The following is a 72,089-nucleotide window of genomic DNA, read 5'->3' as shown; positions in this document are numbered from 1 at the left end:
ATAGGATTAAAGATCGTCTATAAAACGTGTGTGTGTGTGTGTGTGTGTGTGTGTGTGTGTGTGTGTGTGTGTGATTTGGATTTTTAACGTAGCTTTAACAATTTTTCAGTCATATCACTACGATGTCTGCAGTGTGGCAGTTTGTAGTGATGTCTAGCACTGGGGCATCATGCCGCAGACATTTAGCATGATGTCCCACCCAGTTACATTATCCTGACACCAGGCCGACGAGTCCTAACACTTAGCTCTTAATGCTGAGCGCCAAGCGAGGCAGCTGTTAGTACCATTTTTGTAAGTCTTTGGTATGACTCGGTCGGTGATGGAACCCAAGACCTTCCGCATCCAAGGCAGACGCTCTAACCACTAGGCCACCAAAGTGGTCGAACTAATTGCAGATCGTCTATAAAACGTATACATTATGTAATATGATTAAACATCGTCTATAAAACTTATATCATGATGTAATAGGATTATAGATCGCCTATAAAACTTATATCATGATGTAATAGGATTAAAGATTGTCTATAAAACTTATATCATGATGTAATAGGATTAAAGATGGCCTATAAAACTTATATCATGATGTAGTAGGATTAAAGACCGTCTTTAAAACGTATACCATCATGTAATGGAATTAAAGATCGTCTAGCACTGGGGTATCATGCCGCAGACATGTCGTCTGTTTTCTAATTTCATGGTGTTTGTTTTTGTAATCATATCGTTATATGTTTTTTTTTTATCTTATAGGTGTTGTCTAATGTTGTAAAGCGCTTAGAGCTTCTAAAGATTAGGCGCTATACAAAGTCCTCATTATTATTATTATTATTATTATTATAAAACGTATACCATGATGTAATAGGATTAAAGATCGTCTATCAAACTTATATCACGATGTAATAGGATTAAAGATCGTCTATCAAACTTATATCACGATGTAATTGGATTAAAGATCGTCTAAAAAACTTATATCATGATGAAATAAGATTAAAGATCGTCTATAAAACGTACACCATGATGTAATGGGATTAAAGTTTTCTTTGATTGTGTATCAGATCATAGGTCAACTAAAGGATAGAAAATGTTTTATAAACTCTGCCAACCTAGGCGATGTAGAAGCCAACTGTTTTCGTATAAAAAATACATAAATTTACATGCTTGATTATTTGTTATAGCAAAAGGCTGTTCTATGGGATGTATTCATGTACTATGGAATGTATTCATGTACTATGCGGTGTATTCATGTACTATGGAAAATATTCATGTACTCTTCATCATTATCTACTGATGTATTCTTTAATCATTGCTATCTTTCTCTGGCTAAATAAATAAATAATAAATATTTGATTTAATACTTTATTATGCAAAAGTCAGATTGATGTCTTTCCGAAGTGAGTTCCTTATGTTATTGATTTATGCTTTAGAACATGTTACACCAGCAGTCCGTGGAGATTTTCGTGTTGAATAACAAAAAACGGGAACCGCTTTCTAAAACTCTTGCCACCGTTGATGATATTGGCAATTGCTGGATCCATATAGATCCTAAATGGTTTTCTTCATACTGCGTAATTTTTGTCGATATCAGTGGAGTCATAAAACGTTCACCAAGCATTTAGTTTGTCCTCAGCTTTTTGTAGAGAAGAGGAAACATGAAATTGTGTCTTTACACGTCCTTTATTCTATCCGTCCGTCTCACATTTTTTCCAAACAAGTACTCCTTGATTGGTACTGGATTTCAGGCAAATTTGTTCAGTTGCTAAGTACTGATTAGTACTTGACCAAGTTAAGTTTTCAGCGTTCTCATTATCACTTACCAGAGTTATATCCCCTGACTGTCTGACATGGTCACTTTCGTTTCTGCACAATTCCTTTCATAATAATGTTTAGATTTAACCCATGTTTGTCATGCCGTTTGTATTTATTAGACTTTGTGAGAGTTCGATTGTCAGCTTTCTGTGGGAACTGTGTATAGGAGTCACATCCTTTATGTTCCTTTCCATCCACTTTCGTCTCCGCACAATAATTCTCTTCATTATTATGACGATTCGAATTTGTACATGTTACATAGTACAGTTGGTTCAGTTGTCTGTCATCAGTTGTACACGCATTGCTAACAATATTGACATTATTTAGACATATTTACACTGTATTCTGTTAAATATGACTGGTATTCGTAAATATGAAAATATTGTATCCGCATACATTAACATAGGACGATAAATCAGCCCTTCACTCGTGATGATATTGATTTTCGGGTGAGGGGCTGATATCATCTATTCATTAAAAGCTGCAATTATCTGCATACATATTTGGCTGCACACATCGGTGTACATGTTATACACTTACCTGTATTTCTCGTGGCTGTGTAGATACCGTCGGCTGAATGGTTCTTTTCGTGACATGTAGATTATATCCTGAGCAAATCATATGTTTGGTGACTTGTCAATCCTGTGGCCAGTTTGAATTTCGCGCTTGATATGGCTATTACCAATTACCGGCATGTGTCTAAAGTGTACGCGGGTTTGTTCCGGAATGATTTGCATGCAGCAAAATTGCATATCTTAATGAACAGGTGACATCAGGCCCACAACATCGTCCATCAGTATCAACTCAGATTTGTGGGGTTGATTTATCGGACTAACATTAGCCATAAGCAGTTTCCACCATAACTAAGTTAAGAAATAAGTATGGTCCAAATTTTTATTTAGAGTAACACTTTTCTGGTGACTGCCAACACTGCAGTTTCGTACAGAAAAAAATCTCGTGCATTTAGCTCCTTACATTTGACACTGACGTGTTAACAATTCCTTCAATGGTGCACTATTCCTTAAATAGTACCATTTAGTAAGAAAATTAAAACGTCAGACTGAGCTGCTGTTTAACAGTTACTGGGATCTCACGCCATGTGAACAGGTGAGTCATATGGTGCTTTTAATTGGTGTACCAGTATCTTATTTGTAGTAAGCATTCCTGTTGCAATTACACACATATATTTGAAACCACTGTGTTACTGAAAAGATAAATGCTTGAAGTGAACTTGTTTTCATCTTGCAGAAGTGTACTAGTTGATGGCAAGACAATTAAGGCATCCATCTGGGACACAGCAGGGCAGGAAAGGTTCAGATCCATTACAGCTGCGTAAGTATCATGGATGAAATTGAGGCTAATAGCCAATAGCCCTTTAAAGATCCCAAAGATTAAACATTTGTACCACGTAGATATCAAATTTGGCTACTTATATACCCATCTTGTAAGTCTTGCTATCACTACCCCATGTGCAATTAGTATAGCAACGTGGCATTTACCATGGAAACAATTTCATTTCTTGTATTACTAAGTTAGTCAGAAATGGTGTTTATATGAGCGCCACTTTGATCATTGTGAACCGCAGTTGACTGTTCAGATGAGTGATGGACTTTACCCAAACTTGGCATGCAGCTTTAGGTTGATTAAACCTGGAATGAATTCAACTTCCAGCGTCCCAAGCATGGAACGAGTTCAACTTCCAGCGTCCCAAACTTGGAAAGAGTTCAACTTCTAGCGTTCTTTTTCATAAGATATGCCCTTCATTTCAAGTCCTTCTGACTTTGGCTTTCGTGTCATTACTTTGTCAAGGACTGATTGGTTCCAACCATATCTGGGATGTAACTTTATGTGACCCTCTATTAGTTTAACAGCCAAGAGTTTGATAATACTATTCAGAAACGTTATGGCACCTGATGGACCTTTCTTCTTTCGAGTCAGCAGCAACATTTTATCATGGAATTTTGGATATGAAAAATTTATGATGCATCTTTTTATTTGTGAGACATTGAACAAGTCGGTTTGTCCGTATTTTCCATGTCATTTTTTACCAGCTTTTTCTCAAATGATTGCCTATTATCCTAACTATGGTTTACCAACACTAGTTCGTCTTTTAAGGTTCTGTCAAGCATTTCGTAGTAAACGGTATCCTTTGCGATGTATTATCATTTTCAGCAGTAGATTTCATCATAAAACTATAGGCTATTGCTTGGCTTTTTATATATATACATCCTATGGAATGTAAACACTATGTATTTGGTATCATATCTCGCATAATTTGTCAAACCCTACTATATGCCGCTTTTCAGTAGGGGTAAGGTATAAGGTTTTAAGCCTAGCCCAAATTTATATTTACAATAATGGGGAGGATTGCCAAAGTTCTTGAATATTTGGCCCCTAAATCAAAGAGAATTCATGCACATCACACAAGCAGCTAATAGTGATAATGCATACTAACTTTTTCTACTAGAGTTCAGGATGCATATGCTGTTTAGCTTTTGAGGTGACAAGAGCACATACAGTAAGATTACAGTGGTCTATCTCCGTGCCTGTATTCACATTCGGTGGTCCAGCTAAGAAAGGCTATGGAAGGATTGGTGATCAGAATAATACAAGGGCCAGAATCTTCATTAACATTTGATACATATATTATTGGAGGTGCAAGTGACTGAGACTAAGTAAAAAGTTTATATATGAGCAAGAAAGAAACACAATAAGTACTTTATTTCCATTTTGCTTTTGGTTATTGGCACATATTTCCAACATCATATAACATCACGATAAGCAAAGCAAAGACAAAGTTCGCCATGGCTTACTATCTTGCATGCATCTTGTATGCATCCTACCCGTGACTTTTGTGTTACATGGACGCAAGGTTGTGTCCTTCTTCCATGAGTATTTTACACCCAGGACACATAACTTTGCATTTAGCAACCTCTGATGTAACTGAGAATGTATATTGGAGATATTGACTGCTGTTCATGGAATATTGTCACTTCCATGGGCTTCGTGTACTATCACCATTTCATCAATACTGTAAACATTGGATGCAAGAAATTGTTACTTTTATTGCCCCTTAAGCTGTTGAAAAATTTCCCACAGAAGTAAAAATTGGAATGGAATGGAAAGTAATTATCTTCATCATCTTTCGAATGTTTAGTAATCAGTTATGCTTGACCACGTGTTCGAGTCCAGCATTCTTTGACTTAATTTTGTGCTTCAATTATCTTAACAAACCTGTTGGCTCAAACGTGTAAAAACTGATTTATTTTGATTGAGTGAGATATGTTGCTGTTTTTGTATATCTCGGTTAATATCAATACTCATCAATTTTAAACAATGGACGTTTTTGTACGCTTATTCAAATTCGTACTGCCTAGTGCAGCATCTGTCCCTCTTGGGGATTAATGGATGCAAACTCATTGTTATGGTTGTTATAGACAAACACAGAGATTGTAATCAAAATCTTCCTATCTGTCTGTCAGTTCATTTATCTGTCTGTCAGTTCATATATCTGTGTGTCAGTTCTTATACCTGTGTGTCAGTTCATATATCTGTCTGTCAGTTCATATATCTGTCTGTCAGTTCATACATCTGTCTGTCAGTTCATATATCTGTCTGTCATTTCATATATCCATCTGTCCTTCCATGTCAGACTTCTTGTAATCATCAAAGCCCTTTTCCCTTCAACATCTTTGTCTGACGCTTCATAAGTGAATTGCCTATGACATGTAGATATTCCCTTTATAAGTTTTGTCTTTTCGGTACAAATATTTTTGACAAACATTTTGCCCAGTCTCTTTTAATTTTGTAAATTCCGTACAGCACATGTTTGTAGCCAACATGACTGTTATCTTTTTAACATATGATAATGTAACCCCGTTTATACATTACCCCATAGACCTAGATGAGGAGTTTATAGGTTTCGTCTTCTCAACTCCATGGTGCTTGTAACCAACGGACTCACGCATCATTGAACGTATTCTAATACAGTATCGTATGATCTTTGTCTTATAGACATTGCCTTTATGGATTTTCTCTCAGATTTATTTATTATAGAGTTCTGGTCCTTAACAATTAACTTCAAACGGGATGTTGTGTATAACCAGCTCAGCTATAAAAAGAAAAAACATTGAAAATATTTTGATGAAATTTCGTAAGGACATTGTTTCATAGACGTGTCTCCTCTATGAGATTTAGCTTTGGAACTCCATTTTAGATAGATATCGCCATTTACAAGCAGCTCCGATATGTTCAGACGTTGTTTGTTTAAACGACTTAGCTCAAGATCCATTCATCCTATTCTTATGTAATTTGGTACGAACTACCTCATAGACTTCCATTCACAGTGCATCATAGGCTTCCATTCACAGTGCCTCATAGACTTCCATTCATAGTGCCCCATAGACTTCCATTCACATTGCATCATAGACTTCCATTCACAGTACCTCATAGACTTCCATTCGCCTTTTATAGGTTGAATATCGTTTACTCTACATTGGACACAATTATATCCTGTGTACAGTTTATTCACGTCTTCTCATGGAAACTTGAAAACTTTGAATCAGTATAACTCAAAAATTATTAATCAGACTTTAATCCAATTTGGTTATGTATATTGTATCCTTAGACCTATATGTGTGTTTTATGTGGGGGTTTTTGTGACCCTTTTGCAGATTTAGGACAGATTTGCAATGCTTTGCAATGAACTTAATATCGTTACGTGGGATATTGCTTGTAATCATCATAGCTCATGGATATATTCTGATGCAATTTATTGTTATGCTTGTTTCATACACCTACGTTTCTCATCTAGTTGTATTGTAATTGCCGACCAGCATAATTCCTATATCTTTACATGAGATATTGTTTGTTTTGATGAGACACAGAAGGCATTGGATTTAAAGAATTTTATACCACATCATGATTAAGAAGGGTCACGACCCTTGAATTCTCCTAACTTTGGTTTTCCAATACAGATTATTCTGTTACGGACATAGCGAGCGATTGCAGTGCTGTATGTTTTGTGTATCTCTTGAGGCCGACACTAAGAGGTTGCTGGAAATATTATTTTACAAATTTGGTCTCTGAATGGGATTTATTAAATTTAGAAGTACCATTGACATTAAACAGACCGTTGTATAACAGTGTGTGAGATCTCTAATAATGTTTACATTTTAGCCTCAGTATGTTTTCTTTGACAGATATTATCGTGGAGCTGTTGGAGCCTTGCTAGTCTACGACATTTCCAAGAGCCATACATATGAGAATTTAGGGCGCTGGTTGAAAGAACTGAAGGACCATGCTGATAACAAGATCGTCATAATGTTAGTAGGCAACAAGAGTGACTTGCGACATGTAAGAGCAGTACCAACAAATGAAGCTAAAGCTTTTGCAGGTAATGTTTTCTGGTGATTACAGTTTGAAAATAGAGCAACTTCAATGCAATGGCTCGACATAGTCAATAACCTATTTAGTTTTGTATACCACCGTAACCGAAACCCACAACATTGACTCAGGGTTCATAATTCCAAATTTGTCACATATGTGACGCATCTTCATGCTATTACTTCATATAAAGTCTAATCAGAAAATATTTGAAAATCTCACAGTATCTGCAATACATACATACCAGACTTTTGTCCCATTTCCAAGGACCTCAAAGATTTTTGCCAAGAATGCAGATGATAATCCCATATAAAACATATGGAGACGATAATCCCATATAGAACACATGGAAACGATAATCCCATGTAGAACATATGGTAACGACATAGTTTCGCGAATTTCCTTCCAACGGTTTTGTGGGGTTGACGTAATAGACAGACAAACGCACATAATGAGGGCATGACTCAATTTTCTCCGTCTAAACGCAAAACAGACCCCCAAACTTCTCTACCAGTAGTATTCAGTAACACAAAGGTCATGGGTGGCCGGCTGTATAAAAAATGATTGAAAAAAGCATCCATTTCAAATAATTGGCTTATAAGTGAACAAAATCGGCAATATTCTTTAAAGAGACAGGTTCCATGATTAGGGTAACTCGGGCGAAATAGCCATCCCACTGCCTGTCATTAACTATACCTACATATGAAGAGAAAATGAAGTTAACTTCAACGTTTCATACTTCACGTCTACATACACACTTACATGAACACAAATTGAGTACTGAATGTTTTTGTACACTGTGAACAAACTCAATTCTTGTATCATTCGTTGTTCAGAAGCAAAATACAAAATTCTAACAAAAACTCATGACTTACGTTCAACGTTTTTGTCAATTTTATGATTATTTATGCCTGCAATTACGTTTGAATTTACTGACAGTTTGCAAGGGAAGTTTTGACTGAGTGAAAGTCCTTGCGTTTGTAGCCCAGTCACTGGGAAGTTTTGAATGAGTGAAAGTCCTTGTGTTTGTAGCCCAGTCACAGGGAAGCTTTGAGTGAGTTAAAGTCCTTGCGTTTGTAGCCCAGTCACAGGGAAGCTTTGAGTGAGTTAAAGTCCTTGCGTTTGTAGCCCAGTCACAGGGAAGTTTTGAATGAGTGAAAGTCCTTGCATTTGTAGCCCAGTCACAGGGAAGTTTTGAATGAGTGAAAGTCCTTGTGTTTGTAGCCCAGTCACAGGGAAGCTTTGAGTGAGTTAAAGTCCTTGCGTTTGTAGCCCAGTCACAGGGAAGCTTTGAGTGAGTTAAAGTCCTTGCGTTTATAGCCCAGTCACAGGGAAATTATTATGTTATGAAGATTTATAGACTGATTGAAAAACGAGTGAATTTCATATTTCATTCAGAAACAGTAGGAATAGAGGTCTCACATTTCGAAATTAATTTATTTTTAATTCAACGTCTTTCAATTAACCATACAATAATTTATTGTTACTGGCTCAAACAAGGATAAGTCTTAATATTTTCCAAATGTTCATTTATTAGTTTTATTCCTAGTACACTATTTGGCACAAATTTTTAAGCTACTGTTTTGAGCTTTGTAAAGTCTGATCTCTATATCATGACTTCTCCTTGGTTTCCAACCACTTCGTCCTATTAGGTCAATTCGCCATAAATTGGAAACTGACGGGAACCTGAGAATATTTTTGTAAATAAGGAATGTACTAATGAATTGGAACTATCCTGGTTGGTCGAGTGATTAGAAAATGTACCTGATTGAGTGATTAGAAAATGTACCTGCTTGAGTGATTAGAAAATGTACCTGCTTGAGTGATTAAAAAATGTACCTGAGTGAGTGATTAGAAAATGTACCTGATTGAGTGATTAGACAATTTACCGGATAATAATATCTTCATTTCGCTCTGAGTCGGGCAAATAAATTCTCAGCCTCTAAGTGGCATTCTACCAAGACGGAATCACACGGTCTTAATATGGTCTGACGTATTGCAAAAATTGTATTGAAATGGCCTTATGGCTGTGTTTCAACCACAAATTATCAGTTTACTTGCCACACATGTTTTCCCATAGGTATATAAATTCCACATCAAGTGATGGCCAAAATGTGAACGATGGAAATCACTTGATCTAACTGGATACAAGTAAGAAAGTACATATTAATTTCATATTTCATAACATAAAAGTTAATGATAAAATCTTGAAGTTTGTAAGCCTAAATATGGAAATAAGTGTTACAAATAGTAATTGAAGGACTGTTTGTTCTCTGTTTATGTCCCAAAAATTAATTTTACGCTATCACTTTTGTTTGCAGAGAAAAATAAGCTGTTATTCATAGAAACTTCTGCGTTGGATTCAACAAATGTGGAAACGGTCTTCCAACATCTATTAACAGGTAAGTCAGCCTTCTAACTTCCACATCAATACTTAGGGTAACATCTAACCATACTAAGTATTTTCCTATCCTCTTTAGATTTTGACCAAAGATTTCTATTATTTTAGAGGAATCTTACTTAAAGGTCTTAAATAAAAATGAAAACTTGAGTAAGTTGTGTCATAGAATGCTTAGATCAATAGATGTTTTCAAATTCAGGGTCATATATATTCGATGTTTTTTCTTTCGCAGCCTGGATTGTATCTTATCACGTTTAACATTTCTCCTCCCATCTTTAATATTCTCTGATGTCGTTTTCTGTTTTAGCGGAAACTAACTGAAAGTTAAAGAGGGTGTTCTGTCATGTCATTTTGCTGCTATTACTTCTTGCGTATGTCTGTTTCAGTTCCATGTCAGTAAAATTTCCCAGACAACACTTGATGTAGACGAACAAATTTCATTCGTGGTAGTGGAGTGGAGTGATGCATGCTCATTTTGCAGTCACAAATATTGTTTATGTTAACAGTTGTATGACTGAGTAGTCACTGACTAAAACGAATATTTGAAAATAGTCAGATCCAGCTGACATGTTTGCAGTTATCCTTAGAAATGAACTCTGAGTACTAATCAGGAGATTGCAACTCTTGTCTGTATTACTGAAAGTATGCATTATCAATACGTAAATTTGGTTTCATTATGTACGTTTCTAGCTAGATACATACGAGTTTGTACATAAGAGTTCTTCCATACTATTTCAAACTTAAGAGTTCATATATACGATTAAAATAGTCTTTGTATTTACGATTTGCAGAATGCAAATTATGTTCTTTTTAATTGGACCGTCTTATGGCGGGAGTAGCGTTTTATGCTATGGTGTTGTCCATCAGCACGTCTTGAACAGCTGAGGGTATGGACCATGCCATTATAAAGGCTGGAGAGATTTTCATGAACCTTTGCTGTCCATCAGCACGTCTTGAACAGCTGAGGGTATGGACCATACCATTATAAAGGCTGGGGAGATTAACTTGAACCTCATCTCAATTAGATGACACGTCTAGGTCGTGTGCCGGGTACAATAGTCATTCCCTTTGTTTCTAAGTCAAGGTTAGGCCAAGGGAAAATGCAGTTCTCTCTAACTACTACAATTTCCCAGAGTAGAAAGTTTGAACCTTTAAGGTATTTACTTTAGTCCACATATGTATAGACGGTGTGCATAGTATAACCAGGTTCTATCCACAAGGTGAAAGTAACTGGAATTGAACATCTATTTTTGGGGCTTGTATCTTTGTCCGGAGTAGAAAGTTTTAAACCGAAGAAATAATTTTAATGAAAGTTAGATCAATTATATAGCACAACTAGAAGGTGTGTCACATACCAAAGTTACGCCCACATCCTCAAGTTCAAGGCAATTGAAAACAGAATTCTGTCACTTGTATCCTTCCCGTGCGTAAAACTTTGTAACCAGAAAAGATACTATAATGAGATTTTAGACAATATATCATATATAGACGTCGTGTCACATACCATATCCATACCCGCTAGGTAAATATGAGATTGTAGACAATATATCATACATAGACGTCGTGTCATATACCATATCCATACCCGCTAGGTAAATTGACAGCAAGGTACAGTGTTACTGTGCCTTGTATCCTTCTCAGGAGTATAAATGTTGAACCATTTTGGACTTTAATAGTGAATATTAAAAAGGTATGTTTTGTGAAAAAACATAATGTCACTTAAATTGAGATGCATCCTGCCTCAAGGTCAAAAGTCACGGCAAGGAACTTTATATTGACATCTAACTATGTACGGGTATACCTTTTGAACCATTCAAAACATTTTCACTAAAATTAAGCCTTATATATATCCCTGATTGGTATTTCCTCACTTTTTTTCATAGTCATACCCCTGCTGTCAAGGTTAATGTCACTAAAAGGTTAATGTAAGTCAGTGAACTATTTCCTTATCCTTGTTGTCACTTGTCAATGTCTATAAATATTTTCATGAAACTGTACCCAGATCCACACATTGCCATTAATATTATGCAAAAGTCAGTTCCCGAGGTCAAAGGTCAAGGTGATTGCTAGGGAAAGGGTCTTGAGATACTCATAGCAAGTGTCATTTGCAATACTCTTGTATAATCTTATTTCAGAAGAGCCACAAATTATTTTTTTTCTTTCATCAAATACCATTTAGCTTTTTGCGTCACAGCGTTAAGACTGTTCCACGTCAATGTCTTTTTTTAAAAGATTTTCTAGGTGATGTGTTCTGTATACATTTTTTGCGTTGCTTTTTACGTTAAATTTTAGTTACATTTAAAATGGTAGTACTCACTAAACGAATGTGGCATTTCCAACTCTCCAAGTAAATTCAAGCAGTAGAGCACGGTGAGACGCAAGTACCACATTTACTGGGAGGCAGCGACATCGTCGTTGTTAAAGGGTTCTGTTAACTTTTTACATGTCAGATATGGGAGGCTGGGGGAATGGTGAATACATGCAAACACGGAAGGAGATTGAATGACGATTTCTGTAGAACACTAGTTTTACCGCTTGCTTAATTAAAAATTTCGGATTGCTTGACTCTGTCCTTCTGTTCATTAATGCTCTCGTTTGTAATTTTGGTGCTATTCCTACAGTATTTGGGAGGCACAGTTTTAACTCGGGGATTGGGTTTGCTGATGTGCACAGTGGTTAAGAATGTACAACCATCACTTGCGAGTAAATAATTTTAAAGTTGTGAACGCTTACATTTACAAAATAACTAGGGTAGGAATACCTGATGCAAAACATTTGTGGATGCTGCTGCAGAGTTAGGGTCTTTATTTCGGATTTTGACGTTTTATATTCTATTTGAAATAACTTTGTCTGAATAAAGCTTCACATATGAAATTATCTTTAATTTGAATAATAAACACACACACATCCACACCCACATGCAACACACATCCACACCCACATCCACACCCACATCCACACACACATCCACACCCACATCCACACACACATCCACACCCACATGCAACACAATTAAATCTGATTTACATCTATTTCAGAAATTTACAAAAGAACCTCTCAAATACAGATACAAGATAACCCCAGAGATGAAAATTCTCCAAGAAGCAACGTACATACTATTACAGTGGCTCCCACAGACTGGTCAGCAACGACAAAACGTCCTTGCTGTAATTTGTAAAAATCCATCAAAAGAAAAGAGCTTTATATCACGAGTCAAAGTCAAGTTGTCAAGATACACGAATTTTTCAAACTTTACGGCAATATTAAAAGAGCTTACATTTGTGACTGAATTTACTTTATTGCATTGATGGCGACCATGTTGCCAGAGCTGTATTTGAATACACCCAGATACAAGCGTATCCAGAACGAGTGTAAAAATGTATAAAGCAGGTTCTTTTCTTCTGTAATATTTGCTTTGCTATCAGTGCAGTAGGACCTCTATTATCCATGCCGTTTTATTAAATATGTGCCTTCTACAAACCATCACCATGCCTGTAGAGGTATTTTTAGGGCGTAAATCACAAACGTTTAGGGGTCTCAATTTTTTAAAAATGTTCTCTTATCCAGACCAATGCCAAGTTTCTGAGGTATTTTTCTATGGTAAATAACACAAGGTAGCGAGAACAAAATTTTAGAAGTATGGTGATGAAGCCATATTTCTGACAATAAGTTTATCTAAAAATGGCAAGATAAATTATTAAATAACAATTCGCTAATAATTATTTATATGTTCCCAATTTAATAACAGTGATATCTCCCCATTATACTAATAATTATATGTCTTCAGTATACTAAACTGACTCTGTTTGTTAAACATTTAATGATATATATCCTTAATTATTCTACGTTGAAGTATCTAAATCACCTCATTAGTTACGAGAATGAACATTCAGATGTTCTGTACACCATGTGCATTTCATATTTTTACAGATAATTTGTAATAAAGATAATCGACGGTTATGTATACAACATCTGTCTGAAAATGAAAATGTCATGATTTCAATTTGCATTTGGTGAATGGTTTCCACCTGTCTAAATGGGGCAGCTCTGACAGTGAATAGATTTTTAATATTTAATTCGGAACTATTACACCATTGTCTTTGTATTACAGCTGGTAAACTATGTTGATTTGATTTATGTGACTCTATAATAGACTATATGAGTCACTATGAAATATTTCATGACGCTTTCTTATGTTAATTATTTTGCAGTCTTTGCATCACTTATAATGGGGAAACAGCCAATATTATCATAGTACATAATACGTTCATGCATTTATGATTGTCCGTGAGTTTTTTTTTTCTATCCGAAAGGTATCTCTATGTATCCTCAGTATATCTTCAGATAAAATATAAATCATTTAATTCTAAGGGTCTTGGCCACCAAGTATATATTATTGTCAGATTATGTGTGCCCCCAGTCTTAGCTGTTCTTTTTTGTTAAGGTTACTGTTTTTGGTATTTAGGATGCTATTTGAGATAGATTTCCATAGTATCTAAAAAAAACATATTTACACAAAAACCCAAGGCTGCAATGTTTACGACCATTCAGGTGGATTAGTGGTTAGAGCGTCCACCTCGGATGCGTGAGGTCGCGGTTCGAACCCCGGCCGAGTCATAGCAAAAAGTTTAAAAAAATGGTACTAACATCTGCCTCGCTTGGCACTCAGCATTAAGAGGTTAGTGTTTGGACTGGTCAGCCTGGTGTTAGGATAATGTGACTGGGTTGGGCATCATGCTACATGTCTGCGGCATGAGGCCCCAGTGCTAGACATCACTATAAACTGCCACAGTGCAGACATCGTTGCGATATGACTAAAATATTGTTAAAGCTACGTTAAAAATCCAAATAACACACACACACACACACACACACACACACTGCAATGTTTACATGTGACAACAGCTTAGATAATTTATTGCTGTATATGTAAATGAAGATGCCTGTCATTGAGACATAAACCATCTGTTCCGATCAAATTCCACCTTTTGCAAAAAATGGATTATTTAGCAAGATTTTCAATTAATTTCTTAAAGTATGTGTAAATGATTTTGACAACAAATGTGACATCACTAAGAAAAATGCAGAAGTTGGTGACAATTAGCTATTGCCACATTACACAACGTTACACATAAGGTTGATTTACTGATAATGCTTTAATCTACAATGGCTACCTTTAAAAGTATTTGTTAACAGAACCTGTTCTTACAAACATCATATCTGAAATGTTTTTCAAATTTCAAGTTTGTAAACTACCGCATAGCTTCGTAGTCATTGTAGATCTCATAAAATTATCTCAGGCGCAATGTCCAAGCAGTACGTCCGGTTCCGTTATATATATATATATATATATATATATATATATATATATATATATATATAAAGACGTCTCAAAAACTGAATTCTGTCATAATGCAAAGGTATAAGACGTACATCACGTGTTTCAGTCGCAAGATGAGATTTGCTATGCTCATTGTAGTAAATGTTCGGTACACCCAACAGAAAGACAAAGGAAAAGGTGTAATTTGCAATCATTTCCATTAAGTTATTATTGAAGGGTAAATAATTCAAGGACCAAAGTTCAATCCAGAACTACTTCATTAGAAAGAAATAATAATTTCATGTGTTTTCTTTAAAATGTATTCATATTGCATTAGAACTCTACAAGTGTTTGACATTTACGTGAACTATACTTAGAAGTAACCCAACATGAAGCGTATGTAATTGGTTTCAGCTATGCATTAATTGAAATGATATCCGATGCAACTGAATTGAATGTAAATAATGAAGAAACTAATATCTGCGATGTCAGTTTGCTAACGCTACTGAACATTTTCGAAAATCCAGCTGGACTGAATTAATGTCGTGACATGATAAAATGAATCAGTATTACAAAAGAGGCGTCTCTTGTCATAAACGGATTATCTTTGGATGAATGGACATTTACTAATCAAAGGAATTAACCCGAGGGAGGTTTGGTATGGTGGGCGTTCCATTGAAAAAGGTAATCAATAATTCTGAGATTGTTTTCAGACCTAATACATGTTCATTAATATGACATTCTGCACACACTATTTGGCGGGGTCATTCTTTGTGACAAAAAAAGAATTTATCATAAACGTCCATAATTCGAGAAATGTAAATAAAGGAAATAATTTTCATCAATTATTACACGCATGCTTTTTAGCTATGCCGTTCGTAGACCAGACGAACTTACAGAATGGTATGTTGTCCGTTCTTCAGTCCGTACGTCTGTTAACACGAGTCACTTACCTCTAAACCTAAACTACCTTAATGACTACTACGACACTTTACATACGCTTCCATTTCATGGTCTAGTTGAAAATGGCTGCTTCCAGTATAAACCGTGTTATTGCTATTCCTACTGAACGGACATATCTCCATGTAATTTTCACTGTAGGACATCTTATGATCTCTAGTTTACTCCAAATGAAAATGGTGCTTTACTCCAAATGAAAATGGTACTTTACTCCAAATGAAAATGGTGCTTTACTCCAAATGAAAATGGTACTTTACTCCAAATGAAAATGGTGCTTTACTCCTAATGAAAATGGTGCTATCTGATCTCAGTATGGTCACCATAGCTGCCATCGTAAATACTTTTTTTTTTATCGCTACTCATACTTCATGGATGATCATATCGACATGGAGGTTTCACCAATATACATTTTGTGATATCTAGTTGGACCACTCATTAACGGATAGTCATATCGATATGGAAGTTCTACCAGAAGGCTTATTTTAATATCTAGTTGGTTCTAAAGCAAAATGGTGCCTATATGACCTCCAAAATGGCTGCCATAATAGCCATTTTGAAAATCTTGTTATTGCTGTTCCTCATGGATGATGATATCGACATAAGTTTTTCATCAACAAACCTTACGATATTTAGTTTTTCCTAAGGAAAATTATGTTCATCCAACATGAATATAGCCACCACGCCTTTTTGAAAATGTTGTTACCCTTCCGAATAGACAGTCGTGTTCATATGGGGCTTTAACCCAGATACTTCTAGTGATGTCTAGTTGTTTCTAAATTAAAATGGTGTCTATCTTGCATCAATATGGCTGCCACTGCAGTTAATCTTGTTATTACTCAACAAGATGGTTTCAACATTCAGTAGTTAACAAAATGAAATGGTCTTTTCTTGAATTGATACTTAGTCGCGAGAACTTAAAATATGTCTGTAAATCTATGTTTTGGTATTTAATAGGGTTCGGTTCTTGGACCCGTTCTCATCATTGTTTGCTCTCAGTGCCTCTCAATGGCGCTTGTACTTAAATCTACCTTGTGCTAAAAATAGACCATAACATCATTGTGCCCGGCTGCCGCCATACTGTTTTCGGACAAAGCACTGAGAGACGCTTAGTAACACGTAGTAAATCGCCACGTATATGCAAAATAAATTTGTACTCCACTCACTATGTAATGTTTTCATATATTCAACTATAATATGTGAGCGTTTACAGTAATAATTTTGTACATTTTATTTCTTTGTCATCCGTTTGTATTGTTTTCCAATCTTCGTTTAGTAAAGCTCTCCTATGTGCAAATTATATATGTGTGTGTGTGTGTGTGTGTGTGTGATTTAGATTTATTAAAGTAGCTTTTAAAAAAATCAGTCATATCGCTACGATGTCTGCAGTGTGGCAGTTTATAGTGATGCCTAGCACTGGGGCATCATGCCGCAGATATGTAGCATGATGTTCCACCCTGTCACATTGTCCTGACACTGGGGCCAACCAGTCCTAACACTAACCTCTTAATGCTGAGCGCCTGTTAGTACCATTTTTATAAGCCTTTTGTATGACTCGGCCGGGGATCGAACCCATGACCTCCCGCATCCGAGGCGGACGCTCTAACCATTAGGCCACCTGAGCAGTATGTATGTATGTATGTATGTATGTATGTATGTATGTATGTATGTATGTATGTATGTATGCATGTGTCCCAAATTAATGTGTTGAAGCCAATAATATTTATTTGTATCTACTTTGTTTTCTTTTCAGTTAGTGTTTGTGTGTAAAATATGTATTATTTTAAGGTTGGCTGTTGTCATTAGGGACAGCGGTTTTTGTGTTGTTGTTTCCATGAATACATGCAGAAAAGTATACCTCCCGACAAAATTTAATTGTATATATCTTTTAATTAAGGAAATGTATTACCCACGTAGTATAAATATAATAAACCAGTCCTGCTCTTTTCCACACCATAATTTGACGAACATAATGCATTCTTATATGTTCTAAACTGTCATTCAAAATTACGATTTGTTTGTAAAACAGTTAACATAAATTTACTCTCTTCTTTTCTTAACTTTGCTACAGATTGATACATCAGAGTCAGTAAAGGTTAATAAAATCACTAACGCATAATACCAACAAAACAAACAAACAAACAAATAATACCCCAAAACACACACCGATGCATTGCTTTTAAATATACGGAATATCTTTGCAACATTTCTAGATTATACAAGCATATCACATCAAATAAGCAGAGTGTAATTTTATGAGCTAAACAAAATGTAAGAAATGGTCACTTACTATATACACCCCTCTCTATTTAAAACATGAATCACATATAGGAATACTTCATCGACATTATTTAATGGTGGGGGGCTAACAGTTCCCTTGGAAAATGTAATTGTATATAGTTTTTAATTAAGGAAATGTATTATTCACATAGTAGTAGTGAATAGGGGCACATTAGCGACAATGGGAATTAGCATTACAGACCCCCCCCCCCCGGTCAGATTAGCGAAAATGGAAATTTAACATGGCGAAAAATCGTGGGTCAGATTAGCGACAAGGGAAATTAACATGGGAATAAATCGTGGGTCACTCTAGCGACAAGGGGAATTGAACATGGAACTATAGTGTGGGTCTGTCTAGCGACAAGGGAAATTAACATGGGTGGAATAGAGTTTGGGCTTGTCTAGGGACAAGGGGAATTGAACAAGGGATTTTTTTTTTTTTTAAAATTTAAAAAAAAGGGGTAGGCAATTGAAAAGTCATTCTCTTTTCGAGAAATATGCGTGGCCCTGAAAAGGGCCTTTGGCTTTCTTCTATTTCCTCCATTTACTCATCCAGCCCCTAATCTTTCCCCAAATTCCTTTTTTCTTCTTCTTTTCATTTTCCGGTATCCAGTCCGGGTGACCCATGGCTCGGAACTTCTGTTGGATTTTTATCCAGTTATTGTTCAGTCTCTCATATTCTTCTTTTTTCTTTCTATTCTCTTGTTCTTTTCTATCTTTTGCCCACCTGTCCTTAATTTTCTGCACTTCTTCCTCTATTATCTTTTTCATCTTTTCTTCCGCTTTCTTTAGTTGTTCAATGCCCCTTTTCACGAACTTCCACTCTGACCATTTCTCTAGCTCTTCTAAATAGCATCTCACTGCTTTTACCTTGTCCATAGACTCTTTTATAGTCCCCACTCTTACATACTATGGTTGAATCAATCCTCTCAATCTCTTAACTTCTTCCTCTATCATCTCCTCTATCATCTTCCTCGCTAATTGTAGTTCATTGACATAGTCAAGACTTTTTCTCAACCTCCATTCTCTTTCTATCCTTTCAATAGTATACTCTCCATCCATCATCCAAAAGTAAACATTTCTTAAGTCATTGAACAACGCCGACACTTCAATCTTGTATCTGTTATTCCGTAGAATGGTTTGAACGACGAATACTGTGAGTTCTTATACGAAAAGCGCGGACGTGAAGGAAAACATCCCCCTAAAAACATAAAATTGATCTTAGCTAGATCATGACCAAACAACGCGCGGACGTGAAGGAAAACATCCCCCTACTTTCTCATTTCTTATAATAAAACCCAAACTATACTCTTCACATACGCTAAGAAACAATAAACAAACCCATGATCTACTATTCACACAAACTTACGTGAGCAGTTACAAACACAAACACAAACACACATACACTCACACTATGAAAAAAGTTAGTGTTTATATTCACACTACTCTACCTACACACATTGGCAAATTGATTGTTATTTCTTTTCTAGGGTATTGGGTAGCCCTGAAAAGGGCTGTTGGTTTTTTTTAACTCCAGATGCACCTATTTAATGATGGCACCTTCCTGGCCTGGCGCCACACACGCATCTTCTTCCCCAGTCTCCTTCACCTTTCTTCTTGGGAGTGCAGAGGCGGGATATGTGGCTTCAGAATCCCAATTTTCTGTCTCTGGGATTCTGAAATTTCCTCTCTCCTCTTCTTTGTTTCTTCTCTCCTCCTCTTCTTTTCTTCTTCTTTCCTCCTCCTTCCTCTTTCATTCTTGCTTCTTCGACAATGGCCTCCGCGGCCAGTTCATTTAGTATGCGCCTGGCATATTCCAGGTGCATCTGGAGTTCTAGCAGTTTCACAATTCTGGTGTTCATTCTTCTGGTGGTGTTGATCAATCAACAAGGGTAGCTAGACTGCCGAGCGAGTTTCAATTTATACTGAAAGCGCGGACGTGATGGAAAACATGCCCCTAAAAACATAAAATTGATCTTACCTAGATCATGACCAAAAAAAAAAAAAACAACGCGCGGACCTAAAAGAAACACTCACTCACTTTTTATGCTACCCATTACTATTCTAAAATTTTTTTGTTATTAACCACTTCAATAGACTATCCACATACGCAAAGCAATCCAATCTAACCCCTAACCCCAAATATACACCTCAAACACCAAAAAAGACATCATTTTAATCTACTATCCATACCAACGTACGTGAGTACTTACAAACACACAATCTTATACACAAACACATACCCTCACATTTTTTTAAAAAAGAGTTAGTGTTTATATTCACACTACTCTACCTACACACATTGGCAAATTGATGGTTATTTCTTTTCTAGAGTATTGGGTAGCCCTGAAAAGGGCTGATTTTTGTTGTTTTTTTGTTTGCTATGGCAATCTTTTTTTAGTTTCTAAGAATGCGATGTCCTCTGAGGATAGACTTTCTGGCGATAGGTCTGCTTCTTCGGAAAGAGAAGAAGAACTCTTTGGTGTCGATCCGACAATCGACAAAGCCTCTGTCAGCTTCAGGTTGCTGCTGTTGTTGTTGCTGCTGCTGCTGCTGCTGTCTCTGAAGTCTGTACTTCTCTGTCCATTCTTCTTTCTCCCTGTTCACTTCTTCTCTGAAGAGCTCTTCTATTAGGTCTTCAGTGACTTTTAACATTCTCACATTCTCTATTTCTTCTGGCTTCTGTATCAGACTGTGTCTGACCCTATGCAAATTCACGTAGGCTTCGTTGAGCTTAGCTAGTTTGGAGCACATCTTCGTAGGAGGATGAGTCGACAATGGATGGTTAGACTGGAAATAACCCCGGTTCTTAAAGTCAAAGCGCGGACGTGAAGGAAAACATCCACCACACGGTTTTCGAGCCGCAACGTTCAGTGAGTGTCATGAGAGGGATAGTAAGAAATTAAAGAGCATCAATCAAACATTCGTATAGCTAAACTAAAGACAAAGGCATTTTTTTCAAAACACAACATTTTTTATTCAAAAAAATCTTAACACTAACCAACAACAACTCTAACATATTTTAGACAATAATCCAACACTATAACATCAAACATTTTTTAAACAAATGACAAACATTTTTTTCTCAATTCACACTCTACTTTAAACAGGGCTGACAACGTTGTGAATGAAATTGTGATTTCCATTGTTGGAAATCATTAGGCCATTGATGGACACTACGTTTCCTAGCTTGAGACAAAAGATAAGCATAATGGTCACAAAACCATCGATCTACTTTCACATCGTTTCTTGAAGAAGAACGAGGATCAAAATGAGTCACTAAATGTTCTAAGGAATAGCCCAGGCTGCGATGATGCAGAAAATACACACAATATTGTCCACACACCAAGGAATCTGTGCCTTGTAATTTCACATTATTGAATCGGGTGGTTTGAGCATTTCTTCTCATAAAGTCGATGATATCGTCTTCCAAAGGGGGCAATCCGTACGAATCGAAATATTCCACACATCCTTCTTGAGGAAAGTAGACGGCTACCCAGTGGGTTCCTGGGAGATGACTGTCGTCCGTGTTGATCACGTAAGCTAGATGGTCTTGAGGTTTGCGATGAGGGAGTTCATCTTTAGCACAGACGACAGGATTCCAAGAAGCCGTATACAAACTGTGGTTCAAAAGGTAATAAAGTTCCCAGGTATCCATGTTTTGTGTGTTGTTTTTTTCTTCTTCACAGGCAATAATAAGTCGTCAATTCGATCCTGACTTTTTGCTTGAAAATGTCTGACAAATAACCGTTTCTTCGTTTCGTCTCCTCACTTTGATTCAGGAGAGCTTCGATACGATGGATTTCTTGAGTGGTTAATGGTGGACAAGAATGTTCACGCAAGTCTTTATACCACTGGTGCAACACGTCTTCGTCCGAGATGAGACTCCAAGCTTCGTCCAGATACTCGTCCAATTTTTCTTCTTGACTCAACATCAGGCATTTATCGTGTTGAATTTGACTGGGATGATCGTTTTGACATCCATAGCAATTTTTCTTGATCAATTCCGTCATTTTTTCGACCAAGTGTTTGGCAAAACAGGAGACTAAATGGGCTTCTTGTTCTGGCCATCTCGACTTCATCATGATCACTTCTTCTTCCACAGTCTCCTCACATTTCATGTCCAAAGTTTCTCCACTAGGTAAAGAGGGATAACAGTCTTCCATGACTTCTAGTAATCTAGAATGACTTCTCTCAAACTGTTGATTTCTATGGTATTATCGAATTCTGCATACAGGATGACGTTCACCGTTACATCAGGGTCTCGGTTTGCAAACTGAATTTCCACACGAATCTGGCCAGATTTTATAGGGTGGAAATGTCCCTCGTCGCTGCCTTGGTCTGGAGTGAAATCGAAAGCCCACAAAGCATAGCCTCCTGCGTAATCGTCGTACGTAATGCCGTGACTGGTGTTGGTTCCTAACTGGCCGGTGGCTTCGTACAGGGACAAGTACGATCTCAAGTAATTCTTCGCGGCACCAAAGTTAGGTTCGAAAGGTCGGGTACACAAGGTCTTGCCATCGCGACTGACTTCGATCTTGGACACACCAAAGTGTCGAAAGTTGAAAGGATTTTTATCGATAGCTCCGTTGAAGGCTGTATTCTCGACGATACCAAGGATCAAACGTTTGGGTAACTGTCCTTGGAACAGATGATCTTCGATCATGGATCGCTGTCCCTTGGGAATGGTGAAGGTTTTCACTTCCACTCGTCGGATCGGATACTTGGCGGTCGTTCTGCTCAACGTCTGACTGATGTCGTTTCCTACTTTAGGTAACACTTCCACACGTCGCACGTAGAGTCTGGCTTCTTGGATGACAGTTTTGTAATCGTTAGCATTAGACAACAGATGGAAAGCGGCACTGCTGAGATTCAGTCTCAGGCGGACATCCACTCCGTTCAGCAAATACTTTTCTTGCAACCACATGTCCAAATGTAAACGATCCATCAGTTCTAAACTACGACTTAATGAAATTTTCTTTCTTCGTTCTATAAATCCCGTTGTATTTTGATCATCCCCAGCAATTGTAGTGCTGTCGAACTTTGCACCTAATGCGTCAGGCTTCCATACCACGCAAGCATCCAGATGAGTATTCTTGGCTTCTTTTCCGTACGTCAAGAGATTTTCCAGGTACGCTCGGTAAGGGTAAGTATCCATGCTGCTGCTGACCAGTTTGTTATTCAAATACAAGTCCACTCCACTGAACAAGGAATGCATGAAATTGTTGACGGGAGCTACTCTGGACGTATCAATAAGAGGGTCATTGTCCACTTCGGTTACTTTGACTTTCAAGTACAAGTAACTGCTATTCAGATCGATGTAATCTTCGGGCTGTCCTTTGATTTCAAACTCGATGGGAGCTGAATCTGTCAATGAGGAAACGGGATGAAATTCCACCCACTGGGATTCTTGCATGGTCATCATGGTGGGGGGCATGGCAAACAGATCCAGTTCCGACTTGGAACAAGCACATGACTCTCGGTGCATCATTTTTTCCTCTTTCTCAATAATCGAAAACGTCTAAGTCTCGAACGGTTCTTCTTTTCTTGGCGTTTCTAGCTTGAAGTCTGGTGAAAGGGTGTTTTCTTCGTCGTCTCTTTCTGCCTTGTCCTTGCTGAATGCCTGACTCGGTAGCGTGCAGGGCATTTATAGGTGTGTCTCGGCGACCCAAAATGTCTTTGCCCGTTTGCAGCAAGACATTTTTGCCTGCCCTCATGAAGGCTTCTTTAGGGTTTTGTTTGTCGATGATGACATTTTGGAGAAATTCTTTGCCTTGCGTCAGTGCATCTTTCAAGGCGTGTAATCCGCGTGTCACCATCGGTTTCAACACCGGGGCCACCGAACGAAAGGCCGATTTTAACATGTCTCCTAAACCGTGTCCTCGTTGTCGAGCAACCCCTCGGTACACTGGATACATGACTTAAGAGTCGTGAGAGAACCGTTTTCGAAAATGGAGTTTCACCGTGACTTTTCCTTTGGTGAATGGAATACTTTGTCCCATATCTCCTTTTATAGTAATGTTGACCGTGTCCAAATACGACTTGCTGACCGGCAAATAGTGAGGATGGACAAATTCGCGGTGGACGTGGTAAGTGTTTCCACCTTCCTCGTCAGCGTTCGCGGCAGAATCCACTTTGAAAGGAATGACACGCAGTAACGGTACGGAGGTGTGTCCCACCACGTTGTATTCCACCACATCGGAATACACGAACATCAAATTCAGTCCTTGGTTCAGTTCTACTGGGGTACGAAATAACTTGCTAAAAGACTCGTTGTCGTAAACGATGGGTAATTCGTTGTTATTGAGTATGGTCGTTCTCATGTTCATGTCTCCGCCCAACATGTCAAACAATTCAGGACAAAATAAAATGGACATGATTTTACTCCGCTCAAATTTCATCAAGAAGCGACGAGCTGTTTTGTGGTACTCCATGGTGACACTTTTGTTGACATGCTCCAAAGCTCTAAGAAACACGCCATTAAACCTGGTGGCTATGGTGTTGACCAAACGTTGACCACTAAAATAATAGCCTGAGGGAATGAACAAGTGGTAGGTCCACTTTCGAGTTTTGTCATCATAGGTTTTCTTGTTATATGTGACATTCTTATCCATTTCCTCTTGCAATTGCTCGTCATGAACTTCCACATTAAAAAAATTTTGATTGGGAAGGACATTGAGGACTTGGGTCGGGTGAATCATTTCTACTAAAGCCACTTCCCAATGGGCTTCGTGATATAAGGGGATGGCCTGAGGTAATTTGGCCGTGTAACAGCACAACGTGTTGTGGGGAAACACCCCCATGGAACTGTCACTGGGTAAGGTTAAGTAAAATTGGTTTTAGTGACTCATAATTCCAGAGTTCTGTGGCTGTCCGAGGGGTTACTGGACGTCAGAGGCGTGTCTCCGCCCAAAATGGGGTTCTGGTTGTGGTTGTTGTTGGAGTGGTGACTGACACTGGCACTGGACACAAGGTTCCCGTTTGAGAAGAATTTCAGGGAGGGATTGGGAAGCAGGTAACCGATGCAACTGCTCAATAAAATGGTCCACAATTGTTTGTCTCCTTGTTGCAAACTCAAATTGGCAATGGCTGCCCCGATGACACAATACACCACGAAGATTTGGCAGAAAAAGACGATTTGCGTTTTAGGCACACGTTCTCCACACCACACCCACAAGGGTTGTTTTTGTAAATCTTGCACAGAAGAACTAGGTGAAGAAGGAGTGGTCGACGTAGCTGCGTCTGCTGTGTGAAAGGGCATGATGGTCACTTCTTTTTATAGTCGATGACTTGCGATGCGTCGATCCATGAATCAAAACTGGGTGGATATCCTTTCCAACGTACTTTGACTTCTTTGACACGTCGTTTGCCCACTTTACGGGTTCTGCGTTCGAGAATGCTTTCGATGTCGTACACGTCGTCTTCTTTTTTCGTGACACGTTGTAACTCGGGTAAATAAAACGTTCCTTTGAGCACTTCTCCGTTCATGTCTTCCAATTTATAGACGGCAGGATGACGGCCATGCACTCGTCCAGTGACACGAAACAATTCGGTCGTCCAGTTAGGTAAGTAACCTTTGTCGAAAGTGCGTTTGGTTTTGCCAATGCGCACCCAATCTCCTACGGCCAACTCTCCACTTTTCTTGGGGACAGCCCTCATCGGGGACGTACCAAACAGGCGCTCAAACACCAACACTTCGTTCTCGGGAGTCACGTCTTGCGGGGCACGTCCGATGCTTCGATGGTAAGATTGGTTGTACGCTTGCACCAGGTGCGGTAAGATGTCGATGTACTTCAGAGTGTGGTGATGCGTAAAATATTTCCACATGCGTTCTTTCAAAGTGCGTTGAAAACGTTCCACGATGCTGGCTTTGGTTTCGGGATTCTCGGTGGTAAAAAAATGAATGTCACGTTTCTTTAATTCTTTTTGGAAAGCTTGGTTCAGAAATTCGGTGCCTTTGTCCGTTTGCCATCGAAGAGGGTGACGACCGCTTTGTTTCAACATCCGTTGCAGGGCTCGCACTAACTCGCTGCTCGATTTGGAAGTCAAGGGCACGACCCAGGCAAATTTGGAAAAGACGTCGATGACACAAAACAAATATTTGTAGCCACGATTGTAGCTGGCCAAATGAGAGACATCGGCTAAATCGGCTTGCCATTGATGATCGATGCCTTCCACTCGGGTGCGACTTCTGGCAAACTTGCGTCGAATGGGTTTGTGTAAAGTGTAGGTAGCTTGTTCTTGTAGCCATCGTTGCACTTGAGGTAAACGGAGACTTTTCAGTCGAGTTTTGGCAGCACGATACAATTTTTGAACTCCTGCGTAACCTGCAGGATGAGAGGGATCGTAGTAAATGCTGGCTAAGACTTTTTCCATTTTTTTGTGTTTGTGTGTTAATAAGACACCCACTCTTGGAGGATGCTACTCTTTTTCTCTTGGGGTATTGTCTTGGATTGCAATGCTTTGCGTGTGCGACCGGCAATAGGTGTTGAAGAGGAGGATGTCTGAGCGGGGATATCGGTTCTTGTTTCACTTCTGTCTTCACTTCTGTCTTCACTTTCTTTTTCTCTTGTGATGAAGAAGGGGTGGCCATCATCTTTTTAATCCATCCAATTCTGGAGGTAGGTGGTGTTGTTAACTTGCGTACTTTTTCTGGTGGAGTTTAAAACCCTTCTTCTTCTTCTTTTTCTGTCTTGGTCACTGGTTGTGCTGGGACTGGTACTGGTACTGGTGATGGTGCTGGACTTTTCATCAAGGTCTTAAAATCTTTCAGAGTGGGTAGAGCTGTTTCGTCTAAAGCTTTCTGGTGAAAGAGTTGCAGTTGTTGCAAAAGTTGACCGTACTTTTGCGATTTTTCTGTTTCGGACAAATCTTGGCGATCCATCAAGGACTGCAATTCGTGTTGTAACTGGGACATCTCGCTCAAATGGGGATTGGGAGGTAAATGCGGAGTGCGTTGTTCTTGCCACCGATGGTATTCCATCCATCGTTTGTAAGGCACTAAAGCTAGTTTTCGTCCTTCCATGGGGTTGTCAGGGGTCGATTCTGAGATCTTGGGACTTCGGAGGGCCTTTTTATCTTGCTCCCACCAGTCCTCCCAACATGGTTCCCAAGACTCCTTTCAGTAAGGGGCCTAACAAGAGAGGCAAAATGCCGCCACGTTGGACCAACATCTTCTTCTTTTGACGAATGGGAATTTTCTTTTGAACCATTTGGCGAAGAACGTGACGATGTTTGCCTAAGCATTGTTTCTGGTGTTTGGACAAAGGGATCGTGCCTTTCAAAACGTTCAAACAACATTCGCACACGGTATCGATGACCTCTTTGGAGGCCGATTGAATGAGTTTTTTTCGTAGGGGTGGATAAGCTTTGGACAGGACAGATAACATGTCCCCATGTTTGGCTAAACGTGGTGGCAGTCCTTTCCTTTTCTTTCCTTGGGGTTTTCTGGAGGGTGACATCTTTGAGTCTTCAGGAGCACCGAGAAAACACTGATACCCCCGACTTGGTCACAGGCTTTTTTTATACTGGAACGCGTCGCCACTGATTGTCTTTACGTCGTATTAGTTTGAGGACAGGCATGACACGTCGTGCAGGGGTACGTAACGGACTAAATCGAGCCAGTTCTTGCTTGGACAAATCCAGTAAACTTTGTAACATGCCCGATCTTTCTTGGACTTTGATTTTGGGAGAAGGTACTTTGTGAGCAGCAGCCACTGACACTAAATTAGAGGGTCCTGCCACTGGGGAAGTTCTTTTCGGGATCATCAACGGAGAAGTTCTTGGTGTGATCAACGTCTCCAAGTACTCTTCAGTTCTTGGTGTCATCAACGGAGAAGTGGATGAACGTGAGGCTGCCGGAGACGCAGTCACCGCTGTGGCAGGTCGTGGTTTGCGAGTGTAAGGTTGCGTCCTGGCCGAAGAAGAAGTGCCTCTCTTGCGACTAGTTTTCTTCTGTGGGCTTTTCTTTTTCTGGGGACTTTTTCTCTGTTTCTTTTTCTGGGGGCTTCTTTTCTTTTCCCGGGGTGGTGTCTGGTAAGAGGAGGGTCCCGCCACTGGAGAGGATTTTCTTCTTGGGGACCTGGTCTTTTTCTTTTTCTTCTTGGGGCATCGTTGGACTTTTTTCTTGGGGATAACTTTGGGGGCATTAGGATCCCATCTTAAGAGTGAGCGAATGATGACCCATCCTAGAGTACCACTCCCTCCAGGTTTCAAAATGATTTGTTTTTTGGTTTGAGTGTCGATGCGGGGATCGGCCAGTTGGACCAAAGCGACTTTGTTTCGATCGAAAAAGCGTTTGGTTTGATGAGGAATCTGAATGATTCCTTGGAGTATTTGACGTGCCGTCACCGTGAACCATCGTAAGACTTCTTTGAGACTAGCTTCTAAGACACGAGCTCGTATTTGTGGATTTTTTTCTCGACTGATGCCATACAAGGCACGAATCAATTTGACGGGAAGATGCGACTGAAGGGACGTCATGTTGACGTTGTGTGAGACAGACGAAAAAGGATCTGAGGTTTTCATAGATTTTTTTATGTGGAGTGAAATGAAGTCGAGGACGGAGACGTGTACAGGGCAGGCCCTCCGTCTTGGCACCAGTGGTGAAACAAGTGGGTACGAAATCGCAAATCCTCGGGAGTCGTAGGTGTCAAATCGACGAGTAAATAGGTGTGTGGCGTTTGAGTGGCATCGTCGTACGCCTGAGTCAGCCAAGGCGTTCCTAACTGTTTGGCTAAGACTTGCACTTGCGATTTATCTCGAGGGCTTTTAAACAAGACCACGTAATGCGCATTGAGACTGATGGTACGATGGGCTTTACTTTGTTGAAACAAATTTTGGGTGATGTAAACGACACTGGCATTACGGTGATGCCCTTTGCGCGTGAACCACAGTTTAATTTCTTCTTCGTCTTCTCCTAACATGTCGTCGAAAATGACCAAATGGGTTTGACGGGAGTCAGAGACGATGCCGTCGTCTTCTTTAGGAATGCCTTCCACAAACACGATGGAATCGCCTTGACTTTCTCGCAAGAGGTTGTACGCCGATTGCCACTCTTTGTAACACCACACGATCCGTTGAGGTGGCCGATCGATCAAATGATGTTTATGTTCGATCAAACGTTTGACGAATTCGGTTTTGCCTGAACCGCTAGGTCCAGCAATGAGCATGTTAAAGGGATGGCGAAGATACAAAGCCTCCCAACTGGCACGATCTAAGTGTTCGTCGATGACTTTGACAGTAGAGGAAGAGGGAGCAGAGACAGCAGAGGTAGCCATTGTGTGAGAAATGTCACTTGTGACACGAAAACAAACAAGACAAGAGTTTATATACTTTTTTCAGAACACGTTTATTGAATGTTTTTTTTTAAACATGAATACGAAAGACAAAAATACATAAAAGCCAAAGGCTTAAGTACAAGGATAAAAGGCACATGATAACCATTAACGTGGAATAAAAACAAGTGTCTGTACAACAACATGTTTTGGGCAATGTTCTAACCAATTCTATAGTAGGGGGTAAGGTCACACAAGTGTCCTCCCGAAAGGGTCTTTCAGGCCTGTCCACGACAGTCCCGTCCTGGGTGACGGGTTCTTCTGGCACCGTCACTAACACGGGTTGAAAAGGAACTTTTTTCCTTGAACAACTCTCGTGCATAGTGGGCCACTTCTTGGGTCCAAGCCTCAAAACCCCATTCTTTCCAGGCACGGACATCTGTCCAATGGGGATGTAAGTCACAAGCTACACACACATCGTCATACACGTCTTGGGTAGCTAAAAGTTGACGAATCTTTTTTTCCTGTTGAGGTCGAGAAGTATCCAGATGAAAACGCAAGGCTTTGAGCAAAAGGAGTTTTTCGTGACCATTTAAGGCCATGGGGATGTGGTAAGTACTGTTCGTAAAGAGTCCACAAAGAATCGGCTGGTAAACGAAATCCCAGAAAACAAGTCACTAAGACACACACCACTTGTCGACCCAAATTGAATGGATACAGTTCTTGTAATAATCGATGGTAATGATCTACGGTTTGAATATGGTCATTGAGTTCCTTCCACGGAATCTGTTCAATCACTTGTGACATAAGCCGTGGCATGGCAGCCTGATTTTATAGTCTCTTTGTTTCGGAAGCAATACAGCTCTCGGTAAATCCTTTCTCTCAACTCCTCAGGCAAGCCCAAAATGTTCTCTTGTAAAGTATCCATAAGTATATACACTGTTTTTGGAATCGTTGGGTGGTGGCCAATAGCCTAATGTAATATCCACTCATAATCAGTCTTCTTGTACTTTGGAACAGAGCATAATTTAAAAACGGTTGAATAACTTTGCGTTTGCGTTTCACTTGTATTTTGATCAGTTCTCGGTAAATGCGTTCTCTCAACTCCACAGGGAAAGCACGAATGTTCTCTAACAAAGTATCCATGAATAGGTCAGTCCGTACAATTCACAATCTTCTCATAGAGAGCAAAAGTAATCCACATAGTGAGTAATTTCTGACCACTGCCATTCAGGGTAACGTCCAAGAATGTCACTGAACTCTTTTGATGTAAACGGTCTAAAGCGATATAATAGGATGAATGCACCCTTGACCCAAAGAAATCTAACACACTGGTTGACTTTTTTCACTTTTCTCTTATGAATTTCTCGACACAAAAGTTCTACAGTGACCCATTGAGATTTCACTCTGGCAAACCCCTGCCAAACTTCTTTGTAAATCTTCTCTTGCAGTTCTTTAGGTAATGATTCAATATCGTTTTGAAATGAAGTTTAAATACTGGTCTCGGTGATGTCCAACATTTCACTCCTAACCAATCTGGTTTCTTCTTCGTCAACGACATGGTAAGTTACTTCAATGTCTCGGTCCCACTAAGGGTAAGTAATGACAATTCGGTGACCATCGAGCATGTTCTACGTAGGCCGAATCTTGCGGTTCCCAGTGGTGAAGTGACACACCGCAACTGAAGCACTTGACTTTATCTCCTTCGCCCAAGTAGAAAAATCCGGCTCTGGCTAATTCTTCGGGGGTCGGTCCTCCCAGATACTTAGGCCATTTTCCTTTGAACGATTGAAGACGATTTTCAAAGTCGCAGTATTCCGACAAACGCACAGGAAACGAATATTCGTCTTTCACAGGTTCGTTTCGATGAGGGTTGGGTGGCATGAACAGGAGTTTGCTCAGGGCTGGATGACATCCGTACGGGGGTAGACGTGAAGGTGAACATTCCCCTTTAAAACGAAACCCAGTAAAATGTCCAAGAGGACGAGCGGCATCACTTTCGCATCCCTCAGGTTTGACACGCACAGCATCCCTTTCCATGATAGGGGTCGTAAGAACAAAGTTCCCATGATGCTTTACGGCATCGCTAAGGTCACAACGTACAGCATCGTACCCATCGCAAGGCTCACAATCGCATTCCACTTCCGAAGCCTCACACTTGAATTGTGCCTTTCTAAACAACTTGTTCTGTGTTTCTCTGAAAGTATTCATCTTGTTCGCTCAGTCTTGGTAGTCACAATGAACTATCGATCTTGACCATAGCCCCTTTTTATACTAGTCGCAATGCAGTCTCCAGCTTGTACATCTTTCCTTTTTTATGTTTTTTATGTCTTGTTCTGGAAGGTACCGTCTCTAAGGTACCGTCAACATTGTACCGTAGTGTGATGGGCGGAAAGGCCATAGAAAGGTAAGGGCAGTGCGGAGACCATCGATTATGTTCCAGAATAGCTGAATCTTTATAGATACATAGATCCATTCGTAACTTCAGTCCGCAAGCGAAACACTGTACCTCGTATCCCAATCCTGACTCAGGTCCCAAGTAGACAAATCCTGTTCTGGCTAAAACATGCGAAGAAGGTAATCCTTCCCTATCCGTAGGCCATTTCTGAAACGTGTCCAATCGACGGGCACAATCACAATAGTCAGTTAAGAAGACTGGAAAATGGTAGGGTTTGAACTTGGAGTTCTCATCAGGTTTCTCACTCGATTCTTGCTGTGGCGAAGTCATCCTTCTAGCAGGTGACTATCCTCTTACAACCAATGTTTTATACCAACGTGTCCATACGGTAAGGTGAAATGATTGGGAAGTCGCACTCGCTTCTGGTACACGATTTGATAGACTTTTTCCAAGGGCCGACTGACGATGTGATGAGTGGGTAAACGTACAATCTTGTTCGGCTGGTGAGTGGTCACTTTAAAGTTTGCATCCTCTCCGGATTGCAAGGCTTCTTTCAATACCCCAAAGTTGACCACTCGACTGGTACGATAATTCAGAGTCAGTCCTTTCACTTTGCACGTCGTGTGCACTTCTCCTTGTTTGTCCCGGTATTCGTAGCCGTAATTTTTGAGACCGCCACTGACGAAACTTAGAATCTTGTCGTCGGGATGCTCGTCTGTCCAGGCTCCTAAACGATCTCCTTCGATGTCAGGGTGCTGTTGACTCGGGTGATGGATGTAAATGCAACTGTCCGTGTCAAAGTACAGGACGCGTTCCCCTAACAGTTCTAAAGCTTCGTACAATTTTAAACGAGCATGAGCTGTCACGTAAGCCGCAATGATGACATTTCCAAAAGGGTCGTCTTGTACAAAGTCCAGATCTTCTTCGTAATTGACCAAGATCAAATCCTCGCGTTTCAGTTTCAAAAAGGCATCCACGTAGTCGGCGAAAATGCCTTTCTGACTGGGGTCACCCTTGTGGTATTGTTGTGTCTTGGGAAAGTGGCAAATTTCGTACACTTCTAACAGTTGGTATCCCATGTCCAGAGCTTTGAACAATTCTACGCTGACCCAGGTTCCCGTCAAGGCACGTTCTTCCTGGCTGTGATGGCAAGGCTGGTCTTGGTTGCACGTTTCGGCACAAGTACGGCACAAGGGAAACATCAGTTTGCCTTGACAATGGTGAGGTAAGACGGGATGGTATAGGTTCGTGGGAGGCAAAACTTTACACTTGATCAAGCCTTCGTATTGTCGAATGTTTTTCAGGTCGATGTGTTCCGTCAGCAATTGCGGGTGCCCTACAGGAAAGCGACAATATTTGCACACGTAGGGATACAGCGAACACACGTCCAAGTATTTGATTTCTTCTCCTTTCTCTTCGTCGGCTTGGTACAGCAAACAGGTAGCATTGGTCCTTCCTCCGTACAAACTATCCCTCGGGTTCAGCGGGTCCATGAACTGGTAACTTTCCACGAGGCGTTTAAACTCGGGATCAGTTTTCATACGGTGATCGTACTCGTGTTCCCACATTTCCACCACTTGGTATCCTTGCTGTTCTAACTTTAGGCGTCGCTGACAAGTGTCCTGGTACAGGTCTTCCATGGTCCGTTGTAAAAACTGATTTTTACTGTCACGGTCAGGGTAGCAGACGGGACATCCGTGAAATAAGCAACCGTTAAACTCGTACACGATCTTGGGGTTTTCTAAGTCCCAGCCATCGACCGAATACGTTCCGATGGTCTTTTCACCCCCTCCGTTGCGGGCATGTTGAATCCACTTGTCTTCCTTGTCGCACAAGTAATGTAACCAACGTAGGGCTTTGACCGAGTACTGACGTTTTACAAAGTTGGTCGTTTGAGGACTGATGACAGCCACGGTGTTTTCAGGCATGAATCGTTGTCGATACACTAAGGAACACGCTTTGGCAATGGTGCAAGCTTCTTTCAAAGGATCGACCCCTCCGTGTTCCATGAACAGTTCTCGAAATTTTCCACAGCAACGCCGTAAAATGTCCACGTCGGAACGACAATACTTTAGCATTTCTTCCTGAAAGTCGAAAGGGTCCGAGGCGTGAGCCTGGTACCAAGCGTAGAAAGCTTCTCGTTGTTCGGTACGCATGTTGTCGAGGTCGTAATAGTGAGCCTCAGGTAAATGGGGTAGAACGGCGTGTTGATTGGCTTCCGTATTGAAAAAGTGTGGAAAGTACCCTTTAGCCATTTCTGTCATTCCAAACGTTTTAGGCATTCGACTCAAAGGCATGGCCAAATAGCTCATCGAATCTTTAAACTGTACTTGTCCCACTTGCATGAAAAAGATTTTGGCTCCGTTCAAAGCCACTTTAGGACGCTCGGTGCCATGTTCCGTATAGTATCTCAAAAGAAACTTTCCATCGTATCCGGAGAAATTGTGAGCCATCACCGTGGCATGACGATGACAATCTCCGTAACGTTCGATGTCCTCTTGGCTCCACGTCTTGTCGATGGGGTCTAAGACCCATTGTGCAAAATCGGCTAACGTGTTCGGTCCCCGAAAGATTTTTTCACGCCCTCCAGGAATCTTGCTGCAGTGAGAGCAATGACTGAAGATAGGTTCTTGAATGCACTTCTCGCACGCTCGATGAGCCACGCAGAAATTAGGAATGTGAATGCCGCTTTCTTGCATGCATTCGAAATCGAAAAAGATGAAATTGCCTTTCTTCTTGTGACCGTCCTCTTTCTCTGGTGGGGTTTGGTATTTTTGCACGTAGCATTGGTGTTCCAAGTCCACGATGTGGTGACAAATGTGACATTTTTTCTTTCCTCGACATACGTGAGCCTTGGCAGTATTGGTACATATGCCTTGTCCACAGGTAGGGCACAATCTCAGGAGTTGACAAGCGCATTTCTTCTGTGAACCTTGTGTTTTCAAATGTTGTTGGTAACAGGTAGGGCTGACAAACGTGCGCAGACAAGTTGAACAAGGCACTGGTTCTTCGCTCAGACAGGGTGGAGAGGCCAAACATCCTGGGCATATCATTCCACAATGCTTGTGTTGCTCTCGATTGTTATAACCATAATCACATTTCTCACAATAATAAGCATATCCCAGGAATCCGGTGATGGTGGTAATGGTATCGAAATGGTCATCGTGATAATAAACATGAATGTATTTTCCGTCCTTAAAATCTTGGTCTCGAAACAACAGAGGCCCGCGCATTTCTTGAGGGTGCACTTTCAAGGTGTATCGTGGAGCTAGGACATCTTGCAATTTTTGCATCTCAGGAATGCCACAGGGTGTGTCCTTGGACAGGCCAGCTTGTTGCAACAGGAGTTCTGCTTCGTTTCGCTGTTTGGCTCGATCGGAACGTTGAATTCGGACGAGACTCTTTTTGGTGTTGCGAAGGTCGTCCACCAATAACATCTTTTTGCGTCCAGTCCCTTGAGGAGGAGAGACGTGGGTCATGTCCAGTGTGGCTTTACCATCGGTGATGTCAAACTGATCATTACATTGTTGTACGTGTTGAATCTTGTCCATGACTTTGGAAGCGGTCAATTCTGCAGGGGTGCTAAACTCGATCCAAACAGGGGATTTCAAACTGTCGTATTGTATGGAAAGTCTCAAGCGATCGTCTTCTTTGGGTTGACATTGTCGCTTGAGTGCAGTAAGCAAAGAATCCCACACCCCAGTGATAAACACTTCTGCTTTCTCTAACGGCACTTCAGCCTTGAAATCTTTAAACTTCACTGTGTATTTGTTCTAAATTTTCTAGAGGAGCGCTTTTCCGTCTCTCGAATGGAATAGTATTTTTCAGGGTTGACTAAGGGTGGTGAACTTGGTTTAGAGGTTTCAAATTCTGGTTCACTCATGTTCTCTTCAAAATCACTGGCATGAATTTGTGCCAAGACTTCAGCTCTGGTACGAGGCGATAGATCACGTTTCTGGCTCTTACTTTCTTCTTCTTCTTCTTTCTTCTCGAATGAATAGGATCGTTTCATCTTGAGTGCAAAACGTCAAATGACTCAAGTTTAAACACCATAGACTAATTTATAGTCATGGCAGACCAGCGTATATAAAAGGGTGTGTGTCTTGTCCTTTCACTATTCATTTCACTCTCAAGCCGAGCACAACGATAGAAGAGACTAGCCAAATTGAACGTTTCGTCAAAGCTTTGCGAGGGTTCATTAGAAAATTCCCTTCAGACCAGCCGACGGACTACTCTCCTTCCTTTCGAGATAAAAGTCAAGATACTTGCTATATCTGTCAGAAGAAAGGGCATTGGTCTTCAGAGTTTCCAGACCGTCAAAAAAAAAAAAAACAGGGCTAAAAAAGACAAAAGTCAAGATACCTGTTATTATTGTAAAGAAAAAGGACATTGGTCTCCAGATTGCCCAAAAAAGAAACAAGAGGAGTCAGAAGAAAAAAGGAATTCTTCAGAGGAAGAGACGGATTCTTCGGAAGAAGAGAGGGATTTTTCAGAGGAAGAAAGCAGACAGGTGAAGAAAAAGAAACAGGAGAAGAAAAGAAGAAGGGAAGAAAGTGAGGAGGAAGAAGAGGAAAAGAGTGTGACGGTGAAGAAATTTAAAAAACAGAGAGACTAAATAAGGAGAAAGAAGAAGTCAATGAACTTTTAATTAAAGTGTTCTGTTGTGAATTGCGAATTGGATTGTAACAATGGATAAAAGAATAAATTAATGATATAAGGTAAGTGTCTTTGAGTTCTGATTTTAAAATAAGAAGCTACACTCACGCACTCATACAAAGACACGTACTATAGGGGGTAAAATGGGCTGTTTATTATTTTTTTTGAGTTATTGGCAAATTGAAAGGCTATCTCTTTTCGAGAAATGTGGGTGGCCCTGAAAAGGGCCTTTTTATTTTGGTGTAGGGGTGAGTTCAAGCAATCAACTTTAACCGCCTTAAGCCTTTGCCACGGCCGAGGCCTACTTCTGGACTGCGTAATGTTGATGATGATGATTGGGTTGAAATCACTAATGGTGGTACGGTAGGCTTAGCCACAGGGTTAACGTGTTTAGCTCGGGAAGGTCGTATTCTCTTCGGTCGTAATAAAGAAGTCTGATACATTTGTTTCAGACTTCTTAACTCTGCTAAAATGTCCAACAGTACCGTGACCGTTTGATTTTCACCCTCTTGTTTCTTTGCTGCTACTTCTTCTTGCTGTTGTTGCTGTTGTTTTTTTTCTTACCTCTTCTTCTTGCTGCTGTTGCTGTAAGAGAAAAGCTTGTTCCGCTTCCTTTTGTCGTTGTATAAATTTCTCCAATTCTTCTTTCTGTCTCTGTCTAAAATTCTCCACTTGCGGTAATGAAGAAGGTAACGAAGGTTCCGGAACAAATTCTTGCGAGGAGAGAAAATCCACAAAATCCCAATGTACTTCTTCTGAAAGTAAGTCCGGGTTCCCTTGGGCAGTCTCCCCTGTTGGTGCACCCCAATGGATCGTTTTCTGAGTTTCCGTCATGTTGAATCACTGTCGCATAGATTGACTGTACACAAGCGCTAGCGAATCTATATAGACCACGTGACGTCACAGACTGCTCTCTTCAGATTGGATGCGAGCTGACTGAATTTTGTAACGCGTGTTTGGATTGGTGAATGAACTCAATTCGTTTCAATCCTTCCTCTACCTATAAATAAGCGCAGTTCACTGCATTGATTCACCTGTTCTCGTCGCTTCAAGATGTGGACCATAGTCGAATCATCCACCCTTGTGTCTTCCATGATGTTTAGGACGGACATGCTCATGTATGTCCGATCCAAGTGGACCGTTGTCCACAGGACAAACACGAGTCTGTGGATACGTAGGATCTACGTAGAAAGACAAGGATGCCTCAAAAGAGTGCTGATTTACGGGCCAACAGTGAGACGCAGCCTAAGGACAAGAAGAAGACCAATGCAGTGCCCTTTATGTTAATGGATACATTAACATAAACCCAAAGGCCCTTTTCAGGGCCACGCATATTTCTCGAAAAGAGAATGACTTTTCAATTGCCTACCCCTTTTTTAAAAATTTTTAAAAAAAAAAAAAAATCCCATGTTCAATTCCCCTTGTCCCTAGACAAGCCCAAACTCTATTCCCCCATGTTAATTTCCCTTGTCGCTAGACAGACCCACACTATAGTTCCATGTTCAATTCCCCTTGTCGCTAGAGTGACCCACGATTTATTCCCATGTTAATTTCCCTTGTCGCTAATCTGACCCACGATTTTTCGCCATGTTAAATTTCCATTGTCGCTAATCTGACCCAGGGGGGGTCTGTAATGCTAATTCCCATTGTCGCTAATGTGCCCCTATTCACTACTCATAGTATAAATATAATTAAGCAGTACTGTTCCCTTCAGCAACATAACTCTAATGAAAATAATGCATTCTTAAATGTTCTAAACTATCATTCAAAATTAAGATTTGTTTGTAAAACGGACATTGAAATAAACATATACATTTTCTCTCCTCTTTTCTTAGCTTTGTTACCGATTTTGACATTGGAATCAGAAAAGATTAATAAAATCACTAATGCATAATACAACCTCACCCCCAACCCTCCCCCCAATAAAACATCGATGCATTGTTTTTAAACTTATGAAATACATATTAAACATTTATAGATTCTACATGCATAATATCACATCAAGTAAGCACAGTGTAATTTTGGGCGCTAAACAAAATATAAGAAATAGTCACTTTCCTACATACATCACTCTCTGTGTGTATGTTAAAACATGAATCAAACATAGGAATACTTCATCGGCTTTATTTAATGGGGTGGGGATGGGGTTGGCAGTTCCCTTGGAATTTTCATCTCAAAATATTCAGGGTATATCTATCGGTGATGAAATGCAAGCAATTTGTGTATTATAGTATTCTCGAAATATTCATCAAATTTGATTATATGATTTATACAGTCTGCAGGATTAAGCACCACTGTAACAAAATACTGGAATGCACATCTGTATTTAGATGTACAAATTTAACGTCTGGTACATGGTTTTCAGTAAGAACAATAATACGAGCAATATCACGGAAAAGAACACTGAATGCCATTCCACCGGTTCGCCGTGTCCGAATGGCTATTTTTAGAAACTGATATCACTGCGTGTGACGTTTCACAGAGGTAAAAAGTACAAGCGCCATTGCCATATATTGTCATCCGGTGTCATCCAGTACGCTGATGACATTCAAATATTCATGTCTAGTCATCTGGTTCATACTAAATGTACTAAATGATGTTGTTTTAGCCACGTCCACAGCTTTCATACAGGCATGACGCGTATGCAAAACTAGAATGCCGTCAAATTTATTTTGACTCCGATAAATCTCACTGACCTTGTTATTTAATGCGTATGTCGTTAATATAAATAATAATTGGGTCGATTATGTCAATGATGTCATGAATATTTATGACATTTGTTCATTTGGAAAATTATCTGTAATTCTACCGTTATACTCACACATTGTTATATATAAGAACATGAGAGGGTGACTAATTCAATGTCCTGAAAGTGCATCTGTTTTTCTATCAAGTGAGTCACGTTGTTGATAAATACCACAAAAGTACAGATATATCCTGAAAGTGCATCTGTTTTTCTATCAAGTGAGTCACGTTGTTGATAAATACCACAAACGTACAGATATATTTAAGTGACAGGTACATAAGTCCTAAATTTGCTAGCTTTACAGCATTAACTTACTGACTGACCTGGAGTAAAAATGTACAGAAGTGAGCAGGATCAAATCATATGGAAAGGTAAATTTTACGATAATCCTAAGTAACATTTACTTATTTGTCTCTGAAAACGTACATGCTACTGCTTTTTTCTGTTTACCTTTTTCTGGAAAAGACATGTTGGTTTATTTGAAAGAAACAAACTTAGACCCATGCATAACGCGCATACCCACACAAAGTGACTAGGGTCCATGCTTTATATTTGACGACATGATTAAACAGGACTGAGTAGACTCCTATCTGCTCGCATGTTATGTTGTCGCAGGTTTGGGGAAATACTGTTCATTGTGAGACACCATTGCGGAACATTTTCGTCTGTTTTCAATGCGACTAGAATAACTTATACTGTCAGAAGACAGAAAACTCCTCGCAGCTCATATTCTTTAGAACATGTCGGTACTGTACAAATTGTTGTTTTGACGTCATCTAAACTTGAATCCATCCTGCGCATTTTTACATATTTACTGGGTCCTATCTGACTTCTCTTAGCACAGACTGGATTACAATAAAATATAAAAACGAGCGAAAATGAACCACACTATGTATTGCGGCTCAGGCACGCTTCACTGTTACGTTATAGTAGATTGTGACGTATGCCGCGTGCAAGCATGTGCCATCAGTCCTGTGCACGTAAAGAATTAGGCAAAATCGTCACATTCAGCATTATGCATTATTTCAGGAAAAGGCCTGGGAGGGCGGGTTGGGGTGGAAGTAGGAATGACCATCTTTGTAATATTACCACCAACAAAACTTTTATTATTATTGAGGCACCACCTCAAGTACTAAAAATGTCATAACATACCCCACCACCATAATCGAAACTAACATATTCAAACAAATTTTTTTTTAAAATAACAAAACAATGATGGATAACGACTGGAACAAGACGGATATTCAAACGCTCACGCAGTTACTTATTGCAAGGCAGTTTTTAGTTCATAGTTTTGTCCTTCACACAGTGTAGTATTAAGTGGGTTTTCATAGTGCCAATGAGCTGTTCAACCCTAATCACAGGAATAAACATCAGTCATTTGTTATGCACTTAATATCCAATATAATTACCAATGTCTAATATAATGTCTTATGTCTAATGTCCAATATAATAACCAATGTCCAATATAATGACTAATGTCCAATATAATAACCAATGTCCAATATAATGACTAATGTCCAATATAATGACTAATGTCCAATATAATGACTAATGTCCAATGTAATGACTAATGTCCAATATAATAAACAATGTCCAATGTAATGACTAATGTCCAATATAATGACTAATGTCCAATATAATGACTAATGTCCAATATAATGACGCATGACCACAGAGTCGATGGAATGATATTGGCAACTATCTTTCAGTGTTATCTCTAAAAAAAGGATCTGGCTCTGGTCAATCAGTTGTTTATTAAAGAGTCCAGTAAATAGTTTTAATTCTCTTAGCAAGAGAGCAAGTCTTTCTCCATATACAACGATAACTGGGAAATTTCTCATGAACAAACAGATCACGTGCATCTGAGCTTTCTTAAGGATACTTAACAATAGATTTAACTGGCAAATGACTAATCTTCTTTTATATACTTGACAAATATTGCATATGCTTGTTTGAAAGGTACAGGAGTTTTGTCTTCTAGAAGACCAGCTAAAATCAATAACGCTTACTGTTTAATACATTTATCAAGATCAAGTTTAGGATGTTGAAACATTGTAAATGTTGTTTAAAGAATCTTTCAAGGTTTAAGAACACGAGCTTAGATCATATCAAAGGCGAAGTTCTTTGATGCATGCGTCCTTCGTTTACGTCTATTTCTAGACCCGTTTCTTAATTTACTTTAAAAAATGGCACAACCTTCCCTTTCAACGACTAGGGTGGGGCACGTTTTATTCACTTAGTGTTTTGCCTCAATCCACAATGCTGAGCCATGAGTTTGATCCGCCCTTAACTCCGGTATGACTATTTGGTATATATACCTGATCTGCCTTTATTTCCGGTATGACTATTTGGAATATATACCTGATCTGCCTTTATTTCCGGCATGACTATTTGGAATATATACCTGATCTGCCTTTTTTTCCGGTATGACTATTTGGAATATATGCCTGATCTGCCTTTATTTCCGGTATGACTATTTGGAATATATGCCTGATCTGCCCTTATTTCCGGTATGACTGTTTGTAATATATATCTGATCTGCCCTTAATTTCGGTATGACTATCTGGAATATATACAGGATCTTCCGTTAATTCTGTTATGACTGTTTGGAATATATATCTGATCTGCCATTATTTCAGTTATGACTGTTTGGAATATAAAACTGATATGCACTTAGTTCCGATATGATTGTTTGGAATATATATCTGATTAAACATATTGCCTTATTAATTGGACAGAAAAAAATCAGTCCTTTTGCAGCTGTTTCACATGTCTGTCTTTCTTCCGGAGCTGTGTAACAAAGGTGAGAGTCGAACAGAATGATTAACCATTTCATCAAATGCAAGGAGAAAAGATTTGTAAGGTGACAATGTGATGACAAACCAACTTAGCTTTCTAGCTGAGAGTATTTTTGGAATCAGGCTTTGCATAACACCTTTCAAGTCTGCTAATTTATCAATTTTCAGCAGCAAGTGCCATACATACTCTTCCTTAACAGTGTGTGTTTTTCCTCAAGCCCCTAATAAGAAGTAAGCGCAGGTTACGTAATGGGTCGATTCATGATAAACCACTCAGAAACTACGCCATTGTTTGACGCCCGTCTTAAATATCAACCACTTGCTGCATGTTTGATATTGAGAACTTGACATATGTATTAAAATATAGCGCAATTCCACTACATGCATTGCTTCCGATCTCTTATTTTGTCAAGACGGTATTATGGCCAATGTCAGGTCATTAAGGTATCAAGCCAGCTATGGTTTCAAGCCTAATTGTTTTACCTTTCTATCAGTGCTTTGTACAATGGTGCTTGCGATTTTCATACTTATATAAGAGCTTCATCTGCTTGTAAAATATACTTCAATCTTATCTGAAACAGAAAATCATTTACTTTAAACTCCTTTTGTAAAGATAGTGGTAAAGGATAAAATTTAAAATCATGTTTGATTCTGCTTTCACTAAAGATTTTAAGCAATTTTTTTCCATCTGAATCAGCTATCATACAAACTGCAATTTGCTTTATCTGGTTTTGTATCATTTCTTTATGTGTTGTTATCAGCTTATTTTTGTGCATTTTATTTTAATGCCGCATTTCTTTATTATTTTTTTTTCAAACATTTGATTGGTACCTTAATTTTTACCGGGGTCCTTTCTTGATTTAATTTCTATTGCATCCTGGTACAGTATCTTGTTAACGGATACATTCATTGGTCTTTGGACCTCTTTTCTTCTTTTCGGGCCATTTCCGTCAGTGTTGTTCGATATTTTACTCCAGGGTTTAGCTATTTTATTCAACAGCATCATTCTCAATGTTTTCGATATGTTTCTTCTTTGATTTTCTATCGTCTTTAGTGTTCCCCATTTAATTCGTTCTTGCAGAGTCATAGTTTTTCTTTCTCTATCATATGTTTCCACAGTTTTTAAAATAAACATTTCCATGTCCTTTCTAGGTTTTTTCGGCAAGGTTCAATTATTATCCTCACTGAAAAGAATCAGCAACATTTTGGCTTCGTAGAACATGCAGTTTTTCAAATCAAAATCTGTTTCTATTTTGATATTATCTCACATCATTCAAACAAGACAAATAACCATGTTCTAAATGACGGATGTATCACTAGAAATAAGTCTAACTATTACAATTCATATAAGTTTACATGTAAATGGTTTAAAGGAACACGAAAACCGTCTCGACTCACTCTGCTTAACTGGACATGTTGATATAAAGAAAGATTTATTTATTTCTATAAGAAAATGGTTGTTTTAAATTTTGTCAATAGTCCTTTCAAATGATGTACCCTCGGACAAGGAAAGACTAATATGTTTTTATCTTGTTATTGTAAAAATCCACTTACGTTTGATTGGTACCATGACGTTTACTTTCAGTGTAAGATGGTTATGGACTACATTTAATGCAGTAAATTGTCAACCAAATCCAGAGTGCGGGATACTGCACTACCACACCCTGCGTGCGGAATAATCCACTGACAATTGCCCCAGCAATTTCGGCGTATTTATTAAGGTCTGATAGTTGTTGTTGTTGTTGTTGTAGGGTTTAACGCCATTTTTCAGCACACGATAGGCTATACATGGCGGCCAGTATTAATGGTGGAGGAAGAACCCGGGAAAACCCCGGAAAGAACCACCGACCCTCGAGAAGCTACTGGCAAGCTTTCTCACATACTCACATTGGCCAAATCCGAGACTCAGGTCTGATAGTAAATTTGACTGTAAAGCAAGGTGGCGGTGGGAGTGGTAGCCAAATTCACTATTGACGATAATGTTTAACAATATGCAAACTATCAACTATTTATGACAATACGTGTTTAATGGGGGCTGTGGAAAATGAGATTTGGTAAATTTTTTTGTGTTAAGGTTAACTAGATCACATGTCGCATACAACCCTTTTTCACAGTGTGACTCTAGACAGGTCACCTTAATGTTATGAAAAATACCAGTATGGAACTATTATAGGACATCCAGTCTGCTTTTACCAATCTGAGCGCCTGGGCGCTTGGGTTAACTATGGTTCTGTTCAACGCTTATTAAGTGCTTCTGTAAGTGAGACAGATACAAAGTGAACTTTTGTGCATTTCCAACAAGCATTTACAACAAGCACAACGGAGAGAATATTCCTGTACTGTGTGAAATTTCTTTATTAAGTGCAGCCCCGCTATGACGCGAATTCAGATATAACGCGGTCGTGGCGCGGCTCCCGAAATTTCGTATATTCATTCGCATATGAAAAAAAAAAAAACATTTTTTGTTCAAAGTACATGAAATAGTGAATAACAAATTTATTATCATTATGGGGAAAACATCGCGTATGAATTCGAATTTAATATGATCGTGGCGTGGTTCCTTAAATTTTAAATACATGTATGTGTATATTTCTCGTACCGGGAATTTTTTTTTAAGTACGAGAAATGTGTAAAACGTTTATTATCATTTTGGGGAAGAGATCGCGTATGCATTTTGATATAATACGATCGTGGCGTAGCTTCTAAAATTTAACAATATCACCAGGTTCTTGAAGTGTTATGCCAAAATAAACATTATCGGACATGTTACCAGTAAAATAATGTCCGCTTTATTAGCTGGAAATTTAAATGTTATGAAATTGTGCATGCGTTCAGCTTTAAAAACAAAATTATTATAAAAGTGACTCGTGACCATTGCAGACCTACTGCACTTAGTTCTCGGGTTTTATATTTGTATGGGGTGTACTTATGAACTCGTTATTATTTTCCTATTTTTTTATAAAAATATTTTACCGTTATGGAAAAGCAAGTTCACAAACGCAATTAACTCTCTGCACTTTGCGCAACAACAACAACAACAACAAAAATATTATAATTTTGGGGAAGAGATCGTGTATGAATTCGAGTATAATACAATATATAATACGATCGTGGCGTGGTTCCTGAAATTTTAAATACATGTACGTGTATTTTTCTCTTTTTTTGGGGGGGGGGAGGCACCAGACAGATGCCCCCCCCACTTAACCAAAATAATAAAGTTGTTTTATGTATGTTTGTTAACCCCCTGATATGTTGTTTGTATTCTTTAGAAAAGGATTCCAAACAAAATTTTATTTTGGAGTAATTTTGTCGGGGTATTTGTTCTTTAGCCCTAGTGTTTTCTACAGGTTAGATTTTCCGAATCGGTTTCATTCACCGTCTTCGAATTTTCATCCCTGATTTTCTAGTTGACCTTGGCTGGAGGTCTTCTACATCCCGTGTATGCTATTGTGTATAGTGCTATATTGTTTGTATGCTATATGGTATATTTGTTGGGATAGTCTTGTATTCCAAATTTTGCCCCGTTTTTTTCCTCTACCTTTTTCTTTCTCTTTTTTTTTAAATTTTTTTTTTATAAGTTATTTTGCTTCTGTTTTTGAATTTTGCCGATGAAACGGTGCACTATTTTGAAAGAAAAAAAACCCCTATTGTTTTAAATGCGTGTTCAAGTGTGTCGTTTCATCGTTATAAGGTATTGCTAGCAGTTTGGTAGGTTGTATTCGAGTCAGGATCCACACTCTTTCTATTTATCTGTGTTTTACCTGGATCGAACTAGACCTCCCTTTATTTATTTAATATTGTCCAGAAAGTCTAAAAGTTGTTTATTACTTGCCACTTATTGTGTGGATTACTTCCCCATACAGTTGGAGCTGTATGGATTTTTAGATAGAGAGACAGTCAGAGATTTGGATAATAGTGTTTGATTTTTTGTATACGTGTTTGGTCTGCTTATGTACTACATGGGGTATTTCCAAGACTCTTTCCTGATCCTTTCCACTTCGCGTAGCGCCATGTGGTATATCCCCAGGAGTTCCTCGTCTTGTACTTTCCCATGTAGTTAATATGTATAGTGACGTTCTATTGTTGTGCTACTAAGTGGTGCAGAGAGAGACAGAGATGTTAATTGGAAAAAAAAAGAAAAAAAAAGAGGACTCTCAAGGGGGAAGAAACCGGGATATATTATAGCTTCACTCCCTTTTACTTCTTTGACTCGTACCCGGAAAAATACTTTTTAAAAGTGCGAGAAATAGTGTGTAAAACGTTAATTATCATTTTGGGGAAGAGTTCGCGTATGAATTCGAATATAATACGATAGTGGCATGGCTTCTGAAATTTAACAATTTCACCAGGTTCTTGAAGTTTTATGCCAAAATAAACATCGGAAATGTTACTTGTTACTGATCCATGAGTAAAGCCAGTAAGTCGTCTTAGTGATTGTCTTCAATTAATTATGTATACCATCATTGCTCAAACAACAGCCGACATGTGTTTCTTTTACTGTATACACAAACAAGCAGCAGACAATGTGTCGCAGAATTGCAACCGAGTGGGTTTTTGGACTAAATGAACAAGACAAACACAATGTGAGAAAGATGGAAATTTATGAATGAATTAATAAACATAAATATATGATGTAAAAATACAATGATTCTCTCACGCTCTCAACATACGATTTACTCAAATCACTCTACACAACATTCACACATCGAAAATAAACAAAACAAATATTAAATCAAAATGAAGTACAGATCCAAGAACCCTCATTGACTGCACATACACCTCAAACAGTATTTTACACAATGAGATTCACATAATCTCGAACAAAAATTCTATTAAGGTTCAAAATAATCTTGACACAACTAAGATTCAAAAAAATCTTGACACAACTAAGATTCAAAATAATCTTGACACAACTAAGATTCAAAATAATCTTGACACAACTAAGATTCACAATGATCTTACCACAACTAAGATTCATGATAATTTTATGAATACAACCAAAAAAAAAAAAAAAAAATGCAATGGAACAACAATTGATCCAATCGTATGCTGCTAGACCCCTTGTAAAGTCGCACGATTCCTTGGGTTGGTCCACACTCTTATCGACCGCTCGCACTCTTTATGAATCCACTACGAGTACAATCATACGTTACACGTACAGACAGCATACAGCACATTTTTAATTTTGCTACGTCTACGTCCGTGGCACAGACATACGTACATACATTACGTATCGACAGCACATAGCATTAATTGTTCTGGAAACTCCGGATAGCTCCAAGCAACTTTAGACGGCGTCGGACAGCTTCAGACCGCTCTAGTCATATTCACAATCACCTTTCATAGACAATCACAGCTACAAACACGGTCAGCTACCATAACAGTCAGCTACAAACACAGTCAGAATCAGCTACAATAAAACCAAATTGGACTCGTTCTGTTCATGCTATATATTAGACGTTGAATTCAGATACAATGATCAGGGGAAAAAATATTGAGTATTGTAAATCTGTGTGCAGTTTTTAAATGGAATTACATGCATTATAAATGAAGTAAATGCCACGACGGCACAATAGTAAACGGTGTTGATACCCTATTCATCATATACCGTAGACATGAATACACGTATATGTGCCAATGAGTTGTTCGCTCAAAAAAGTAAAATACTGTAAAACCCCGCATTAACGCGACCCCGATATTAACGCGATCCAACTTTGTAGGCCCCAATTTATCGCGTTATAGCGGGGTTCCACTCTATGTAGTATCAAGAAAACAACGCGCTGCTAAAGCTGAGTGAGAATCGAAAACGCTGCTCCCATCACATATGCTCCAGAACTGAACCTGAACAAGTGCAAAGTACATTAACTTTAGTTGTCATTAAAATATGCAAAATTAAATTTTATAGAGTAGACTATACTAATTTCTGTAAGAGAAATAAATTAATTATAAAATATAAGTTAAGAATAAAATAAAAACGACTGGCGATTTTTTCGATTTTTTTTTACCCTCCCTATTTACTTCTAAAGTCATGGAAGTTTACACTGACCAAGTGGAGCTAGCAGTCTTTTGAGGTGCACATCTGTAGTATGTCCATATAGTGTATTGGAACCACTTTTTCCAACATTTGCATAAAATTATGTCCAAAATACTTGCATTAAACAATGACGTAGTGTTGACTGACATCAGCAAAAAGTCAATATGTCAATATCATATTTACGGTGTGTATTAAATAATGAAGTCAATGAAGAAGAATATCCACTTTATAACAATTCTACAAACTGTAAATAATCCGCGGAGAGAGAGAGAGAGAGAGAGAGAGAGAGGCGTATCCCTGACATTCCAAATGACCTTTCGAGTTACATTCTGACGTACATTTTAACAGACTTAGCACTTAGTTCTCGGATTTTACATGGGTATGGGGTTTGTTTATGAACTCGTTATTAATTTCCTATTTTTTTAATAAAAAATATTTTACCGTTATGGAAAAGCAAGCTCACAAACGCAAATCGTTCTGTGCACTTTGCGCCATAGTAGTTTCACACGTTTCTTTCGATATTCACAAAATCTGAAGGAAAAAGTTATATGCACGCTGAAAGCATGTGTTGATTTGTAATTATTCTTGTTGTAGTCGTTCAAACGAATAGGCGTACAAGCGTTAATTATTATAAATTTGCAATGGATAAATGTACACGGAAACGCATATGAGAAAATTTTAGCAGTATGAAATTTGTACAGACACCGTTCATAGACCCTGTAACATAATGAACCGTAGACGTGCTTCGTCTTTCTTAACCTAATTTTGCTGTTAGTTTTTTCTATTGAATTCAGACACATAATGATGTGTGACAAAATTATTGAATAGTTTAAATATGTATGCAATTTTTGCAATGGAATTACATATTTTATGGATTAATTTCAAGCCCCGACGGTGCGATATCAGACGGCAAGTAAACATTCCAAATGACCTTTCGAGTTACATTCTGACGTACATTTTAACAGGGGGACCCCGAGTGGCCGAGTGGTCTAAAACGCTCACCGTTACGGATCACTGCCATCTCATCTCTGTCTGCGTGGGTTCGAGTCTAGGATTCAGCCAATGTGGGTATGTGAGAAAGCTTGCCAGTAGCTTCTCGCGGGTCGGTGGTTCTTCCCGGGATTTTCCCGGGTTCTTCCTCCACCGTTGATACTGGCCGCCATGCATAGTCTATCGTGTGCTGAAAAATGGCGTTAAACCCCAAAACAACAACATTTTAACAGCGTTACATATGGGAAGGCCAAGATGGGCAGATAACTCGGGCAGGACTGAATAGCAGATTTAGCCTCTCGATTAGACAAGTTTTGGATCTAGTCCAAAATTCCTATGTTCCTTTTTTTAATGAAATTGGGGCCTGAAAGAAAATCTACTGAAAGAAGCTAACATTATCTCTTTAGTTGTAATTCCAATTTAAATAAATAACATATTTTAGATTTTCTTAGTTCGGACTTTATTATAGACATCCATCAAATTAGTGGCGCTGTTCTTGACTGTTGCAAAATGGGGTGGGTGAACTGCAATAACATGAAACTGAAGTTAGTGTTAGTATTTATAGAGAGATGGTAAATGTGTTTCTGTAAGGAATATAATGTGAATATACCTGATACAGCAAAGGAGTAAAATATAAACTGGGTGAATCGAACTGGTGTATGCTTAACTAAATATTTCAAGAAGTCAAGTCATACTATTAAGAAGTATGCATTCTCTCTCTCTCTCTCTCTCTCTCTCTCTCTCTCTCTCTCAACACGTACACAAATGTTAGGTTACAGGCACATTTATGCTGTCAATAGAAAATAAATATTTCTAATTTGTATGTGGCACGTGTTGAGGATATTTTCTTTAACAACAACATAAAAAGCAACATTAACAGTAATCACAAGCAACAACCCCCACCCCTTAAGCTTTAAAAAAGAGATTTGCAATCAGTTATTTTTAATGAATTCGAATTGATTTAATTTAGAGTGTTTTGATCACTTCAATCATTGATGAGGTAAATAGACAAACGGCTATCTCCCCCCCCCCCCAATCTTGAATGTTCCGATTTACCAATAATCCTGGATGTCATGCTATACCGATGATGCAGGAATTCACAAAAGAAAGTACTGTATTAATCTAAAGTCAATGAACACTTTAGTAATTCTAATTAATCATTTAAATAAATAGATCTTCTCGAACTATTTCTAATCTTAGCAACAGAGCTGTAAACTTAGTAGATTCCAAGATATTGAGGTAAAACAAGAATGCATTGCTTGTTTACCAAATTGACTCTGTATACAAATTCCCACTTCACCTACGACGCAATTGAATGTTCCAGTGGAAAATTCCATTAACTCGTAAACAAGGATAAGCCTCGAACTGAAATATCAGTAAACATCTTGTTTGCAACTTACAGTTATGGACAAAAGTTAGGTATGCAAAAGCTCTATCCACAGCCATCAATCGTGGACAAAAGGCATTTACACAATTTAAATAACATTATTAAATTTCCGATAGAAAATATACTCCTTGAAAATTGTCCGAAGTCCGTTAAAAGCAACTCGAGGGCTGAACGAATTATGGTCAGTCATACAATTTATAGACACATTCGGATGCATCATAGTTAGTATTTCTTTCTTCAGGCAATTATGAAAATGCTGGCTTTCTTTAGTATACTTTCATATAAATAGACATACTATTGTAATTTTGATACAAGCTATTTGTTAAGATACCTATTAAATGTTCGTGAATTAATGAAGGGAAATGTTTTCGAATTGTTTTCAGTGGTATTGAGTGGCGATTCAGGAGTAGGAAAAAGTGAACTCAAGACACGATTCATGGGTTTTGATATACGAGAACATTATTTCGGCTCGTGGAAAGGGAATCCAAATATTATACCCAGGTGAGACTGAATCAATACTAGTCAATCCAGTGGTCATGCCACATTTTGTGTTAAATATTGCATTTGTTTTGGTATTTTGGACACAAAGAAGATACAAGATAGAATAATTCTCAAAAGGATGTTGGATTGACTTGGTCAGGCTGTGACGAAAATATGTTTTAAAAACTGTATCTGCACATTTAAATGGTTCATGATCGAGTTAAGAACAAATGAAATTGCTTCAGACAGCAGAAATATGTATTTTCGACGTTGACTGTCTTATCAAGCCTCACCTTATTCTGAGCCATGGATGGAAGTTTTCCAGAGGACAATAACTTGAGCAGATCCAATATACTTTTCTATAAATTTTGCAGCCACCATATAGGATTTGATATGCAGGTAATAGTTAAATTTAAACTCGAAAACATTATTTAAAGTCTACCTTAGTAGCGCAGGAGAAACAAATTTGTGGGCGAAGAAACCTTGTACTGCATGTGGGGATCATATACTTATTAGGAAATATTTAATAACCCATTGGAAAAGCAAACCGAATGATGAAATGTTAGAAAATAAATGCACAAGAAATGCTTAATGAATGGATAACAAGAGAAGAACGATGAACGGAAGATGCCAAAAGCTGCATGATACAAGCATCCACTGATAAATCATAAAAAATAAACGATGAATGATAAATTATGGACAATAAATAAAGAAGGAAATGCGATTTCAGATACAGCCGTTGTTTATCGCCATGGAATCAGCAGTAGAAGGTTTGTAAATGAAATTATGAAGGCAACAAAATCCATAAGTGAAAATTCACTGTTGCTATCGAGTCTTTTTGAAGCTTTTAATCAATCGGCGATTGCTTAGACTCGTTGCTTTATCCTTGTACTTATTTTGAGTACCCTTTGAATATTAATTGTAGAAAGCCCCTTTGTACAAAAAATTATAATTCTTCAAAACGTACAGAGGATGGCCAACGTACTAGTTGTGAATCAATGTGACTGGAGATTTTCCTTAAATGGATCCGGATTTTCTGGTTTTACATTGGAATATTGTTTGTCGGAAAATTTACTTAGAGAACCAAAATGGCTGACGTGATTGACAACTTTGTATTGTTACGAGTCTATGCTCTTAAAATAAGTAACAGAAAAGAGTGAAAGACACGAGTTTTGTAAAATTTAACAAATATATTTATTTACATGAAAATGAGGAAAAACAACTTACGGTATTGCGAATTAAATCCTAAAGTAATCCAAGAATTGCAAGCACAAGTTTTAGTAATTTAAAGTCTTGAATATAATCCAGTAAAAGTCCAGAAAAAAATCCAAAAACTGAAGTCGATGACGTGTCTGTGGTAGCTACTAAAGTGTTGATGTTTCAACAGTCTTTTGTTGAATCACAGAAATAGAATTCCAGGTTTGAATATGCTATAAATTCCAGTGCATGTCTCTATCCAAGAAAGTTATCATACCACTTTTGTATTTCCAGAGAAAATAATCGCTTGAATTTAATAATTTGAACAAAAAAGATTCCAGCCCGAAATAAATAAAAATACTGGTCACATCATATAATAATTGAACGTGCTAGATGTTAAAGCACGAATGACCATTTCCTCACAATCACAAGATTGTATCGTTCTCTACTTGACCTCAGGTCACACTTAACATTTTCTAAAAGAAATATTACCAAATGGAAGAGAAAAAAGACATTCGAGAATCATCCTGATGTTTACAAAATCAAAACCATAATCTGTAAATTTACTTAGGAAAATCCAAAGCCCTGACCCAAATAAACATATTTACTTTTTCTTTTAATAATAATTCTGATATTAAACCCATAAACATAGAGAATAATTCAGCTATGTATTAGTTGTTGGCATAAAATGAATCAAAACAAAATTCAAAAGTCAATCAGATCAAGCAGAAATGAACTCAGTTTTGGACAAAGTCAAGTCCAGCATACAATGTTACATTACGATAACATGCAATGAAATATTTGTTTTTTTTTTAAAATCCAACAAATAAACAATTAAATTAAATATACGTAACAGTATATGCATAGGAAACAAACTTGATTGAATATAATTGTAAGTGATTGACAATGAATTTATGTATCAATCATTTGTATTGTGATATAACTAATATGTATTAATCAACTTTGATTTTATTTCGTTGAAAATAAAGTGGAGTTTCTTGAGAAAAAAGTTAATTGGGAGTTCGATTCTCTAGACCGAGCAAAAGGCATCTCTGTCAGCATCACCATCTGATTTCAGCCCGGATAAATCTGAATACTAGCTCATTGTATGAGGGATTGACTCTCAGAAATATTTGGCTCAACTATAAGTGATCCTTTAGAGAAGTAATTCGCGCAGTGAAAAAGATGTCTTCCTTACATATTTTGATAACGTATCTTGATAACATTCACGTTATGCTACTACAAACAATTTTCGGAAGCAATTATGCAGGAATCTAAAAAAGAACAAACACCTTGGGAGATTTATTCTTATAAAATTTGTTAATAATGTAAAATGTACTTTGTTCTATACTGAAAATGGAGAGTCACCAAAAGTTATGGAGCAAGGTGATAAAGGTAGGATAGCAAAATGTTAGGATCGATATCCTAATTGTTTATAGATCATAGCTCTGTAAATGGTACTATAACATCAGAAACGTAAAAGCCCTTTTATCATATTCATGAGAACCAGCTGGGTTCAATTAAATATACTGAGTTTGAGAGGGCATTTCTGATAAAGACCATGACAACCAGCTTGGACAAACTGCCTGGACAACGGTATCCCTATAAATTATGTGATATTCCCAACAGGATGACTCACTCGTGACACTAAGATCTTAATCAGTGTCATCAATGTTTACTAGACAGTCTCGTGTCTATTCTAAAGATGATTGATTTACTAGGCAGTCTTGTGTCTATTCTAAAGATGGTTGATGATGATAATCTTACATATGAATGCGGCAGCCCTTGCTAGAATGATCCATTTTGACTTTCTTTGGAATGTGGAGATATAAATACAAATTGGCTGAGTTCCGCCAAACCTGATAAGTAATCGATTTTCTACAGAAGTATATCAAGTGTTCAGGGTGTTATGCATATGCTACGACACAATCATCTCCTCTATTAAAGTAAATAAAGATCCGCAAAATCACAGCTTAAACTTATGTGCAAATATTTTATCAACGAGTGTGTCGTATGGACCTTTGCTTACCACACACTCCTTGTTTCTCTGTCAATCCATAAAAATGGTAATGGAAATTGGAGAGAGAGAGAGAGAGAGAGAGAGATGATCACCACTTAACCTACTTGAACTGCTAAAAGCTAGAGGAAACCTTTGCATCTTAGAAATGTGCACATCGAGATTTTGCTTTCATTACTTGTAGTTTTTATCTTATGATTGGTTTTATATTTATTTTAAAACGCATAGTTTCAAAAATAGACTAGTGTGTGTGTGTATATATATATATATATATATTGCTGATTATAATTGTTTTCCTCAAATATTTTTGAGACAGCGACCTTGCATAGAAACGTAGTAATAGAAAATAACCCTCAAAAGGGAAAAGGTGATCCACTATTATCATTTGCTACATCATGCATAACAACTTGAAATGCTAACAAATAACATACTACAAATTCACTCGAAAATCTACTATTAATGTTCTATCCGTTAGCATCGCCGGAGATTGTCAGTAAAGTGATCAAAACAAAGACACTGACATCAGTAATGTGGTCTTAATACAGGCAAGTGTACAAAATAAATGAATGCACAACAGTTCCTTTAAAGAATAATATGATGTAGGAAAAATACTTGAGTTGGCACTGTTTTAAAAGGTTTAAAAATGTAAGAGTTGTCAATAAAACTAACTACATGAACAACAATTATATATCGTTTTTCGGATAGTTGCTATGCTAATGATACGATTTCTTCAGCATATGATCTCATGCAATTATCTTCATATATCTGAAGCTGTTGAGTTAGCAGGTAGAAAACTTCGTCAGCTGATTTATCTCAAGCATTATAATTTATTTGGATAGTAGGTAGATAGTTAGATCACAAAAAGCTAGTTTGTAACAGGAGCTTCAGTTCCATTCTTGATAGATGAAACATTATTGTTTGTGGTAAGTATTTCAGTTGCGTTTACTTGGGATTAATTGAACTTCTGTTCATCTTGCAGAAGTGTACAAGTTGATGGCAAGATTATAAAGACACAGATCTGGGACCCAACAAGATATGAGAGCATCAGGACCATGCCACCTTCGTAAGTATTACAGTGTTTGGACTTAAGTGTGTGTTTCTTATCTCCGTCTGTGAGACTATCGTACCTTGACTATGTTTCTTGTAATTGTATGTGAGTGTTTCTTATCTCCGTCTGTGAGTCTATCGCACTTTGAGTGTTTCTGTTATTTTTATGTATGTGTTTCTTATCTCCGTCTGTGAGACTATCGCACATTGACTATGTTTCTGGTATTTGTATTGTCGTAGGGTATAGATCTTTCATTTCTAGTAATCAGATAAATCAGTTCCAAATTTACATGAGGTGAAGTGGCAGACACTATTAAAAACCTATACAGGACATCCATTAATCGACATCACTGCATAACGTATACCCAACAATGTCTTTACCTTTACGTCTTGAATTTCTAGCACTCGATGGTCTAGGGACTTACCTTTCTTCTTCTTATATATCCAAAAAGAAGAAACATCTGTCGTAGCAACAGTCTGAAATGCAACAGTTGTTTCTTCCATTAGAACCAGACAATAGTTATTTCCTGGGCAATCTACATTGAACATTTGCAAGGGTTTCACCAAGTCCTAAGTGTTTTTCATTGACTGAAGCTTATTTCAGCAATTTGTCTCTATAATGCAATTACCATCCAGCGAATCTGCTAAACTTAAAACACAAACGAATCACTTCCCAGCATCTTGCTAAAAGTACACGTATATTTAATCTCAGAGCACACAGTGGATTTCTGGCTGATGCTAACAATGGTAGATATATAGATAAAGGGTTCATTACTTTCAGACCTGCTAAGACTGCTCAGTGGAGATAAATATATTATATACCCATGTAACTCACCTCAAAGTAGTAGATCAATAGATGCGCAGAGCTGTCTAGATAATTGTTTTAAACTTTCACAACTACAGAGACTTATTATAATACCGAACAGGTTAAAACGACCTTAGGCAGTTGTCAACCAACCAGCGGTTAAAACAAAAGACCAGCATTGTATATGGCAATATTATTGACTTCCGTGACTAATTAGAATCCATTTTTAGAAATCTTCTGATAATCATACAATGTACAATATTCATAGGAATTTATTGTATATTATTACACATTTGTTAATTTTCGTGAATTTAGAGATTTAAAGGGAAAATAACTTTGTTAGTACTATTAGGAAAAGACCACGTAAGAGAGACAAGTGAAAGTTTGCATATGTATGCATTTCTACGGATGATCGATTTTCAGTTATCTTGCAGCATATACATTTTTCAAATATTTATAGTTTTTAACTCCTTTTTGGTCGACATTTGGTCACACTTGTTGTATAAACACTAATCTAGTTTTAATTAGATCACGTCGATGTGTGTAGCAACCTTCTTTTCCATCCGTTTGTCAATCTGTTAGTACTTCTGGTAGCTAACATAGCTCTGTAACTCGGTACACAATTTGGTTGGCATTAGGTGTGTGAACTGTCCATTAACAGTAAATGTGCCTTTCAAGACTGTCTTTTCTCGGGTCCAGTTTTGATGGAGTTCTTGTCCTTGTACTTTCAGTTTGAAATCTTCATAGCATTAGATCATTGTAACAGTTTAGCGTTTCATTCAGTATATTCTGATACAATTTGGTACGTATATTGACTCCTAGATCTAGCTGTGCCTAGCAGAGCAATTTGTAATGAGTGGGACCCTTGCACCTATCGGTCCAGGTTATGGTTTAAAGAAGAACAGTTTATGTTGCTGTCCTGTGTCTGCCGTCTGTTATCTAGCATGCCATAGCAATTAGTTATCATGTCTGTTGTACCTACACCATTAGAAGGGCAATCGTGAAGTTTAGTTGACACTACCCACCTGAGGTAGAATTGGTCCTATGTGAAAGATTTAGTGTCCCTTTGACATCAAATATGATTTCCTATGAATCCATCTTACATTTCTTATTGTCACTAGTCATCTTGAATTTTTCACTGAAACAACTGTTTGTAAGATTCAGTTAGTCTTGCAAGAATTTGTTGCTGATGAGACATGCGTGAAGCAGCAACCTTATCGACAAGAGGTTAAAAATAGGACATGTTTTATAAACTGTGTTGGTCTCCGTTCATCTTGGTATTGCTCTGATGTCACACACTGCTGTATTGGCAGCCATCTTTAAAATCCTGATGGGATTTTACTGGAATGCATCTTTTGATGTCACAGTGGGACTGAATATCACATAGAGTTGTTTTGTATTTGATGACATTGGTGCCACTCCGTGTATTTGATATCTAATATTGCAGTTGATGTGCACACCTTGAAAGTCTTTTATTGCTACTATTCTTAAATGAATTGGCATATTAGTATAGGGTTTTCACTGAGACCTTTTACGATATATAGTTGGTCCCAAAAATGAATGTTCTGAATTGGACTTCCAAGAAAGCCAAAATGGCAGTCATTTTGAAAATGTTAAAGTTCTGCTGTACAGAATTATGTTTGTATTAACATTAGTTATTCTTTGAAACACTTAATACAAAATATTGTTGGGCCTAGATATAAAGAGGAGCCGCGATGGCTCGTTGGATAGCATGCCAGACTGAAATGATCGGGTTGGAATCCCATTGTTAGATCAGCAAATGTCAGCTATTGTGGTGCATCTTCTGTCAAGGTATTTAACTCTTATCACCTCGGCACACAAGGCGTGATGACTAAATCTTAAACATATCGGCCATAATGAAATGTCATCACAGCTGCCTCTGAATGAATGGTTATATCGACATGGATATTATGGCAAAACTGACAATATATAATTTACAATTAGTCTTAAATGAATCTGACTTCCTGCATGGCTGCTACGTAGGCCATATATAGAATCGTTATTGGATCCTGCTACATAAGTCGACAGAGCCCTATAGTAATAATGTCATTCCCTTGGTCAGCATTTCGGTTCCTCTAAGATAACTCGATTAAAAACTGCTGCGTTTGAACCAAAGTTTTAATACTTTCTATATGCATTAAAGTTCTATTTCCAGCTTTCTCTGCTATTTTTTAGAGGAGTTATGACCCATTATTGCCTCTTCCACTAATGAATATTTCTGTAACTATAAGAAAATGTAAGAAAATCGACTCGAGGCTGACGTTACTTTAAAAGGCTTTTTTAAAAAACTTTCGGCATTCCTTTGAATGATTATAATGAGCTATACACCCCTGATTGCTTGTTATAGTGAGTTATACACCCTCGATTGCTTGTTATAGTGAGTTATACACCCCTGATTGCATGTTATAGTGAGTTATACACCCCTGATTGCATGTTATAGTGAGTTATATACCCCTGATCGCATGTTATAGTGAGTTATACAGCCCTGATCGCATGTTATAGTGAGTTATACATCCCTGATTGCATGTTATAGTGAGTTATACACACCAGATTGCATGTTATCCAGGCTAAAGTTTATGTAGCATTATGTTTATCAAAGACATAGATTTCACTAAAATTGTGAAAACAGTTTTATACCGCTTTAATTTCCAGACTTGGAACGCCAGTATGTTTCTTCCTAACCAACGATGGATTTACATTAAATTTTTAATGCATCATTTTATTATGAGACCGCGTTTCATATGATCATGTAGTAAGTTATTTCCCATGAATGCCCCTTCTACTCACGTCGGTTTCCCAAGACAAACTCCTGTATTGAAGACCCTGCCTAGCAATTTGAAGGGAGTGGAAACTTTGTCTTTGTATCTAATACTGATATCTCTTACTTTCATCTTCTCTCTAGGTGTCATCACTTAACCAGTAGTCATGGTGGTTTTCTTATATCATAATTATAGTGGCATATATATATATATATATATATATATATATATATATATATATATATATATATATATATATATATATGTGTGTGTGTGTGTGTGTGTGTGTGTGTGTATGTGTATGTGTGATGATTATGATTCTGAAGGTCATCAAAGGCGACAAACTGACAATTTTCAAACGTCAACTCTGAAATTTATCTGTAACTTAAAGAGCTACGTATGGATAGTGTATATCTTATCAACATCTCAGATAACTTTCGTGATCTGCATTGAATGACGATGTGTTCAAGGTCATGGATCGTGACGTATTTTTTTCCCCACTGCAACCAGCTTGCTAACTTGAACATGTGTATGTTTCTGTGTTGCAACCAGCTTGCTAACATGAACATGTGAACGTTTCTGTGTTGCAACCAGCTTGCTACCTTGAACATGTGCACGTTTCTGTGTCATATCTCAGTTGATTTCTATACTTATCAATTTAAATGCAAAATGGGCATTTGTACGTTTGTGCAAAATATTTTGGACAAGCAAAGTATCAGTTACTTTGAGTAACTTTTCTTAATATACACATGAAGGCAACAACACTATGAAGGCACCACATCTAAATGTGAATGCCTTGTAGCAATCATCTAATTCATCTGTCCTTCAATCTGTTTGTTCTTTGTCCATCCGTTAACACTTCTTGTAACAACCAAATCACTTGCAAATAATTGGGTGCTATTTGTGAAATTATGATTCGTAGATGTGCCCTTTAAAAGTTTTTTCCTGTTCATGTCTATTTTTGTTGTATTACAGTATTACTCCAATTCGAACAGTGTTCGTCCTACAACAGATCATTTTTAACCATCATAAGACAGGAACCATATCTCAGGAACTATTCATGCATTCTAATGCAATTTTGTATGTACACGTTACCCTATAACTGAGTTTATGAATTTTATCTTATCAACTCCATTCGAGCATCTGAGATCAAGTTATGGTCCTTGACAAATAATTTCACATGTTGCTAGTAACTAGTACAGCTGAAGAACTATTGAGAATATTTTGATGCAGTTTGGTATAAACATTGTCTTGTATATCCAGATGTCCGCTTTATGGGTTTTGTCTTTTCACCTCCGTTTGTTTAATTAGTTATTATCCTTGATTAATAGCTTGGTGGCTTGGATGAGGCTTAGCTCAATAACTATTCAACGTATTTTAGTGCAGTATAGATTTGTACGTGCTTTTATCTACTTACCCTCATGTACTCTATATTGGATAGAGTTATAGCCCATTTCGATCATATTTTTGTTTCCACATGGAACTTGAAATGTTTCTTGCAGTCATCACAGCCACAGAGTCATCCAAAATATTCTGATGGAATTTGGTAAAAACAGTTCCTTTTAGATCTCGACATGTTTTGTTTTCTTGTCTACACCATATTGACAAGAGTTAAGGCCTTGCTAATTAACTTTACACTTTTCATGGGATCTTGCTTGTCGTTGCCATAATTAAAGAACCGTTCAACATATTCTGATGCAATTTGACGTGAATATAGTTTCACTGACCTCCATGTAATGTGCGGTCCATTTTGGACAGAGTTGTGGCCCTTCTTATATTCATTACCTTTGAATGTCAGGTTGCATACATTGATGAAATCTTGAAAAGTTGGATTCATGCATACTATATTATCATTTAGATGAGAGGAGTCATGGTCTCTGAATGACAATCTGTTCCTTGTTTCCCATGACAAGTTCTTCAGTGTTAGACCATATCAGGCAAACTGTACTAAGCCTCTTTGGGATGCACTCATAGCGTCGCTAATAACTCTAACATGTTTACGCATATGGTGAAATAAAAACTAAAAGGTTGCTGGAAATCATTCCTGATATTTTTGTATCTATGCATGCAATTTTACTTACATCGGTTTAAATAGTGCAGTATTAGAAGTTGTGAGCTCTCGAACAGTACTTATATTTAACCCATATCTTTTTTCACAGATATTTCCGTACGGCTGTAGGAGTATTCCTAGTCTACGATATCACAAAGCGTCTTACATATGAGAATGTAGACCTCTGGTTGAAACAACTGAGGGAACATGCTGATGACAATATTGTCATAATGTTGGTAGGAAACAAGAGCGACTTGCAACACCTGAGAGAAGTATCTACAGATGAAGCTAAAGCTTTTGCAGGTAATGTTTACTGGTCATTATAACATTTGAAGCTGGACCAGATGCAATGCAATTGCTCGCCATAGTAAATATGCACACTTATTATTGTACTTTCTCTTTCTCACTCCCTGGCAGTGATCAAACTGTAAAATCTATTACATATATGATGCGTTTTTCTGACTTAGAAGACTGCATGCATAATGTTTGTTAGGAAAATGTTTGAAAATGTAATTGAAAAAGTATTTTTTAAATATATTAGGAACTCCATTAGTAGCATCCAAGGCCTCACCGACACCCCCAGCATGAAGATGGTCATTCGAAAGGGAACATTATTTAGGGAATTTCCTTCAAGCGGTTTTGGAGGGCATGTGGTAATGGACAGATGGATCCTAGCACAATCTTTCCCCTTCTCATAAGCGTTGTGATAACCAGTTTTCTCATCATCTGGTACAAGACTACTAGTACTTAACAACTGGAATTAAGCAAAATAATTGGGCTGGATAAAAACGAACGCGAGAAATGCGTCCAGTTTAAAGAATTTACTTTCTAGTGATCAAAATCAGCAACAATCTTTAAGGATTAAGGTTCACACTAGGGCATCCAATCGGCCATCATTTCGTCCAAATATATGAAGAGAAAAGAAACTTGACTTCACCTTTCTTAGAGATGACGTATTTACTCACACATTGGCCATTGGATGCTTTGACATTTTGGGCACAATATTAATTCTCGTGTCTTTCTTTGTTCAAAATTCACTTTAAAGGTGGCATTTTCATGCCTTTTGCGTAACTTAAGTCATTGTGATGGATGTTTAGGTGTACAGTTAAATTTCGATTAACAGGATTCGTTCTGAAAATTCACAAATGAAACTTAAAGTGAGTGAAATTCTATGCAGCTGTTTCCCAATCACAGCAAATTTAAGACGGACCATTTATTTTTAGCGGTATTGGTCATAGAGACGAAGAGCTTATGGGATGGTCTGCTGTCCATCCTCTGGACGTCCTTCCATCCGTTACCACAATTTTCTTATTGCTACTTCTCCTAAACTACTTGGAAAATTACCATGAAATTTAATACACACATTCATCATCTGATCCAGTTGACCCTAAATGAAAATTGGGTCACTTGGAAATCGCGTTTGGCTGCCACAGTTTTCATCTTTAAAATATTGTTATCGATACTTCTCCTGATTAGATGATCATATCAACATGGATTTTCTTCAGATTTTTTTAAATTGTATCAGGTTGGTCCGCAATGAAAACGATGCCAATCTCGTGTCCAATGTGTCCCCCACATCGTCTATTCGGGAAATCACTACTCTTCCTAGAAGGAAAGTCATGTTGACATGGGATTTTGACCCGAAGACTTCTTTTGGTATCTAGTTGGTCCAATTTAAAGATGGTGCCGATCTCATGTCTGATATGGCCACCACGCTGGCCAACTTGAAAATATTGCTATCACGATGGATTGGTCTGAAATAAAAACAGTGCCGCTCAGACAGCCAATAAGGCCATCGCAGCCATAATAACAATCTTGTTATAATTATTTGGTGGTAAAGAAAAGTCCTATCAGCATGGGGATTTCACTGAAAGACTTCTTATCATTTCCAGTTAGTTGTAAACAAGAATGGTGCTGATCCTACTTCTAACATGGATGCAACAAACACTGTCTTGAAATCTTGTTATTATTACCCATAAAGGGCATGTCATATCGGCACTGTGCTCTCAATAAAAGACTTCTGATAATTTATAGTTGGTACTAAATGAAAATGGTGCCAATCTCGTATCCATCTTGAACTTTTTCTTATCATTACGCCTCCCAAACGAAACGTCATATCAACCTATTCTCATACAGTTTTTATGACGTTTTCTTGAATCTTATTCAAAATTGTGCCAGTCGGACATCCAATATTTCCATTTCAGAAGCTTATCTGAAAAACTTTTATCGTTGAAGAATTTCAGAGATAGCTTCAACACTAAGCAGTTATGAGGAAGAAATTGTCTTATTTGAATTCCTGGTCATTGTATACAACGAATAGAACGCCAGTCCCTTCGAGTGACCCTTTGTCTCATTTGAATTCCTGGTCATTGTATACAACGAATAGAACGTTAATCCCTTCGAGTGACCCTTGTTTTCTGATCCCAAGTAAATTGAAAATATAATTTTGTTCTCATTTGTTGAGGCTTATTCTATCCAAAATTCTCTTAAGTAAAAGAAAAACACCGGTTTGAAAGAAATTAAATGATCGGTCCCTTATTACTTGGTGGATGTTTTCAGCCAGATATATAGGAAAGATAGACGAGTTCATTGCATCGTTCATCCGGTCCCTTATTACCTGGTGGAGGTTTTCAGCCTAATAGATAGGAAAGATAAACGAGTTCATTGCATCGTTCATCCGGTCCCTTATTACCTGGTGGAGGTTTTCAGCCTAATAGACAGGAAAGATAAACGAGTTCATTGCATTGTTCATCCGGTCCCTTATTACCTGGTGGAGGTTTTCAGCTTGATAGATAGTAAAGATAAACGAGTTCATTGCATCGTTCATCCTGTAAATGTGGCAACCGCTTCTACCTCATTATCTGGAACCTGTGTTTTGACAGTAATCTATTTTTAGGTCAAATTCTTTTAAAAATATAAAGTGATATAACACATTTTTTAGACCTAAGACAAATAGTAATATTTAGTAAAGTTTAGTGATTTACTGTATATTATTATTTTGGTGTCTTTTTATCTTATTTGGGTACAAGACTTAATAAAAACAACTGTTTTCAGCGTCTATTTTGAACGTTTTCGGTATTTACTTCTTCAAATTCACCTTTCCTTTGGTTTCCTTCAATTTTGCCCTATTCCTGCGGAGGAGACAAGTCGTATCGCCCTAAGGTTTGAAAGTGGTCTGGACCTTAAGGACATCTTTTCCATGAGAAACACTCAATATTTGGCCATGAATTAAAGTTATGATTTTCATTTTGAGTAGGACAAGTACACTCTCTGCAACTGTTGGTAATGCTGCCAAGGAGGTATCAGACAGTTATAGTGTAGTCTGTTATCCAGGAGAAGTTTTAATGAAATAACAATCTGCCAATCTTCCATCAGCAAACGTTCGCTGACCTGGTAAATATGTTCCCACAGTGGCTTATGCATACCAGAAGAAAACGTGGCACGCAGCTAAAAACAAACTTTGACTTCCAGCCGCTCCACGATTTCCAGTAATCTTCTTGTTCTAAGAGAGAGAGAGAGAGAGAGAGAGAGAGAGGGAGCTTGCTTTCTTCATACAACGTACATGACCATAACCTGTAGTCTCTGTGTCAACAGTAAACAGCTATGCCTGATGCTAATTGGAAAACTATCGAACTGTTGGATCAGACTGAAAAACTATATAATCACCCCACTTTAGAAGCTACCACACTTTGAAAATGAAACAATTTACCTGATAAGTTCTTGGCCGAAATGGGAAACTATCATCTACCTTCAGAAACACAAGATTTATCATTTTTAACTAGAGTAGCCGTTTGATTGTTTGACACTCTCACAGCAATACAAATATAGAAATATTAATTTCCATCCTGAGAATAATTCAAGAAGATCTTCGTGGAAGTTTCAACAACAGTATCATCTAGTATTTAAAGAGTGCAAACATGAGGACTTATGACACTCGCATCACGTTCAAACACCACTCCCACTCGCATCACGTTCAAACACCACTCCCACTCGCATCACGTTCAAACACCACTCCCACTCGCATCACGTTCAAACACCACTCCCCTTTGAACTGTTCAGAGTTGCAAAGTCTGAACATAGTCTAATAGGTTTCAAATACAGAAACTTGATGCATCTTTTATATAATGTCTGTGTTTGTGATGATGATTATATTTGACAATGCAAAGTCTGCAAAATATTTTGTGTCAAAGTGTATTATATGTTTCAAGAAACACGTATTTTATTTTCTTAATCCAAATTTGAATCTATTTTTCCTTAATTCTCTGAAGGCTTATCTGGGTAGATAAATTGTTTCCAATTTTATGACATCGCTTTACTGGGCCAGGCGCATTGACTTCATCTTGAGAATAAGAAATACTTTCTGAACTTCAAAACCCTGAACACTTTCTAGATAATTGGCAGTTACATATGGGCTATAAAATCATCTGAAATCATACGTTGAGGGAAATGTGAATGGTCACGGTCGTATGATCTAACTAGTTCAGAGTAGTTACGTACAGAGAGATTTTTCTCTTATTTCCTAATATTTCGGTTTTTATGAAAAAATCCTTAGATTGTTTAAGCATATGAACATGTATTAAATGTACTACTTAATTATCGACAGTTCCCTGATATGAATCGCACATAATCTTTCTTATTTCAGAGAAAAATAGCCTATACTTTATAGAAACTTCCGCATTAGATGCAACAAACGTGGAAACTGCCTTCCAAAATATGCTGACAGGTAAGTCATCCTTCCTGCTTCCAAATAATTACTTAAAGCAACATATAATTCTTGCATATATTTTATTTATTTTGTGCGCTTAACCTTTGTCCGCGATTGAGGGTATAAGTAGTTATGACCTACCTGTCTTTTTTATTTTTAAAAAAAGTTGTTTACTGGTATTTGAGTTCCAAGTCAAGCCTTATTTGCCATCTCATACTGTTCTAGAAGCGAAGTAGCGACTCACATCCTGGGCATTTTATTGTGTCCTAGGTTTTTATATACGGCTGAGGTAAATGAAAATTTATTTCATTTATATAAATTATTTATTGGAATTCCAAAGTGCTCATTAGCGTTTTGGACAAAACCACTATTTGCGGGTTTACTGTAAATTCATTCCGAGACAGTCTGCATTATATCATGTTGATACATTAAGACTGGTGGTACACAAATCTATTCAAGTCTATTAGTTCATCGGCAGATTATAAATTACTGGAATTTATTCAGAACATTCTATACGTTTGGACTTGTTATAGAACCTTTAGAATTTTTCGGATTAAACTCACAATAATGTAACGAAGAGTGGGTATTCTTCTATGTTCTTTGCGTTCCCCCACTCCAACCCTTCCCACCTCTGGCAATAAAAATAAGGGAGGATGCATGTGATTTTGCTGCTATCTGCCCTTATGTCCACGTGTAAGTATGTTAGTTTCAAACCATCTCAGCATGATTACTTAGAAACCATTTGATATAGACACAAATAATTTTGATACAGGAGGACACACACACACACACACATTTTGTTTGTATTAACGGATGCATAATTAAATTTCTGGGTAAACGTACAAATTAAATCGTCACCGCAAATGGATAGTTTTGGAGTTATATGTTAAATTGTTTCGACCGGGTAGTAAACAGGAAACTGTCATTTTTGCTTGTAATTCTAACAGTAGTACACTGTTTAAGTGTACACTGCACAACTTAGAAGAAATGACACTATTTTATTTCTAACATATAGGCTTATACTAAGAGAAATTCCAGTTTATACCTAACCTCTGAACAGTTATTATCTGGAATATTTTCAGAACATAAAGTATCTTTCTTTATATGTCTGTCTTAAGACAGGCGTAATAAGTTATGGCATTCTCCGTCTGTCTGGTAACATCCGCTTGTCTGGTCCATAATTTGTAACGTTTGAAGAGCTTTCCATTAAACTTAAACATACATAATTGTTATACTTGTCATAACCAGTCTCTTCTGAATATCAAGTTCACATCAAAAGGATATCTGTTTCTTTTGTTTTTGGTTTTATTGGTGGGGTGGGGGAGTTAACGCCATTATTCAGCACACGATAGATTAGTGGATCTGATGAAGGAAAACCCCAGAAAATCCCGGGAAGAACCATCGACTCATGGGAAGCTACTGTCTAGCTGTTTCACATGCACACGCTGACCTAGCCTGAGATTCGAACCCACGCGAATAGTGATGACATGTCAGTGATCTGTACATGCGAGCGCCTTATAGAACTCGACCACCCGGAGCTCCAAGGGAAGCTTTAATTCTACGAATTAACCACATGGGGTGTATTTTGGATGTACACAATGTTCAAATGTTCATTCCGCCATCGTGTGTCGCGTTTCTGGGAATTGGGAACACTTGTAGTAATATAGTGGATGGGTAGGAATAACAGGCTGGGGTTTGGGGACACTTGTAGTAATGGAGTGGATGGGGTAGGAATAACATACAAATAGTGGAATATGAAGCTATATTGCTGCAGAACTAGACCTTTAGTTTATGTTTTGTGATGTTGTGTTCAATTTGAAATAATTGCATCTATATAATCTATTTCAGAAATTAACAAAAGAGTCTCTGATGATGACAATTCACTAAGTAAGAACGTCCAAAGAAGAACCATGTCTCCCAGAGTAACAACAACAGAGCGTTCTTGGTGTAATGTGTAAACTTCGATCAAAAGGAATGATTAAAATATTCTTCTTCTAATAAACTTTTTTTTACATTTAATTGTGTATATTTGCTGATCAGTCATTCCAGAGCAAGCAGCAGAAATCAAATATGTCGAGTACACCGGACCTGCTCTTTCATATACAGGATAAGCATTTTTTAAACAAAAAAGTAAATATACGAATAGTACATATTATATCACGTCTATATTATATCACAGTACCATGTTAGAATATGCTGTAATGAACGCGTAGATCAGGTCTATATATTATCACAGTACCATGTTAGCATATGCTGTAACGAACGCGTTGTGCAGGCCTATATATTATCACAGTACCATGTTAGCATATGCTGTAACCACGCATTGTGCAGGTCTATATATTATCACAGTACCATGTTAGCATATGCTGTAACCACGCGTTGTGCAGGTCTATATATTATCACCGTACCATGTTAGCATATGCTGTAATGAACCCGTTTGTGCAGGTCTATATATTATCATAGTACCATGTTAGCATATGCTGTAATGAACGCGTTGTATAGGTCTGTATATTATCACAGTACCATTTTGACATGTAATGTCATTTTCAGCTGCAACAAATCATGTTTGTGGTATTCTTTTGAGCGATTCGTTTTGTTTTTTGCTGACGTGTATTGTCTAAGCTTATTTTTGAATCTGTAGGTTATTGAACACACCTTAGTTACGTTTTTAAAGAAATTCTAAGTGTTTTAATAATAACAGTATTTATATTTATACGTAGTATTTGAATGGTTTTAAACCTTTTCCATGGTTTAGGCTAGGAAGGATTTCCATGGTTTAGGCTAGAAAGGTTTTCCGTGGTTTAGGCTAGTAAGGATTTCCATGGTTTAGGCTAGAAAGGATTTCCATGGTTTAGGCTAGAAAGGTTTTCCGTGGTTTAGGCTAGTAAGGTTTTCCATGGTTTAGGCTAGTATGGTTTTCCATGGTTTAGGCTAGTACGATTTTCCATGGTTTAGGCTAGAAAGGTTTTTTTCCGTGGTTTAGGCTAGTAAGGTTTTCCATGGTTTAGGCTAGTATGGTTTTCCATGGTTTAGGCTAGTACGATTTTCCATGGTTTAGGCTTGTAAGGTATTCCATATCAAACAATTCAAGAGTATTGAAAGTCATTTTTTTAAATTTGTCTTTGCCATGTATTTTAATAACTAAAACGTACCAAAAAGGAATGAAGGATGATATTTTATTAAAGTTTAGAATAAGATATCTGAGGAAGAAATCTAAGATTTTTTTATATAGATACAGGTACGTTTTTCACGAATTAGGTTAAATAATATACAAACAAATGAATTATATATTCTAGATTTCAGTCATACCATTCGTTTTATTTATGTTACAATAATTTGAAATAATGCACAAAGCGAAAATTATTAAGGATTTCTGTTGAATAACATATAAAATCCATTCGCATATGCAAATATCAAACTACAAAATAAGATGAAAACATCTACATGTAGGAAATAATTTCCATTTCGGAAACGTTTATGAAAACCAGTAGCAAGTCGATATTGATGATATGAAAGAAGATAGGAAAATAATGGTTATACATTTATTTTAACAGTTTTAAATGTATTTTCGATACATTTGTTGGAGACAGAAAACCAGATACATTACTATTTCATGAATGAATTGACTTTTATAACATAGATGTAAAATACCTTCCTAAAAAATGGAAGGTGCTGAGTACATTTCAGAGAAAAAGGGATAGGTAACACATAGATTTAATAGAAGACTAAAAACAAAAATGTAGACATTTTGTTTTTACGAAAGCGAGACTTGAAAATGGACAGCTGTTTGCAAGATGAAAGTGGTTGGATATAATAATATTTTTCATTCACCTATAGATATTATACCAGTTGAAACAATGAAACACGAAAACAGAAGAAGAAAAAAAATCATCGAATAATATGTTTGGCTACCTAACAACTGATAATTTTTGTTTAAAAACCCGAGTAAAGATTGACAAAGAAATTAGCATTTTGAGTTAATAACTCAAGGTTTTAAGCTGAACACATATTTTACAAAGTTTTCAAAAGAGACTTTTAAGGTTAATAAGGTAGTTTTAGGAAACTCCACTGCGTAAAAATGTGATGATATTCTTGGTGAGAAAAAAAAATATGAAAGGAACATGTAATGAAGATGAGTCCCATCAGAAAATAAATTTTAGAATGAAACCCTAATACAAACTCTAACATTCTGAAAATAGATTCTGAACAAAAATGTACTGACAAAAGCAATAAAACAATTATTTAAATAATAGTTAATGAAAAAGAGGATGAGTTTTAAATTACTGGGCTCACTATTAGACGGTGAAATTCCAAAATCTGGAAATGGTAATTGTTCTCTTTAATTCAGCTTCCTACAAGTGGTGGACACAAGGCATATATTCGCAAAAGGAGCAGAAAGCTTGTAACCGAAAGAGTATCACAATCTGCAAGAAAATAATGTAAACAAAAATAGATTTTTAGGAAGAATGGAACAACGATCTGTGCTTTAATGATGCAAAAGACTTTTTTTTTAAAACAGTTTTAAGTAAGACAATAAGAGCTATAACTATGCAACTCGACTTATCTGTCGTATTAGAAATGCACGATTAATTTAATAAACAACTCTAAATGTTTAAAATAGAGCTGTATATATTAATATAATAACAAAATCCAAATGGAACCTTTTTGCAAAAAATTGGTAAAAAAAAATAAGTTCTAATTGAAATTGGGTTTTAATAGAACAAAATATATTACTGTAAATGTCGATAAGTTTGATACTTTATAAACCGGTTCCTATATACAGGCCCGGCCCTAAGATGTTCGGGGTCCAAGGCAGCAAAAGCGATGAGCGGGGCCCCAAGCAAACAATTGCATTGCAGAGTTGATTTCCTGAAAGCGGGGGCAAAGGCGGTTGCCTCGTTCGCCTTGCCATAGGACCAGGCCTGCCGTTATAGATTTATCAGTTTAGTTTAAAGCTAAAGAAAACGTTCCTGATTTGTGCTACAAAATATAGATATCAAATATTTTTTAATGCTATCGATTGTTTTTATAAACACTCCAAGAGTCCATGGAGACCAACAAAACACAACTTAGAAAAATACACATATTACTTTAATAAATATCCAAAAAAGACTTAGTACATTAATGATTTTGAAGAGGAATTTATCAATAGATATTCATGACATAGATGATTGCAACAAGAAAGAAAAAAAAATCGAACACCTTCGTTGACTAATCAGAGTCTGTGAAAAAGACAGACATGCGTATCGATACGCTCTTTGGAGCTCATGGGGAAAGTTATACCAGTAATGTGGGACAAAAGATTTGTCTCAAGTATTATCACCCCACAGAGATGATAACAAAAATAAAAAACAACTTTTGAATACAGTTTTATTAGGGTCTAAGATTTAAATTAAATTCTTATAAAATTGTATATTGTATGTAATAACGTTGACAATACAATATATATATATATATATATATATATATATATATATATATATATATATATATATATATATATAAATAAAATAAACTTTGAACATACAATATATATAAATTGAAATTCAGTCTGTAGAAATGAATTTTAAAAAATCAAAATAAATTAAACGTTCCACTGTGATTTTGAAAGTATAATTATTTAAATAGATAAAGCAACACAATTATATTATATAAAGTAAGACTACAATAGCTGTGCATGTTCCATCAGGATTTTGTATACACCTAGAGTCAATTATTATTAATGTAAAGCAAATGTTAATCTAAGAGAAGATGGTAGTGCAGAATTGTTTGAGAAATTACAAATTATATCAACAACTGTTTATAATGAACATAGATCTAAAAGCGCAAGAAGGATAAATTCACAAAAGATAATATAAACGATATTCCCACACCCAAAAATTCACAATTGAAAAAATAAATAGTTCTGGAGAAAAAGAATTGATGGATAAACTTGGAGGTCATGAAAACCTAACACGTTTGACACAGAGGAGTAGAGCACCATTACAGTAATTGACACATCACACCGATAATATAGAGGACCGGCGAATCATTACGCCTCACACCAAAATATCAAGGACCGGCGAATCATTACTGTACGCCTCACACCGATAATACAGAAGACGGGCAAGTCATTACTGTACGCCTCACACCAAAATATAAAGAACCGGCGAATCATTACTGTACGCCTCACACCGATAATACAGAAAACGGGCGAGTCATTACTGTACGCCTCACACCAAAATATAAAGGACCGGCCAATCATTACTGTACGCCTCACACCGATAATATAGAGGACCGGCGAATCATTACTGTACGCCTCACACCAAAATATAAAGGACCGGCGAATCATTACTGTAAAGTGCACCTAACACAAATGTGGAGAACTGGAACATCGTGACTGCAATTTACAACTGACACCTCGTTATAGAGGTCCGGCACATCACTGCTGCAATGTACGCTTAAAACCTAAATATAAAGGACCAGCGCATCAACACTGTAGCAGCAGAGGGGCTGTACAGACCGAAACTTTTTGCACAATAAACCCCTCCAGGAAACTATTCCTCGATAGAGGGCTTATTTCGACGAAATAAAC

General features: G+C 37.6%; 2 protein-coding genes across 5 annotated transcripts in view; both read left to right on the top strand.

The window, feature by feature from the left end:
* Nucleotides 1-12,871, top strand: part of LOC149796033 (ras-related protein Rab-11B-like) — a 14,875-nt gene extending 2,004 nt beyond the window's left edge. For both annotated transcript variants that reach the window (XM_089965952.1, XM_089965950.1), the window contains exons 3-6: nucleotides 3,052-3,135; nucleotides 7,005-7,198; nucleotides 9,510-9,590; nucleotides 12,628-12,871. In XM_089965952.1, the coding sequence (XP_089822078.1) occupies nucleotides 3,052-3,135; nucleotides 7,005-7,198; nucleotides 9,510-9,590; nucleotides 12,628-12,767 (499 nt within the window). In that variant the 3' untranslated portion in view covers nucleotides 12,768-12,871. The remainder of the gene's footprint in view (nucleotides 1-3,051; nucleotides 3,136-7,004; nucleotides 7,199-9,509; nucleotides 9,591-12,627) is intronic.
* A 26,148-nt stretch (nucleotides 12,872-39,019) lies between these two features.
* On the top strand, nucleotides 39,020-67,534 carry LOC149796032 (ras-related protein Rab-11B-like). Of its 3 annotated transcripts, XM_089965948.1 has the most exons (7): nucleotides 39,020-39,133; nucleotides 39,497-39,593; nucleotides 50,818-50,935; nucleotides 55,108-55,191; nucleotides 60,920-61,113; nucleotides 65,453-65,533; nucleotides 67,364-67,534. In XM_089965948.1, the coding sequence occupies exons 2-7, from the start codon at nucleotides 39,557-39,559 to the stop codon at nucleotides 67,471-67,473; spliced, it is 624 nt and encodes a 207-aa protein (XP_089822074.1). In that variant the 5' UTR covers nucleotides 39,020-39,133; nucleotides 39,497-39,556; the 3' UTR covers nucleotides 67,474-67,534. The 3 variants fall into 3 exon arrangements, with proteins under 3 accessions (XP_089822074.1, XP_089822073.1, XP_089822075.1); XM_089965947.1 differs by lacking the exon at nucleotides 39,020-39,133 and having other exon boundaries at nucleotides 39,435-39,593; XM_089965949.1 differs by lacking the exons at nucleotides 39,020-39,133; nucleotides 50,818-50,935 and having other exon boundaries at nucleotides 39,437-39,593.
* Nucleotides 67,535-72,089: the final 4,555 nt, after the last annotated feature.

Source organism: Sinohyriopsis cumingii, chromosome 7, assembly GCF_028554795.1.
Source record: "Sinohyriopsis cumingii isolate HCF-2022 chromosome 7, ASM2855479v2, whole genome shotgun sequence".
NCBI lineage: Eukaryota > Metazoa > Mollusca > Bivalvia > Unionida > Unionidae > Sinohyriopsis > Sinohyriopsis cumingii.
This window is presented reverse-complemented; position numbering and strand designations above follow the sequence as displayed.

Excerpts from the sequence above, each read along its gene's own strand:
- LOC149796032 (XM_089965948.1), top strand. The coding sequence starts at position 39,557 with ATGTACAGAAGTGAGCAGGATCAAATCATATGGAAAG. Across the intron at positions 39,594-50,817 it reads GGATCAAATCATATGGAAAG|TGGTATTGAGTGGCGATTCA; the intron begins GTAAATTTTACG and ends AATTGTTTTCAG. Across the intron at positions 50,936-55,107 it reads AATCCAAATATTATACCCAG|AAGTGTACAAGTTGATGGCA; the intron begins GTGAGACTGAAT and ends TTCATCTTGCAG.